This window comes from Aulonocara stuartgranti, assembly GCF_965226115.1.
Source record: "Aulonocara stuartgranti genome assembly, chromosome: 15".
Taxonomy (NCBI): Eukaryota; Metazoa; Chordata; class Actinopteri; order Cichliformes; family Cichlidae; genus Aulonocara; species Aulonocara stuartgranti.
In genome coordinates this window covers 26,481,484-26,546,560 of record NC_138951.1, presented here as the reverse complement: position 1 = coordinate 26,546,560, position 65,077 = coordinate 26,481,484, and the positions used below count along the sequence as shown (strand labels likewise).

At 43.6% G+C, this 65,077-nt stretch overlaps 2 protein-coding genes and 1 long non-coding RNA gene across 3 annotated transcripts; 1 reads left to right on the top strand and 2 right to left on the bottom strand.

Annotated features, from left to right (window-relative positions):
• Window positions 1-7,167: 7,167 nt before the first annotated feature.
• On the top strand, window positions 7,168-23,786 carry LOC309689947. The gene is made up of 3 exons (XR_014271563.1): window positions 7,168-7,274; window positions 19,136-19,232; window positions 21,380-23,786. It is a non-coding gene; the product is annotated as an uncharacterized lncRNA (long non-coding RNA).
• Window positions 23,787-24,374: 588 nt separating this feature from the next.
• Window positions 24,375-32,446, bottom strand: allc (allantoicase). Its single transcript, XM_082507051.1, has 11 exons — window positions 32,252-32,446; window positions 31,660-31,710; window positions 29,763-29,850; window positions 29,305-29,424; window positions 29,124-29,203; window positions 26,827-26,959; window positions 26,581-26,736; window positions 26,383-26,456; window positions 25,680-25,788; window positions 25,485-25,603; window positions 24,375-25,412 (listed from the first exon to the last, which is right to left on the bottom strand). Exons 1-11 carry the CDS (start codon window positions 32,339-32,341, stop codon window positions 25,233-25,235), a joined length of 1,200 nt encoding a protein of 399 aa, XP_082363177.1. The 5' UTR covers window positions 32,342-32,446; the 3' UTR covers window positions 24,375-25,232.
• Window positions 32,447-36,781: 4,335 nt separating this feature from the next.
• Window positions 36,782-64,304, bottom strand: LOC309689837 (uncharacterized protein). Its single transcript, XM_082506500.1, has 27 exons — window positions 64,249-64,304; window positions 62,274-62,451; window positions 60,499-60,601; window positions 58,067-58,180; window positions 57,842-57,899; window positions 57,378-57,606; window positions 53,809-55,588; window positions 53,559-53,732; window positions 52,593-52,766; window positions 50,384-50,430; window positions 49,621-50,164; window positions 48,447-48,539; window positions 47,456-47,528; window positions 46,321-46,412; window positions 46,128-46,244; window positions 45,796-45,909; window positions 45,412-45,528; window positions 45,006-45,116; window positions 43,582-43,698; window positions 43,189-43,237; window positions 42,878-43,091; window positions 40,009-41,803; window positions 39,390-39,557; window positions 38,977-39,150; window positions 38,674-38,847; window positions 38,265-38,311; window positions 36,782-38,159 (listed from the first exon to the last, which is right to left on the bottom strand). Exons 3-27 carry the CDS (start codon window positions 60,585-60,587, stop codon window positions 37,597-37,599), a joined length of 7,227 nt encoding a protein of 2,408 aa, XP_082362626.1. The 5' UTR covers window positions 60,588-60,601; window positions 62,274-62,451; window positions 64,249-64,304; the 3' UTR covers window positions 36,782-37,596.
• Window positions 64,305-65,077: the final 773 nt, after the last annotated feature.

Genomic DNA, 65,077 nt, shown 5'->3' with positions numbered 1-65,077 from the left:
CAACAGGGGCAATGAAAGTCATCTACTTTTAGTAGCATTGAGACATGATATTGCAATTGGGTAGAAACTGTGTTTGAGTCTGTTAGTCCTTGTGTATGTTGTTCTATACCGTTTACCTGAAGGCAGCAGTTCGAACATGGAGTGTCCTCAAACAGACTTGCTCCTCAAACAGACTTTACCCCTTCTACGGATGTCATGGTCCGGAGTCTGCGACTCCGTGTTTATGTTTAGTCTATTAGTATTCTGTGGTTTTGGTTACCTTGGGTGTTTGTATTCTTCTGTTCATGTTCCTATGTTCTGTGTCCCCCAGTCTGTGTTTAGTTGGTGTGTTATGTCATTGCGTGTATGTGTTTCCTGTTTTATTGTGAAGGTCTGCGTCTTATGTGAGTGTTTTCAGTTTGCCTCCCTAGTCTCGTCACGATAATCACTCCCAGCTGTGTTCCCCACCTGCGTGTAATCTCCCTGTGTTCTCTGGGTGTATTTAAGTTGTGTCTTCTGTCATGGTAGTTGCTGGTTCGTCTGTGTTATTTCCCTTCCACCCTTCTGTGTTGATTCTCTGGTCATTCTCCCTGCATGTCACGTTCGTATTCCGCAGCCTGCAGTTTGGATCCATTATTATTCACACGGCTTGCCCCGGCAAACCGTGACAGTACGAACCAGCCACAACATGGATCCAGCAGACTTGCCCGGGGAGAGGGATCTGATGCAAGTCCAACGCCTGGTCGACTGGATAACCCACACCTCGAATACGAGAGCAAGGATCGTTGGGATAAATGGTATCGAGGCGATCCTCAACAGAAATCCCTATCTCCGCCAGGTCAGAGGATGTTTGGACTTATTGGCCAACTTGTATGAAGCCCGGGAGGCGGCGCAAGCTCGGGAACTGTCGAACTGGGTCCTGCAGCAACAAACTACAGCCACCCCGGAGCAGCTGCGTCTGCCTCACCTATTGGATGCGATTTTTCCAGGCCCGTCGGAGCCCTCTGCGGGGAGGAAACGCCGATCGCGCCGCGGGCGCGCCACCCCACAGCCGGACGTTCGGACTTCTAATTCGCCGGCTGTGGTGAGTGAGGACTCTGTGTCTGTTCCAGACTTTGTGACTGTTCATTCAGGGGCTGTGTTTTGTGTGGCGGATGTCAACATGAGCTGCTTATCGCCTGTCCAGCCTCTCTCAGCTCAGTTAGCTCCCCCGCAGCCATTCTCAGCTCAGTTAGCTCCCCCGCAGCCATTCTCAGCTCAGTTAGCTCCCCGGCAGCCACTTTCAGCTCAGTCTCCAGTGTCACTTTCAGCTCAGTCTCCGGTGCCTCCTTCAGTTCAGTCTCCAGTGCCTCCTTCAGTTCAGTCTCCGGTGCCTCCTTCAGTTCAGTCTCCGGTGCCTCCTTCAGTTCAGTCTCCGGTGCCACCTTCAGTTCAGTCTCCGGTGCCGCCTGTAGCGCAGGCCCCAGTAGCTCCAGTGCCCCCGCTACCCGTAGCTCTGGCTCCAGCATTACCGGTTCCACTCATTCACTCCATGCAGGGAGAAAATTTAAGGTCCAGTCAGGGAGTTTCTCGCGCTTTAGCTGCTTCAGGCACCGTTCTGCACTCCAGGGCTTCCCCAGAGGCTAGGTCTCAGTCCCCAGCTGATTCTGGACCCCTGAAGATTAAGCAGCCCTCAGAGAACAACTCCGTGTCAGTGCTGTCTGAGCAGGGCCAGTGCTCAGCACAGCACCCATTGCCTTCGTGTCTGCCAGAGGACTCCATGCCTGCTGGCTTTGTGATGGCTTCTGCTGGAGGGTCCAAGGGGCCCGTCCAGCCTTCGTCTCGTGTCTCCGCTGGAGGGTCCGAGGGACCGCTCCGGCCTTTGTTTCCTGTCTCCGCTGGAGGGTCCGAGGGACCGCTCCAGCCTTTGTTTCCTGTCTCCGCTGGAGGGTCCGAGGGACCGCTCCGGCCTTTGTTTCCTGTTTCCGCTGGAGGGTCCAAGGGACCGCTCCGGCCTTTGTCTCCAGTCTCCGCTGGGGGGCCCGAGGAGCCCGTTCAGCCACCTGTCTCAGCTGGAGGGCCCGAGGAGCCCGTCCAGCCTCATGCCACGTCAGCTGGAGGGCCCGAGGAGCCCGTCCAGCCTCATGCCTCGTCCGCTGGAGGGCCCGAGGAGCCCGTCCAGCAGCCTTCCTCGTCGGCTGGAGGGCCCGAGGGGCCCGTTCAGCCACCTGCTGCAGCTTCATCATCATCCTCGCCTGCTGAAGCATCATCATCATCCTCACCGGCTGCAGCATCATCATCATTATCCTCACCGGCTGCAGCAGCATCATCATCATCCTCGCCTGCTGCAGCATCATCATCATCCTCACCGGCTGCAGCATTATCATCAGTCTCGTCTGGTCCAGCCTTGGAGCCTTCAGCCTCATCTGGTCCAGCCTCAGAGCCTTCAGCCTCGTCTGGTCCAGCTTCATCCGAGTCTTCGTCCTCGCCTGGTCCAGCTTCATCCGAGTCTTCGTCCTCGCCTGGTCCAGCTTCATCCGAGTCTTCATCCTCACCTGGTCCAGCTTCATCCGAGTCTTCATCCTCGCCTGGTCCAGCCTCTGCAGCCTCGCCTGGTCAGGATCACCATCGCCTGAGTGGCCGCCGTTGCCTTCCGCACGGCCGGCCCCCGGACCCTCTTCGCCTGAGTGGCCGCCGTTGCCTTCCGCACGGCCGGCCCCCGGACCGTCATCGCCTGAGTGGCCGCCGTTGCCTTCCGCGCGGCCGGCCCCCGGACCAGCGCTGTCGTCGCCGCCGTTGCCGTCCGCACGGTCGGCCCCCTGAACTCTTTTTGTCTTGGACTCCTGTGCTGTCGGCCTCCTGGCCAGCCCCCTGAACTCTTCTGTTTTGGACTCCTGTGCTGGCCGGCCCCCTGACCTCTTCTGTTTTGGACTCTGTTTTCCTGTGCTCTGGTGTGCTTTTCTTTTGGTTTTGGACTCGTGTTTTTGTTTTTCTTTTTGTCTTTTGACCTTCTGGTGCTCCTGTTTTGTTTTGCCCCGAGCCCTCCGTCCTGGACCCCGCCGCCCGCCCTGGTCGGGTTGTTTTCTGTTTTTTCTGGCTGTTTTTTGTTGGGCTGTCTGGAGCCAGCCTTTGAGGGGGGGGTCCTGTCATGGTCCAGAGTCTGCGACTCCGTGTTTATGTTTAGTCTATTAGTATTCTGTGGTTTTGGTTACCTTGGGTGTTTGTATTCTTCTGTTCATGTTCCTATGTTCTGTGTCCCCCAGTCTGTGTTTAGTTGGTGTGTTATGTCATTGCGTGTATGTGTTTCCTGTTTTATTGTGAAGGTCTGCGTCTTATGTGAGTGTTTTCAGTTTGCCTCCCTAGTCTCGTCACGATAATCACTCCCAGCTGTGTTCCCCACCTGCGTGTAATCTCCCTGTGTTCTCTGGGTGTATTTAAGTTGTGTCTTCTGTCATGGTAGTTGCTGGTTCGTCTGTGTTATTTCCCTTCCACCCTTCTGTGTTGATTCTCTGGTCATTCTCCCTGCATGTCACGTTCGTATTCCGCAGCCTGCAGTTTGGATCCATTATTATTCACACGGCTTGCCCCGGCAAACCGTGACAACGGAGGAGTTAAGAGCTCTGCCCACCTGGGGTAAGTCTTTTGACTTGTCCCCTTTTAATGAATGAAAGCTGCCTAAAAGAGTACTGACTGCCGCTGCCTCCCTTTCTTTAGCGCACCGGGGCCCAGAACGCGGAGAGGAAGGCGAGGACGCCGCCAGGTTTCCCTCCTGCACCGCTTCACTGGATTTTTAATTCTTAGTGACTCTTATACCGTGGCGGACGCCACTGGACTTTTAATGTTGTGTTTTATTGATTTTTACCCTGGCCAGGGTTGTTTTAATTCATTTTATATTTTTAACTATTTAAATATAATAAATTATATTTTAACTATACAGTTTTTATTCGTGTGCTTTCCCTTGGCGGCTCCACTGCTCTGTCCGTTTGGAGGAAGGTTTCCCTCCTTTAAAAAACACTGTGGAAATAAAATCACCTTCGCTCCGTTACATTATGAGTACATCTGCATCTCTGTTTTCAGCTTCAGTGCAAAGACCATCAACAAGTGACATGTCTACAGCTTTCTTTTCACCTTCACTACCATCAGGCTGAAGATATTGCACATTGTACCAGTTTTTGTACTGCTCTTTTGCTTTCCCCGCTCTGCCTAATACTCTGGCTGTGTGTTGAACACTGTTGTCTCTACAAGTAAAAGTGATCAGCTGTCCTGCCCTTAACTTTACATCTGTAGAGGAGACAGGATCAGTGTATGTAGAGGGCTCATTTGCAGTTTGTGTGACAGACATGTTTTCTGTAGTGTTAGTTTCTCTGTCAAAAGTGATGTTTTCTTCCTCACTAATACTCTGTTCACCATCGGGTGCTTCTGTCTTATCATTTTTAACTGTCTTCGTTGTCAGTGTCAAATCAAATCAAATCAAATCAAATCACTTTTATTGTCACATCACATGTGCAGGTACATTGGTACAGCACATGCGAGTGAAATTCTTGTGTGCGAGCTTCACAAGCAACAGAGTTGTGCAAAATACAATAACATAAACAGGCAAAATATACGAATGGCTAAATCTGAAACTAATAAATATATGTACAATATATAATAGTATATGCAAAAAAAAAATTTTTCTGGATGTGTATACTAAATGTTTTTCTACGTGTGTGTGTGTGTATACACATATTTTACAAATTAAATAGAGTCAATAAATAAAATATATAAAAATATACAGAGTTGAGACATGTGCAAAACGGTGGCATTACTGTACAGTATGGAGTGCATAATGTTGAAGTTCCAGTTGTGAAGCTGAGGTGTCTATGACGTGTTCAGCAGTCTGATGGCCTGATGGAAAAAGCTGTCTCTCAGTCTGCTGGTACGGGACCGGATGCTGCAGAACCTCCTTCCTAATGGAAGTAGTCTGAACAGTTTATGGCTGGGGTGACTGGAGTCCTTGATGATCCTCCCCACTTTCCTCAGGCAGCGCTTCCTGTAGATGTCTTGGAGGGAGGGAAGCTCACCTCCAATTATCCGTTCAGAGCACCGCACTACTCGCTGGAGAGCTTTGCAGTTGCAGGCGGTGCTGTTGCCGTACCAGGTGGTGATGCATCCAGTGAGGATGCTCTCAATGGCACAGTGATAGAAGGTCCTGAGGATGCGGGGGCTCATGCCAAATCTTTTCAGTCTCCTGAGAAAGAAGAGGCGCTGCTGCGCCTTCTTCACTGTTTTGTTTGTGTGTACTGACCACGTAAGCTCCTCAGCCAGATGTACACCAAGGAACCGGAAGCTGCTCACTCTCTCCACAGCAGCGCCGTTGATGGTGATGGGGGTGTGTACTTCTCTGCACCTCCGGAAGTCCACTATCAACTCCTTTGTCTTTGCGACGTTGAGGGTGAGATGGTTGTCTTGACACCAGTGGGTCAGGGCGCTGACCTCCTCCCTGTAAGCCGTCTCATCACCGTTGGTGATAAGACCCACCGCTGTAGTGTCGTCCGCAAACTTCACAATGATGTTGGAGTTGCTAGTGGCCATGCAGTCGTAGGTGTAGAGTGAGTACAGGAGAGGGCTCAGTACACACCCCTGTGGAGCACCAGTGTTCAGTGTGATGGGGGTCAGTTAATTGATGGTCAGAAGCTTCGTCCGGTGCGATGTCCGGCCTATCTATTGAGCAAAGTGGCTAAGAGCTATGGAAAGATTGCATATACGCTTATAATACATGTATCACATATAATCTAGAAACAGGCCTGAATAAAGACCTGAGTGTATTCAGCAACCTGCTGCGTTTGAGTTTGCTTGGTAACAGATGACTCAGAATAAGTCAGGAAGTGTACTTCTGAAATGTCTTTGTTTCCTCTGTAAAGTGTGCATTTTTTGGTGGTTATTTTGAGGAGCTGTCTGGATGAGGCTATTTGAATAACCAGGTTATTCATTGTTATCTTTTATTCTTTTATATTCTTTTATTAAGTTTTAAGTAGTATCATTTGATTAAAACATTTATTCAATATATTACACATATAGTTTCAGTTGTGTACGTGCTGGCCTTCGGTCTGGTGGAAAGGTTACAAGGTTTAGTTGGTGAGGTGAGAGGTGAAACTGAGTGCATTTCAGGTTGACACATACACACACACACCCACACACAGTAGATAGGCTCATTTATAGGTGAAAGTTTAATTATATTTTTCTTGTTACTGCAAAATTGTGCCTGCAAAAGAACAGTTTGTTGCAAAATGTGTGCCTGATGTTCCAGACAATAAGCGGGCGTCCGGCAGCGACAGGAAGCACCTGCCATGGAGACGGAGACAATGTTCTTTTTTAACTGTGTCACAAGTTGTCAACAGAACATTTGTGGTTTTGAAACTTATGCATGTGATGACGCATGAGGGGCGTTCTAAATTTCCCTGATGATATAAAACAACTGATTGTGTATTGTTCGAGTGAGATCGATGCTGTCTGCATACAGTGTTCATCTCCCACACGTGTGTTCATTAAAATCCTCGTTTGACTCCACCCGGCTGGATCAGTGTTGTTATTTGGATTACCTCCTGTATCCCTCCTCAATATTTGAACCCTTAACAATCTTAATTGCTTAATTGCACTTTGGGGATAAATAAAGTCTCTCTGACTCTGACTCTGATTAGAAAGAAGGAACTTGACTTATTGATGAATGGAAAACCCACTGTAGGTGTTTAGTGGTTAGACGCCAATTGACTCTGGGCAGAGCAGACCCCAGCTGAGAAAGGGAGACTAGACACTGCTGGTGGAGTTGAGGGTGGCTTGAATGAAGCTTGAGTGCTGAGATTCGGAGATGGGGAGCAGGTGGATTGCACAAAGGAGTCTGCGAAGGAGAAAGACAAATGCAGATGAAATTTAAAGTACGAGGCATGAATGTTGATTGGCCTGGAGAAGGGCGGGAGAAGGTGATTGGACTAGACCGGTGATGACACCTTTTCTACTGTAACATTTACAACCACAAAGTTAGTTTCAGGTATGACATTAATACCATATAAAGTACTGTTGAAACACAATTATATACAGTAAATGCCTCCTGTAACTTGACTCTTATGGTTTTGGGAGGTGTTTGTTCATCTGTCTGTAAACCTGATAAACTGCATTCTGCCAAGGTAACAGCATTGGCATCATCAGCTTGCAGTCAGGTGAGATGTACAGGTTCCTTGTTTTTGAGTCAGATACAACACAGACACACCTGAGCGAGGATGTCCAATCTCTTTTTCACACTTTCTTTCCATCATTTTAAGGTGAAACAACAGTGACAGGTGAGTGAGAACAAACTCAGCAGGTTTTATTCCTGGGTATTTGTTTTTCTCATTTCTGACAAAATTAAAATTGCAGGGTACAAATGTTTATGTAATTAAAAGTGCTAAATTCAGAATCTTGTTAGTGTCAGAGTAAGGTGTTCTCATTCTGAAGAGCACGTTAAAAGTAGGAATACTGCAACTGTGTCTTTTTACTTCAGGTACGTGCTGTTGATTTTCAACAAATACAATTCACTTTCCTCCCTTAACATGTTTGTCCTTTTTAACTGGACATATGAGTGGTTCAGAGGTCAGACAAGTTTTTATCCAGCTATCATCATTATGGAAAGTAAATGAAGAAACACTTTCAGTCATGCGATCTGTCAACCAGTGGCTGAAGCTACATCATTAAGCCTTTTTCATGTTTCATTAATTTCCTTTGTGTGTGGATGAGTCGATCAGCCTCAGAAAGCTTTATTAATCTTTTCAGTGGAACAGACTATGGCAGGAGCAATGAAACAGAGCTCTGGGATTCGAAGTCTGTAGCCTCACCATCACTGAGTGAATGCAGTGAGCTGTGGTTTCAGGCTTAGCAGAGGGACCAACAACAGCTTAGACAAAGACTGCATTCCATTTAAGCAATTTTCTATTATTGTTCGTGCATGTTAATAATTTACTGGAACATAGAGATGAGTCATTGTCATGGTATTAATTCTACCTGTACATTTCCTGTTGTGACAGCTGAAATTCTTCCAGAGTAAGAGTTGTGACATTAAGCTGGCGTAACAGCAACTGGTCAAAAGAACAGTCATATTGATAACAACACTAATAAACACATTTACTAAATGAACTACAGTGGAACCCCGACTTACGAAAGTAATCCGTTCCCGAGGTAAGTCGAAGCACCCATCACGCCTTTTGAGTGAGGCGATGCTGGCTGGAGACGAAGTTCTCAGTGGCGGAGGCTGAAGAAAGCATACGTATGCATGCATACAGCACCACCACGGGGAAAACTGGCATAACATTACGGTGTAAAGTTCTTGATTTTTTTCATTCAAAGATTAATCAGGCTTTAAACATAAGGAGGTAGTGCAACAGACACTGAAGTGCATGTTAAAGACGAAAGAAAACATTATTTTTATTAACAAACATTTTTAATCCACCAACAGCCCTGGCATCTAAAAACACTACAAGTGAAAAAGAATGGCAACAAAAAACAATGTACTATTCATTCAGACATTTTTACACAATTATTAACACTTCAACTTTCTTTGTAATGTCTGCTTGTATTTTAAGAAGTATCACATCTGGGTAAAAATATTACCACTAACTCAAAATTAGAGGAATAAGTGTACATATGTGTCAGTTGTATGCATGCATGCATACATATGCTGCATGTATATAACATTCTAAACATTCTAAACATTCTAAAACATTAAAACTAAAACTTTCATATTTTTAAAACTTGTATTGTATAATTTTTTTAATTTTCTATTTTATAATTTTTTTTTATTTTATATTTTTGTGCATTTTTATGTTTTTTAACTAATCACTACTGCTACTTTCATCGCTTTTTTCACCTTCTAAGGCACACTTTCACCTGGTTGACTTGCTGCTAGCCTCTTTGTGAAAAGTTTATCTAACAACGTCTGTCTCTGTCTACTTTTCAAAATGGATATCAAGTGGGAGAGGCAGATGTCACTAAAATGCTCTATAGCACGAGTGGTAAAGTTCTTTTCAGGGTGATTTTTTTCGACAAAATCGGCCACCTTCTGAAAATCGCGGAGAATGTCCTTGATATCGCCCGATGGTATGACGGCCTCCTCCTCCTCGCCGAATTGTTGCTGTACTGATGAGTGCTGCATCGCTTCCAACTCTTGCAGCTCTGTCGTTGACAACTCCTCTTGATGTTCAAGCACAAGGTCGTTTATATTCTCCTCCTTGACCTCAAGTCCCAGGGCGGTGCCAAGATTTATGATCTCCTCAACTTTGACTTCAGGTTGAGGTTCCCCCTCCTTCCCCTCAAAGCCTTCAAAATCTCAAGGGGCAACAGCATCAGGCCACAGCTTCCTCCAAGCAGAATTTAGCGTTCAACGACTCACCTCCCGCCATGCCAATGAAATCAACTTGAGTCATGCAACGATGTCGAAATTATTTTTCCAAAACTCCCTGAGGGTGAGCTGCGTACTCTCTGTTATGTCGGAACACCGTTCGAACATGTGTTTCGTGTACAGTTTCTTAAAATTAGAGATGACTTGCTGATCCATGGGCTGGGGGAGAGGGGTTGTGTAGGGAGGGAGGAAGAGAACCTTAATGAACGAGAACTCCTCCAGGATGTCGTCCTCGAGGCCAGAGGGGTGGGCGGGGGCGTTATCGATGCTCAGCAGGCACTTCATGGGGAGATCGTTCTCCTCAAGGAATTTCTTGACAGCAGGGCCAAAGACCAAGTTGACCCATTCGACAAAGAACTGTCGGGTCACCCAGGCCTTGGGGTTGGACCTCCACATAACCTCAAGCCTCTCCTTTAAAATTTTGTGTTTCTTGAAGGCACGCGGGTTTTCTGAGTGGTACACTAGGAGTGGCTTGACCTTACAGTCCCCACTGGCATTAGCACACAGGGCGAGGGTAAGACGGTCTGTCATGGGCTTGTGGCCTGGCATCTTTTGTTCCTCCGCGGTGATGTGCATACGCTGCGGCATTTTATTCCAGAAGAGGCCGGTCTCATCACAGTTAGTACCTGCTGGGGGGGTGTAGCCTTCTTGGTTTATGAGTTCCTCAAATTTTCTAACAAATTCTTCGGCAGCCTTGTGATCGGAACTTGCTGCCTCGCCGTGACGCACAACAGAGTGGATGCCAGTCCTCTTCTTGAACCGATCAAACCACCCATGCGACGCCCTAAACTCTGGGGAGGATGGGGGTGCCTCCTGCAAGGACGTCGATGCCGTTGGCTGCTCATTGGAAGGTGCCTTGCTTACTAAATCATTATAAATTGAGGACGCCTTCTCGCAAATGATCGTCTCGGTGAGTGTATCGCCAGCCTTTCCCTTGTCTTTAATCCAAACAAGGAGAAACCTTTCCATCTCATCGTGTATGTGGCTCCTCCTTTTGGACATGATGGTGGTGCCCGTTGAAGGTTTACCTGCTTTGATGACTTCTTTTTGTTTTAGAATTATTCCTATGGTCAAAGGATTTCGGCCATTCTCACGTGCAATAGCACTAAGTTTCACACCTCACTCATATTTATGAATAATTTCTCTCTTTGTTGTCATCGAGAGCACTTTACGCTTCTTCTTTTCACTCGAATCGCTTGCAGGCCTCATTGTGAATGAACAATAGGCTATTGGCTAATTGCTAACTGCAACATCAACACAATACGAAAGCCAAGGTGGTTGGCACATAATTCGGAAGGCATTCTAGGCATTCTGGGCATTCTGGGCTCGGCCAATCAGAGCCTGCTGATTTCGGAACACAGGCATTTTGCCGTAACACGGGCAGAAATATTGCCGTTCAGTGCCTTCATAACTTGAATTTTCCGTTTAATGGGGTATTTGTAAGTCGGGGTTCCACTGTATATTTGCATTATAAATTATGTGATGGGAAATTATACTGAGCGAGTACATGATCAAGAATTTTGACTTTGTTAGGGAAACAGGGGGAGTTGTTTGAAACACTGACTTCAGTTACAAGTTGTTATTATTGTTACATTAAAACTATGTGGTGTGTATATCAAGAGTTAAACTAGATATTATTTTGACCATATGATCCATGAGCAGGCATTTCTATGCTATTACAAGGGCACTCTACTAATATACTGTACTAATGTGTCTGTTACGGTTGGAAGGAGGACTCAAGCGCAGGACTCCGGTACTGATGCTTACAAGAAGAGTTTATTTACAAGTCACCAGGTGTATATACAAGAATGTGCAGGGGGGTGTTATATACAGCTGAGTGGGGGAAGAAGGGGTCTCCAGGGAAGTCCAAGGGAAAGTATACGTTCTTCAGAATATCCACTCACACGATCACAGGTTCACACTCCAACACTGCCACACGGGAAACACACGGGGAAAAATCCAAGAGGTTCTGTAGACAGGGAGACAGGGTTAAGGACGATGCACAGAGGAAAACACTCTTCACTAAACTTGCTGTAGCTTTGACTTTACTAACGCGTGGTAGACAACGATCCAGCGACGAACAGCAGTCACCTCCTGGCTTAAATGCTGCTCCCCTTAATGAGACACCTGGGTCTCATCTCCCGAGGGCGTGGGCCAAGGGCATGAACCCACAGTGAGTTCCGCCCCGGCGAGAGAGAAGAGGAAGAGAAACAGAGAGGGCTGATCAGCGTGCAGCTGATCCGCCTGGCCGTGACAGTACCCCCCCCCCTGACGGGAGCCTCCCGGCGACCCCCAGGCTTGTCAGGGTGAGCCGCATGGAACGCCCGCACCACACCCCGATCCAAGAGGGCCGCCCGCGGGATCCAAGAACGCTCCTCCATTCCGTAGCCCTCCCAATCCACGAGATACTGCAGACCGCGCCCCCGGCGCCGGACATCCATGATCCGCGAAACGGTGAAAGCCGGGTGGCCATCAATGACCCGGGCGGGTGGAGGGGGTCTGGAAGGAGGGCACAGAGGACTAGAGAGACACGGCTTCACTTGCGACACGTGGAAGGAGTTATGGATCCTCATATTCCGGGGCAGGCGAAGGCGGACAGAGACAGGGTTAATCACAGAGTCGACCTCAAAGGGACCGATGAAAGTGGGAGACAGTTTCTTGGACTCAGACCTGAGGGGGATGAATCTGGTAGACAGCCAAACCTTTTGTCCAGGTGTGTAGGTGGGAGCAGGGGTCCGGTGGCGATCCGCCAGGCGCTTATTGCGTTCCACCGTGCGGAGAAGGGAGGCCCGAGTCGCTCTCCAGGCGCGCCGACACCTCCGAAGATGCTGTTGGACAGAGGGAACAAAGTGCTCACCCTCGACGGCTGGGAAGAGTGGCGGTTGATAGCCCAAGGACGCCTCGAAAGGGGACACACCGGTGGCAGAGGAGGTAAGGCTGTTATGAGCATACTCAATCCATGACAGTTGCTCGCTCCAAGTTGACTGGTTAGTGGAGACCAGGCACCGGAGAGCAGCTTCGAGCTCCTGGTTGGCACGCTCCGTTTGGCCATTCGTCTGCGGGTGGAAACCAGAGGAGAGACTGACCTGAGCTCCGAGGGCACTGCAGAACTCCTTCCATACACGCGACGTGAACTGCGGTCCTCTGTCTGACACAATGTCCGTGGGGATGCCATGGAGGCGAAACACGTGGTCAGCTAGCAGCCGGGCGGTCTCTAGAGCAGTGGGGAGCTTAGGGAGGGCGACAAAATGAGCAGCTTTGGAGAAGCGGTCCACAATGGTGAGAATCACAGAGTTACCTGACGAGACGGGCAAACCAGTGATGAAGTCAACAGCGATGTGCGACCAAGGGCGGCTCGGAGTCGGCAGAGGGTAAAGGAGGCCAGAGGGTGGTTGATGGACACTCTTGTTTTGAGCGCAGGTCGAGCATGCGGAAATATACTCGCGGACGTCTTTGGCAAGGGAAGGCCACCAGGCGAAACGTTGGAGGAAGGTAATAGTGCGGTGGACCCCCGGGTGGCAGGTGAATCTGGCAGTATGAGCCCAATGTAACACTCGTGACCTTACTGAGGGGGGGACGAAGAGCAACCCTGGAGGGCCCGTTCCGGGGTCCGGTTCTGTCCGCTGAGCCTCTCGAATAGCCGACTCGATCTCCCAGGTCAGGGCCCCGACTACACAGGTGGGCGGTAGAATGGGAGAGTCCCGAGTTGCGTCTTCGGAGGCGGCGAATTGGCGTGAGAGGGCGTCTGGCTTGACATTACGGGAACCGGGTCTGTAAGTGATCATAAACTGGAATCTAGTGAAAAACAGGGCCCACCTGGCTTGCCTGGCGTTGAGGCGTTTTGCCGATCGAATGTACTCCAAGTTCTTGTGATCGGTCCAGACCACAAACGGCTGGGCAGCACCCTCTAACCAATGGCGCCACTCCTCCAGGGCTAGCTTGATGGCTAGTAGCTCTCGATCTCCCACATCATAGTTGCTCTCTGCAGAGCTGAGACGGCGTGAAAAGTAGGCACAGGGATGCAGCTTACCTCCTTGCTGCTGGGAAAGCACCGCCCCCACTCCAGCGTCCGAGGCATCCACCTCCACAACGAACTGCCGGTCGAGATCGGGTTGGACGAGAATGGGCGCCGAGGAAAAGCGGTCCTTCAGATGGGCAAACGCACATTGAGCCAGCCCATCCCAGCAGAAGGGAACCTTGGGAGAAGTAAGACGGGTCAGAGGCAGGACCAGTTTACTATAGTTGCGAACAAAGCGCCGATAAAAGTTCGCGAACCCCAGAAAGCTTTGAAGCTGTTTACGGTTAGAGGGGGTCGGCCAGTCAACAACGGCTTGAACCTTTGCGGGATCAGTCTTGAGGTTACCCCGATCTATGACGTGGCCCAGGAAGGAAACAGTTGAGACATGAAACTCACACTTCTCCCCTTTAACAAAGAGACGATTTTCGAGGAGACGCTGAAGCACTTGCCTGACATGGCGTCGGTGGTCGGCGACAGACTGGGAGAAGATGAGGATGTCATCCAAGTAAATGAAAACGAAATGGTCGATGAAATCTCGGAGCACGTCATTCACGAGAGCCTGAAACACAGCTGGAGCATTGGTGAGACCAAAAGGCATCACAAGATATTCGAAATGGCCCAGGTGAGTATTGAAAGCCGTCTTCCACTCGTCTCCCTCCCTAATCCTCACCAGATGGTAGGCGTTGCGCAGGTCCAACTTTGTGAAGATGGTGGCACCCTGAAGCAGCTCGAACGCGGAACTCAGCAGAGGGAGGGGATACTTGTTTTTAACTGTGATGGCGTTGAGGCCGCGATAGTCAATACAGGGCCGTAAACTTTTATCTTTTTTGGTGACAAAAAAGAAACCAGCAGCAACAGGTGAGGACGAGGGGCGAATGAGACCAGCGGCAAGTGACTCATTGATGTAATTTTCCATGCTTTCCCGCTCCGGTCGAGACAGGCTATACAACCTACTGGTCGGAAGCGGCGCGCCTGGGAGGAGGTCAATCCCACAATCGTACGGCCGGTGAGGGGGAAGAGAGCGTGCCTTATCTTTACAAAACACTTGCGCCAGGTCGTGATAGTCAGACGGTATGGAGGACAGATCAGGCGGTTCTGAAATAGTTTTATTGAGTGGTAGGTTCATGGCAGGGGTGGCGGCTTTTAAACAGGACATGTGACACTCCTCCCCCCACCCCGAAATACTCTTTTTCCTCCAATCAATCACAGGGTTATGTTGACACAGCCAGGGATAGCCCAAGACTAGTGGAGTGAGTGGGGCCTTAAAGACGTACAACTGTATGGTTTCAACATGATTGCCGGAAAGAGACAGGGAAATCGGTTCTGTGACATGAGTAATGTCTGGAAGACGCTGGCCACTAAGGGCTGTGACTTGGAGTGAATGAGACAGAGGCTCCGTGCTAAAACCTAACTTCAGTGCCAGCGAGGCATCAATAAAATTCTGTTCTGCCCCGGAATCAATCAGAGCGTCGAGAGAATGAGTCCTGAGACGAACCGTTAGCTTAGCCGCAATCATGAGACGAGGAGGAGACTGAGAACATGAGACCTCGCCCACCCGTACACTCCTCACTACCGGCGGGCGCTGTCTTTTAGCCACGCCTGGCAATCCATGGCAATATGGCCCTTGCGGCCACAATAATAGCACTCACCGGCCCTCCAGCGACGATACCGCTCCTCGGGCGACAGACTGGAGCGGCCCAGTTGCATGGGCTGTTCACTTTCTTCCGTGCTGTCCAACGAGTGACTGCCGCTAGGCGCGCCCCCACCTGACGTCTCCATGCGCCCCGGGGGCCTCTGGGAAATGTAGTTTCCGATTCCCCGACGCGCCCGTAGGTGCTCATCCAACTTCACACACAGCGTAATCACATCAGACAAGGTCTTAGGAACATCTCTCATCATCAGTTCTCTCTTTAACTCATCACAAACATTATTCAGGAGAGTACTTATCAATGCCAACTGCCCCCAGCCAGTCTCTTCGGCCAAGGTCCAGAATTCGACCGAAAAATCCGCCATACTCCGCCTCCCCTGCTTCAAATTTAACAGTCTGTGGGCAGCCGCCTCCGCTCCGGTGCCTCTTTCAAAAACACTCTTAAATTTGGTGAGGAAGTCCTCATAAGAAATGTCCGGGGCTGTTCTCAAAACAGCTTGCGCCCAGTTTAATGCGTGCCCGCGTAATAGTTGAACCATAAAGGCGATTTTGGCCCCATCTGTCTCATATGTTCTTCGTAACTGACGGAATTGTAGTGTGATCTGAGTCAAAAATCCACCACATTTATCGAACTCACCCGAGAAAGGCTCCGGCGCTGGTAACGATCGCTCCGGTGGTTCTGTGGGGGCCGGCGTGGGGGAAACAGGCGGAGCGGCTGCAGAGGGACTGGGAGCCGATAGCTGAGGAGAAACAGACGGAGGGGGTGAGGGTGGGCTTACCGACGGTAGACGTTGAGCGAGGGCTTGAGTGAGTGCGGCCAGTTGTTGATTTATGTGCCGAAGCATGTGTTCGTGGCGTTCCAGAATTGCCTCCGGGGTGAGGACGGGTTGCTGGGTGGGGTTTGAGTCCGCTGAGTCCATGATGGCTGGATCGTTATTGTTACGGTTGGAAGGAGGACTCAAGCGCAGGACTCCGGTACTGATGCTTACAAGAAGAGTTTATTTACAAGTCACCAGGTGTATATACAAGAATGTGCAGGGGGGTGTTATATACAGCTGAGTGGGGGAAGAAGGGGTCTCCAGGGAAGTCCAAGGGAAAGCATACGTTCTTCAGAATATCCACTCACATGATCACAGGTTCACACTCCAACACTGCCACACGGGAAACACACGGGGAAAAATCCAAGAGGTTCTGTAGACAGGGAGACAGGGTTAAGGACGATGCACAGAGGAAAACACTCTTCACTAAACTTGCTGTAGCTTTGACTTTACTAACGCGTGGTAGACAACGATCCAGCGACGAACAGCAGTCACCTCCTGGCTTAAATGCTGCTCCCCTTAATGAGACACCTGGGTCTCATCTCCCGAGGGCGTGGGCCAAGGGCATGAACCCACAGTGAGTTCCGCCCCGGCGAGAGAGAAGAGGAAGAGAAACAGAGAGGGCTGATCAGCGTGCAGCTGATCCGCCTGGCCGTGACAGTGTCAGATCATGTTTTTCTACCAACTCTGTCTTGATCTAAACTACATTCCCTGTTAAGTGTTTGTGGCATTAAGATGCTGACAAAAGGTGTCCACAGGTACATACAGACACATCTGCCAAAGTGCTGAAAACTCCTTCGTTGTACTTCCTGTTAGAGCATGCATCCATTGGACTACATTTTACATTATGACACAACACAATACCAGCTATATTTCTTAACAGATCCGTTAGGATTTGTGGTACTACACTGTACTTTAAATATGCAAGGCATTAACAATTCATGATTGACATACTGAGTACGTAACAGTAAAGTTCAGGAAACACATACAGGTGATCACACCCACAAACTACACCCTTTTTGGCTTCTACCTCAAAGCACACTGTGTTCTGTTGATCTTATGTGCTGCACAATAATGTTTAATATTTAGTATTTACTGTCATATTCCCATATATCATTGTGATGTTGTTTATTCTATTACTCTTGTTCTCTTCTGCTTGTTTTCTTTTTTCTTTCTCAGCAGGTGATCCAGGTGATTGATATATGCATTTTTTTTCTTTTTTTTTTTCTGCTCATTCTGTTGGTTTTTGTTTTTTGCCCTTCTCCCCCGTCCCTCTTCTCAGCTGTTTCTCTTTCCCTCTTTCTTTCTCCCCTTCTTTCCCCCAGTCAAGTCTGTCCCGTATTCAGTAAATGAAAATAAAATAAACAATAAAAGGTGAATCAAATGGACCATTACGGCAAGGCTGGGATGGTCAATTTGGTAAAGCAAATCCGTTGGGCATCTTTCTTTGCCTTTAGACAACAATTCTGATGGCAAAAGAGCCAAACGGGACAGGCAAAAAAAAAAAAAAAAAAAAAAAGGAAACACATCCTAGCTGTGTCTCTGCTATACTGCCTTGACTTGAAGTACTAATCGCATTTTGCCCTCCAGCTCTCTTCTAATAAATCATGTTCTGTAACTAATAATATTCATGTTATGAAAGTTAAATTATACTCAATGTTTTTTTTTGAGAATTTAAATCTTGCAGATTAAAAATGTAAGTCAGTTGAACGATAAAAACCTTTTTGAGCAGTAATGCGCTCACAAGGTAATGTTCAAACATGCAAGACATGTGTCACCTGTACACCTTGAACAGTTATCTTTCAAGGTGCACACACAATAACTACAATTGTAGTTGTGAACCAAGAGATCAAGATCAGAACTAGTGATGGGAAGTTCGGCTCTTTTCAGAGAGACAACTCTTGTGGCACGACTCCCAAGGAAGAGCTGGCTCTTTTGGCTCCCAAATGGCTTCTAATTTATTATCTTCAACAGCATAATATTTTAGCCTTACTTGGCAAATATGAATGCTTCGTGTGTTGATAAACCATTTTGTATTTAGTGTTTTTATGAGCAGCCTTATAACTGCCTAATTTTGTGTATTTCTTCTGTTTCAAAAGCAGGCATTCTTACTTAATTTTAATATTTTAATCAAATGTTTAATTTTAATTTGACACAAAAACAAATGAACAAAACTCTGTAAACAAATCCGCAGAGCAGGAACAGAACCAAACTCAGTAACCAAACAGTATGTCTGGAGAGCAGTTTCTCCTCTGAGTTATTATCTTTTCTGTTTTTGAGAAGACTCTTTCCGAAGGTGCAGCTGTAATGCATAGTCTCCCCTCCATCACCTTCACCAGGTGTGGAAAACTGTGACCTTGGCCTGCCACCAGCTCAGGGGGTCTTCTCCATGTTGGAAAGATAACATCTCATCTCTCAAGATAGCATTGCATCTCCAGTAGAGCATCAGCTCTTTGCAGCATCTCCTGTAGCTCTTTCGTTAAAGAGTCTCCACACAGCAGAAGTTTGTGGCTCCTCCTCCAATTGGCCCTCTAATGATGGAGCTGGGTGGCTGCTGGGGGTGCATTTTGCTGCTGAGGCAGTTATTCTCTGAAGTGCTTCATCAACAGCTCTGTTGTCACTTAATTAAGGCTTTTTAAACCTGCGATCCAGTAATGCAGTTTCTGAGAGGGTAGTGTTGAACTCCATATGCAGAAATGTTTGGTCCATGGCTGAATAAAGAGGTGCAACCAATTCCAACCAATCATGCTGTGTGTGATGTATGTGGGAGGACAGTGGCAACACAATAAACCTTGTTTAAAAAAATTGGGGAGCCGGCTCTCACTTGATGGAAGTTGGCTCTTAGAGTCGATGCTTTTGCACATGACACATCACTATTCAGAACTAATCTTATCTGTTCCACGGTCTAAATTTGGTAGGGACAGAGCCTTTCTGTGGCAAGTCCCAGACTCTGGAGTAGTCGGCCTCTAAATATTAGGTCTGCACAAATGCTGGAACATTTTCAGTCTTTACTGAAGACAAATACTTTTGACTGGCTTTTAGCACACGTCGATGCACTTTTTGCAGCATGAGATGTTTGAAATGTGCAATACAAATAAACTTGACATTGACCTTGACAATAGCTACCGTAACTACAGTTATTGTGTTCCAGTGAGTCCTGTAGACTGACAGAGTTACAGAGTTTGTCTCTCAGCTGGTTCTTTGGATGCTTTTAACCCCAGTAAGGACTCAAGACTCTCAGTGTTGGTAGTGAAATTTGTTTCTTTGATAATTGTGTGTTTTTACAGTCCATTCCACCCCCCTCCTCGGCAGCGGCGCCACGGACTACACCTCCGTCACAGTGTTGTTCTGTGTTCATCTGCAACCCAGACTACAAATCTCTCTGTAAGTCTTTCAGACCGATAGATGTCAGTGACTTTGTTCCTCAGCTCTTTCTTTAGTTGGTTGTGTGATGTGCTGCTGTTTGAGATCTGCTCCACTTTGTTACACAGCCTGAAAGTTACATGTCTGGAAGTAGTCAGGCCTGGGTGTGACAGTGAAAGTCAGCTTTCAAAAAGTTGCGGTTAAGCACAGTTAACTCATAATTTAATGGCTCTGCATGTGAGGACCCAGGAGAGCTCTATCCCTATCTCTGATGTCCAAACTTAGCCCAACATTACTCAGGTTGAGCCTTCACAATGAAACCAAAACAGACCAATCAAAACACAAAAAGTGAATATCCTGCACTAAACGCCAGCAACCGAGACAGTTTTCTTATTCTGTGTTATTCTATCCATTTTCTTCCGCTTATCCTGTGCCAGGTCACTGTGGCAGCAGCCTAAGCAGAGAAGCCCAGACCTCCCTCTCCCCGACCACCTCCTCCAGCTTGTCTGAAGGGAACACCAAGGTGTTTCCAGGCCAGCTGAGAGATATAATCTCTCCAGTGTGTCCTGGGTCTGCCCCGGGGCCTCCCCCCAGTGGGACTTTCCCAGAACACCTTACCCGTACAACGATTGTATTAGTAGGGTGGCTGCAGCTCAGGTGTCAGAGCAGGTCACTTACTAAACGGAAGGTTGGTAGTTTAATCCCATTCTGCTCCTGTCTGCATGCCAAATATCCTTGGGCAAGATACTAACCCCATGTTGCTCTCCGATGCATTCATCAGAATACGAATGCGTGTGAGTGTTAAATAGGATTGAATGGCCTCTAGCAATGGGCCAAAAACCCCATATTCCCGAAGCACCTCCCACACTCCGAAGGACAGTATTAAATGCCTTCTCCAAGTCCACAAAACACATGTAGACTAGTTCGGCAAACTCCCATGCACCCTCAAGTATCCAGTGTTCAGTGTTTCACGACCAGGGCAAAAACAGCATTGTTCCTCTTTTACCCGAGGTTCGACTAACGGATGGACTCTCCTTTCCAGCATCCTGGCATAGACTTTTCCAGGGAGGGGTGTGATCCCCGTATAGTTGAAACACACCCTCTGGTCCCCCTTCTTAAAGATGGGAATCACCACCCCTGTCTGCCAATCCAGAGGTACTGCCCGTGATCTCTCCGCAACACTGCAGAGAAGTGTCAACCAAGACAGCCCTCAGGGCGGACCTCATCCACCCCAGAGCCTCTGCCACCAAGGAGTTATTTAACTGCCTCAGTCACCTCAACCCACAGCATGTCTTTATCTTGTCTTCCTTCTCTCACCCCAACCGGTCACAGCAGATGGCCGCCCCTCCCTGAGCCTGGCTCTGCCGGAGGTTTCTTCCTGTTAAAAGGGAGTTTTTCCTTCCCACTGTCGCCAAAGTGCTTGCTCATAGGGGGGTCATATGATTGTTGGGTTTTTCTCTGTATCTATTATTGTACGATCTACTGTACAGTATAAAGCACCTTGAGGCGACTGTTGTTGTGATTTGGTGCTATATAAATAAAATTGAATTGAATTGAATTGAACCCAGAGATAGGTGAGCTGTCCTCTAGCCGTCCACAGGGGATTAAGGAGGTCCACGACGTATTCCTTCTATCAGGGCCTCAGTGCCTGCCCGCTGCGCGGCACACAATGCACCCAACCCCTACGGCGCCTCCTGCAGGTGGTGGGCCAGCAGGAGGATGGGCCTATGTCCCTTTTCTGGGCTGTGCCTGGCCAGGCCCCATGGACTAAGCCCTGGCCACCAAAAGCTCACCCTCGGGCAGCCTCCCCACTGTCCCTGATCCCTGGGACACACAAACCCCTCCAAAATGATAAGGTAGTGATTTGCGGAGTGGTGCTGTATGTAATGTGTAATTTTAAATGTAATAAATGTCATTTTTACCTTCCAGTGTAAAGCACCTTGAGGTGGCTGTTGTTGTGATTCAGAGCTATATGAATAAAACTGAATCGATTTTGCAAATCTTCTTTTGACTGATTTATGAAATATTCCAACAAAGTATAATAAAATATTACTGAAATGTTTTACTTCACAGGAAAGTTTACTGTTACAGATTTATTGAGACCATCTAGTGTATGTGAGTTCCATTTATACTCTTTGCATGGTAACTGTGAGGTGTTTGTGCCGCAGACTGAACCTGGACCAAGAGACTAAGAATCAGGCCAACAGCTTCTCAGCTGAAGGATGCAGAGAGGACACTTTCCATCAGGACAAACCAGGATCAGAGAACCCGTGACACTCATCTCTCTTTGAAACTATGGCCGCTGCAGATCCCTCAGCTGACTCTGAACTCGAGTATTTATGTTTAGCTCATCTGAACATATGTGGTCTTAGGAATAAGCATCCTGACGTTGAGAAAATATTAACAGATTCTAACATTCATGTGCTGGCGTTAACTGAAACTCATTTAGACAACAGTGTTAAAAACTCTGAACTACATATAGAGAAATTCAGGTTTTACAGGAAGGATAGAAACAGTAATGGAGGTGGTGTCTGTTTCTATATTCACGATCACATGACAGTTATTCAGCGGTATGACTTGGATCACAAAGATCTCGAGATGATCTGGGTTGAGATTTACCTTCCAGATACCAGACCAGTGTTAGTGGGATGTTGTTACAGACCATCAGGCAGCAAAATAGATTATTTAATTAAAATCTGCAGAAAAATAGAAATGGTGTCAAATGAAGACAAAGACATTTTCCTTCTGGGAGACTTTAACTTTGACTGGTCGAAAGAGTCTACAAAAAAGACAAGGATTGATTTTGTCTCCTCTGTGTGTGGACTGACCCAGATCGTAAAAAAGCCTGCCAGGGCGCACGTGACAAATTCACGATCCACATCAAAATATATTGATCACATCTACACAAATATTCCAGCGCTCTGCTCAGAACCAGACGGTCACCAAGTTAAATCAATCAGTAATCATAAGCTCATCACTGCCACTGTACGAAGAAGAGTCCCCAGAAGTAGAAACTCAGAAACAGATCCCCTCAGTGAACCCTTAAAGTCTCCTCCTGTTCTTTCTGAAGTGTCTCCATCAGAGTTTCTTATTAAAAAGAAGATCATGGAAAACAAACACTGTTCTCTTGAGTTTAGGAAAGTTGAGGATAAGGAAGTTGAGAGGTTGATGTCCGACGTTGATGCTTATGTTCTACAAGCTGCAGCTCCATCCATCTCTGCTCCCATATGTCACATCCTGAACTCGTGCATCCACCGCGGCAAGTTCCCATCAGAGAATCTTGAGAGCTGCGTATTCCGTCCTGATCCGATCCTGGAGAAAGTACTCCTCCAGCAGATGCAGGGATACTTTTATAACAATGAACTTTTCACTCATCATCAAACTCTTGGTGACATAACTGATCATTGGCTCACAGAACTGAAAAAAAAAAGAAAAGTTGGAGTTGTATTCATAGATTTCAGTTCGTCCTCTGATGTCATCAGTCCTAATCTGCTGCTTCCCAAACTGAAGTCTTACCATTTCTCAGATTCGGCCATTTCTATAATGAGAAGTTTTCTCTCTGATGGAAACAGCTGCTCATGTCGCTGGACAGACACTCACTGTGAGATGCCACGAGGAAGCTGCATGACTCACTTCCTGTTCTCTGTTTATACAAACGATCTGAAAGTTGCTTTAAAAAGTGCTCATGTTGTTGTGAGTAACAGTAAGCTGATGATGTATCACTCAGAAAAAAAGCACCAGGATTTACAGGAATTGTTGAGAGATGAATCAGAAATTGTGCGTGGCTGGCTCAGAGAAAACAGCATGGTTTTAAAGACGTTCACATCAACAGTAATCAGAACCACGACGCAGGTGAAGAAAATACAAACACTCCTCAGAGCCACACTCAGTGTAAATGTGCAAGAGTTTAACTGGATCGGAATATTAGGAGTTTTACTGCACGATGCTCCTCATCTGGTTTGGACATCTTAATGAAATCTTTCTGAAAGAAAAGCTTTGGTTTGAAAAGGAAGTGCTGTACAGTTTGCTCCTCCCCCTTTTCAATGTAAATATTTATTCTCTCATTTGAGTCTCTTCAGAAGTGGAGAATTTTGTACTCTACCAGTCTGCACCCTGGAAGTCTGTCTGGTGAGATATTTAATTATAGAGGTGATTTATTAGATTATTAAGAATGAGAAAATATTGAAAGGTTGTTGACTTTCGAAGCCAGTGTGTTTTAACTACTCTCTTCATATTTTAATGGTCATTTTATCACTTAATGTGCTTTTCTGTGGTTACATAATTTTATCACTTTCTTTATTTGTGCGCTTCGAAGAAGCAGTGACCAGCAGAGAGTGTGTGTGTGTGTGTGTGTGTGTGTGTGTGTGTGTGTGTGTGTGTGTGTGTGTGTGTGTGTGTGTGTGTGCACAGAGAATGAAATAAAATAGGAAAATGGACATTTTGGGATGGATGTGATTTTTACTGCAGTAGTCTGTTAGGGTCAGGGGTCACTGCCTCTGTTGAATCATGTTCCTTGTTTTTGTAAAAAAAAATATATGTGCTCATAAAAAATAAAAAAAAAACAACTCCTCAAAACTTCTTCTTTTTATTGTTGTGGGTCTTCACCTTACAATTTAAACCGTCTAGGCATTATATCAATAAAATTAAATTCTTCTTCTCCCAGCCGTTCACTCCAGAGCAGGATGCTCTTCTGCAAGTGCTCAGAGCATCCTGCTCACTGAAAATCTGAACACCAGACTGTGTTGAAGAATGAAGATTTGTACAAACTTTGTTTTTGCCTCATGTGCTGTATTTACATGATGTTAGCATGTTTCAATAAACCACTGCACCTATTTCCCGCTCAACACTTTTGCATAGTACTGTATATCCATTAGTCAGGTTCATGGTCCCTGGGTATAACATGGAAGTACTCAGTAGAGAAGTGAAAACTGGAGATCAGCCTTCTGTTACTACAGTAACATCACAGCAGCCCCGTTATTGGTCACATGATGTCATTAAAATGCTCCAAAGGCCAATAGCACAGACAGGGTCCAGAGGTCCAGTTCAGCTGAAGCTAGCAGACAGATAGTAGCTACAGCTGCCTGTGTCACCATCCACGTGTCAGTCACAGAGGCCACGCCCCTAATAATGAAAAACAGTCAGAGGTTTTACAGAGAGGTGGAGGAGGCGGTGTTTTTGATTAGAGGGCAGGTTGTAAATAAATTTAAACCTGTTCATTTATTAGTGACTTTATGTTGTTTTCATGTTTAGAGTGAAATCAAACTTTGGCTGTCACAGCTTTATTTTACAGAAGTAAACAAACCCATTCATTCTTTCACATCCGAAGCGTGTCAGGTGTTTTTAAATGTATGTGCTTTAAATGATCGTGGAATCACTGAAGCCAGCGGAGATGATCTAACTAAAACATGGAAAAGAAACCGAAACCAGAGACTGAAAATCCAGAAATATCAGAGTGAGGGTTCTACGTGTGACGTGAATCCAGTGTGAACACATGTGTCTGAGCTACACCACCTCCACCATTCACAGCAGCTTCGTGAGCCAACACGAAGGTGGAGGAGGGGCTACTATAATTAACTGCGGGAGTAAGAACAACTGAGCACAGCTATTGATGAGGCAGCTAACTCCCAACCCCTGACCCTTCCTGACGGTGCCGTTCTGCTGCCGCTCGTGAGCACTGTGTGTAGGAGCATACCACAGCTGGAGCTGTGTGTCAGGCCCAGATGTTTCCAGTTAATGTCTTTAAATCTCAAACAGACGGGGAAAGAAGGAGGCGCAATCATAATTGGACATTTCAGACTCATTCAAAGGACAAATGTCCTGGAGAATCATTGGAGGTGGGGGTCAGGGTGTTGGCTGGAAGGTGGAAGATGATTAAAGTTGACCTTGAGCCTGAGGGAGAGAAAACTAAGATGGATGGATGAGAACTAATGACAGAGGACCAGACAAAAGGAAATCAATAACCAGCAGATCAATAGCAGCTTAATTTTTTAAAAGCCCTGAAGGTCTGAGGTCATCTGGGTGTCACAGTTTGTACACTGTCCACTTCTTACTGGCCAGAGTTGCAGTGAATGGTATGGGTCGACCCCACAGACGGAGGCGGCTGATTCCTCCGTCCGGAGCGATGATAAGTCGGACGTGGGTGACAGGATGGCTCAGTTTCAGCTCCATCTTGCCGTAGTGATGAATGTGATGAGGGCGGAGCTGCAGAGAGGTAGGAGGCGGTGAGGAAGAGGATGAGAGGGTGAAAATGATTTAACAGGTGACAAAGGTTACCTTCTGAGGAGGGAGAAGGACCCTCCATTTCCCAGAATTCCAGCTACTGCCGATACACTGAGCCTTCTCCTCAGGGGTCAAAGTGCATGCCTCGATCCTGCATGAGTCTGGGAAGTTTCCTGGAGAGGAAAGTGTCAGGCTGAAGAGCTAAGTTTGTTTTTAAAGGAAAGAAAAGCAGCACTGACGTGTCTCCACCTTTGAAGTGGTTGGTGTCGACCTCAACGCTGCTGATCAGTCCGGGATGACCGAGACGAAACACCGCCCACTCCCAGCCGGGAACCTGCAGGATCCCACGCTGGTCTGCCTGCAAGATTTGCAGCAGGGAAGCATTTAACCCACATCTATAATGTAATAATATTTATGTTCACGGTTGGAGAAACAAGAAGTTAATAATATTATATCATTATAGTACAATGAATTGTGACACTGAGGACAGCTTGAAAAGAAAGTGGAAACCTTTCTAATGAAATGAAACATTTTAGAGAGAGAGAGGACTCTCTGACAAGCAAGGAAACTGTTGGTAGTAAATGAAGTCAATCAGAAATTGATGTTTTTCACTGTGTAGACACTGCTGGAGGACATTTTGTCTTTTTTGCTATGTGAAGAGTTTTTATAAAGGTGTCAGGAGAGTGCACCACTTTTACTTCTGTGGGATTTAACCTTTATAAATGTGTAAAGGTTAGAAACTTTAAAGACTTTTCCTTATTTCCTCTCATGTTCCTCCAGTTCAGTGGTTTCACACAGTTTTTTCTGCTCTTGGATCTTTATGATGTCGGAGAAACGTGCTGTCAAAAATCCTTTGGGCCAGCCAATCAGAATAAAGCTGGCTGTGAATCATGTACAGCTGCTTTAACGTATAGAGCCGGAGATGTGACATTAGTGTTGTCAGCGTGCACACCTGCAGTTTTTTGGGTCGGTCCAGTCTGCGGGCCGTTTCCCATCCATCGGCCATGTTGGCAGCTCGACCAAGTCCTGCAAACACAGCACACCAGTTTGACCAGAGCTCCCAGCTCACTCACAACAGAGACATTCAACCCAATATTATCAATATATATATTATATTGAAATACAGATTATTGTACTATCTGATGTTAACCAATCATATTGCGTGGATGCCCAAAGTGGGCGTCACTGTAGCCGAGGCAGACTCCTCCATTGGTCAGAGCCACTAGGTCAACATCCTGATTAGTGGAGACAGATGACCAGTCCCTCAGCCCAACACCGTACACCCGCAGTCTGGCTATGCCTCCATCTGAAACACAGTATATTGTAGATGCATATAAAGTTGCACAGAGCATGTGTGTGTGTGTGTGTGTGTGTGTGTGTGTGTGTGTGTGTGTACCTGGGTACATGTTGAGGCGCAGGTGTGTCACTCTCCTGCTGAAGCTGACTTTGAAGTAGTTATGGCAGCAGTCCGAGTATCCAGGCTGCAGCTGCGACACACTAACCAGCTCTGGCCACACCTCTGATCCCAGCTGTCAATCAAACACAGTAAATGACATCATTCAGTGAACATCCAGGTCAGACATGCCCACATGGCACAGGTGTTCACCTAATCAGCAGCCACACCAGGGGCGATTTTAGCCCATTTTTGAATCAATGAATCAAAGCACCCCCAAAGATTATTTACTGTTTGTGTGACACACTACTAAAAATATAAAAAGCATTCAGTACTTGTTTGAGACATAACATTTTAACAACAAAAGTATAGATAACACCCCCCAAATGGTTTGTTCCAGCTCTCCCCTCTAGTGCCCTGATGGTGGCTGAGACACAGCGGAGCGGAGGTGTAAGTGCCTGGCTTAAAACAGGACATATTAGCTGCATTTAACCTTCAGTTACTCTTTATATAGTTAGGTAGGAGTCAGACCATGTTTCTTTTTAGCTGAAAAACATTACACCAGGTAGCCTGCAGTGTTGGAAATGTGTTTTCCAACGATGTTTGCTACCCTACAATCCGTCCTGCTCTGTAGTAAAATCAGCGGCATTTGACTGTCCTGTTGCTCCCATTGAAATTTATATAGCCTATTTAAAATCTAAAACTTAAAATTATCTGTAGTCTACTGTTGTTGCCACTGTCCTGTTTGAAATGGAGAAGTTGGTTATTTTGTCATATGTGCATGTGCCAAGATTAAACCCAGGAGCAACATTCAGGTAAAAGTGTAAGATCAAAAGATCCGTCAATCAAGAATAATTTTGGATCAGTGTTTCAATATTTATATCTTTTATTAGATGTTCATGTGGTTTGGTTATTTGCCTTTTGGTTGAAAGTACACTGAGAGAGGACTTTTTTTTATTAGTGGTCTTAATAGTATTTGTTTTTTAATATTAATGTAATTTTTTACATCTAATTAATACAATCTATTTGTGTATGATTGTCAGTCCAAAGAGGGAGAGAAGAAAGAGGGGAATGTGAGAAGAAAGTACAAGGTCAGGAAGAACCAGATAAGAAAACAGACAGGGAACAGTGACAGGCAAAACAGAAACTGTTAAACTGCTTGAGAGAGTTAATGACAAAAAGTGATAGACAGATTTGCCAACCTCAAGGTGAGGCGACATAGGTTAAAATAAAACAAAAAATCTGCAGAGCCTACAGTAAAGATCTTTTCATACATTGAATACATTGTACCATAGGCAAAGTTGCCTCCATTTTTATAATTTTATTTATCAATATTTTGTACATTTGTACATTTCAAGGACTCTATTTTTGGAGTGTATTTTTATGTATCTGTATTATATTATACATACACATTAAAAGTGAATCTCTGTCCAAAAAATGCACTCTGTTTACATCTTACTCACTATGATCATCATTCATCATTTTCCCCCAGTAATTAAGGTTAGGATATGTTTTTTTTTTTATTCCAATCCATTCTTCGTTTGCAGCATTTAAATAACCTTTATCTGATTTGATGATTTTGTTACTGACTTTTAAAATAGTGTTTTGCTTTTCTTTCTCAAAAATGGGGATTCAATTGTGTTAAAATGTACAAAACAGTGATGTCATGTTTTGTGACGAGGACCCAGGCACAGGGAGACTTGATGAATTTAAGAATCTTATGATTTAATAAAGAAATTTGCAGACTTACTCAGAGATGGTAAAATTATGATGACTGATAACGGAGACGAAGACAACAGACGATGAGGACAGGGAGGAACAGGGGTTTAAATGCACCAAGGAGACAGTCATAGAGAACTTGGGACAACTGGAGACATTTAAGGATGCAGGGACTGACAGACACGGGGAAGACGTCTCATCGTGACGAGTAAAGTCTATCTTGCCTGGCTGGGCAGCTCTCTAGGTGCTCAGCACCCCCAAAGCTCTGATCCTAGAATCGCCCCTGAGCCATACATATAGTCATGTGAAAAAGACATTCTACTCAGGTCTTTATGGTATCCTGACGATGAATTAATGACTGATTGACGATTAGGAGCTCTCCGCTTTTCACATGGCTGCAGATAAACCGACCATAGCTGTCAATTCAGCACATCACTCTTGTTTTAAATATTTGTTTAGCTGGGGCTGACTACAGTGTCGGTGATCACATGAAGCGCCTTGAGGCGACTTTTGTTGTGATTTGGCGCTATATAAATAAAATTGAATTGAATTGAATTGAATCACATGAAGGTCACTGTTACCTTGGCAACAGCTGCCATCTGACTATCGGAGGCAGCCATGCCAGTTCGGTCTCCTTCCAGGGTGAAAGGAGACTCCTGGTCTGGGAGAACAACAGGAAGTGTTTCATTGAAGCTATTTAGATATGGAAAAGTTTAAAGTACGTTATTGGGCAATGCGATGATGATGACGATGATGACATACCCAGACAGCCGGCCTGGATGGAGATGTAGGGTGAGTGGTTTCCTGTGAAGAAGGACGTGTCGACATCAAAGCCATGGATCAAACCTGGGACTCCCAGCTGGATAATGCACCAGTCGTGACCTTCAACCAAGCAACAAGCAAACACAATGATGATTGGTTCACTTCTCAGTAAAAAAGGAAAAAAGGAAAAGAATGGATGGATGAAACACAGACACAAATAACAGGGGGAAATGATTGAGGAAGATGAGACGGGAAATACAGAGGGAACAGTTAAACTCTAACACAATCACAGATCAAACTAAGAAAACTAAAATAAACAAAATGTTAAAAGTAAAAAAAACAAAAACAAAACCCAAGTGTAAGAAATGTTGGAGCTTAGGCTCAGAAAACCCAGAAGAGAGTAAAAGAAAGCACCGCGTCAGAAAACGGGTCCGCTTGTGAAAATTCAGGGTACTAACCAGGTGTTCTCTTCCTCCTCGTCTCCCATCCGTCCATCCACTTTCCAAACTCGGTGAAGGCAGATGTGATGAACTGTGGCGGCTCTCTCTGTACACTCAAAAAATGAATGAGGTGGATTGTTCAGTGTATATTAATTATTTATTTTCATTTTACTTAAAATATATGTTTTTGTTAAGTTAAAATATGTTTTTTTAATCAAGTCTACGTAATTTTGTCTATTATTGTCTGTACAGAATACTAACGTGTTACTTGATGGCATAACATTTAAGTTAATTAGGATCAATATACTTCGTATATTCACAAGGTGGCAGTAATGCAAAAACAGTTGTAATAAAACCGCGAAGAACAACAAGGTTTCACGGCAAGACTTCAAATTTAACTTAAAAACATTGTTTTTGGTGGCAAGCTGCTGTTTCTTTTTTGAGATGTAAGACCACGTTTTTCTTTGACTATGTTGTGTAGTATCTACATGTTGAGCGTGGTTATATTTTGCGTTTGTCTTACAAGAGATGTTATATAGTTTGCGTGCCCCAGTTTTACTGGGTCCTGGATAAGTTAGATATGTCTGCTTTCATCCTGCCAAGCCTTGTTATTGTAACATGGAACCGTGAGACCACTGGGCAGGTGGTGTGTATAGGTTTACATGGTAACAGATGAAGTATCCCCCTCACAGAGCAAACCTGGGCTTAAGATGAAATATAATATTACAAGGGATGAAATTTAGTGTGCCTGTTTATCTCAGGCTATTGCAAACAACTATATTAACTGCTTACATGTTAACATGTTATTTTGTGTGTATTTTAGCTGATGATGGTTGTATAGTGTATAATATAAAGACAGCATAAACAGTGTACTGTCAGTGTAGAGATTAAATCAGGCAGGACAACTCAGGAAACATTTGCTCACATCAGGTTGAATCCACATGTATACATCCACAAAGAGCAGCAGGCCAGCTGATCACAGCCCGTACACTAAGAAAATCTGGTGAAGCTTTCAATAGAAATTATTGAGAGATATGATGATTTTCCCCACACTGAGATCCCCCCACCGCTCCTCCCCTGGCCACTTCCACGCCACCTCCACTTTAACCCCTGACTGTACAAATTTTCCTGTTTAGAGGTAGAGGTAAAGTCACCCTCTACAATGAAGGAAACAGAAAATAGAAATATATTTTTCTTTTCCTTCTGATTCATGATTTAATTCAATTAGGATTAAAGGTTAGAGTAAAGTCTGTTTTTCCATCTACTGATATTATTTTATTATTATATTAATATAGCACAGTTCAGTTAGCTTTGCACAAAAATAGAAACGTCCTTCAAAGAGTTGCTTTTACTTTCTTACTTTGAGTGTATTTCAGAGCCAGTACTTTTTAATTTTACTTGGGTAAAGAGGCTGAATCAGTACTTTTACTGCAGTATTTTTAACAATAGTATCTGTACTTCTACTTTAGTACAGAATGTGTGTACTTTTGCCACCTCTGAATGCCTTTAAAAGCTTTAAAAAATATTTAAAGATAACTCTGTTAATGTCTTATAATTATCCAGCTCATTTTGAGTCACCTGCATAAAGAACTTTATCATTAGAAAGAATCGTGCCATACACCTGCTGCTATGTCCAGTTCATCACTGTGTGAATATGCTGTCCTCCATCCTAATGTGGATTCTTCCACTGCTAAAAATAGTGCCTTAGAAACTGTTTTCTAAACATTTTAGACTGGAAAGAACAGGCATAAGCTGTTAAACAAATATTCAACTCTTTTAAATAAAGCTGGGTGTGAGGTGTTTTTAATGATGTGAAATATGAATCACTGGGCTCAGAGCTTCAGGCAGGGGAAGAAACAGTGGACTGCTCCTTTAACGTGAATGTCACTGATGCTGATGAGTGGAGTTATTTTACCTTCAGCAGGTTTTTCGCTGGGGCAAACCATTCGTCTGTGGCAAAAATTACCTGAAAGAAAAAAATTGTTTTGCTAACACAAACAGCTTCAATGTGATAACACAGAGAACTGAACAGAGTTAAAGCGGTGATTAAACATTACGCTAACAGAAACTGAGTGAACAGCTAGCTGGCCTCTTTCCTGAGCAGCAGGAGAGAAAATATTTAGACGGTTAACTGAGTTAAAGTCAATGTACGTAAAAATTATTTTAAAAAATGCATTAGACCTGTTTGTGATCATTTTATGTATTTTTGTGTTTTAAGCCCATTAAAACTCTTTTTGTGTCTTCTTCTATGTCTGTTGTCATATTATACTGAACAAATGTTAGGAGCCCTGATTTTATTCACAATTTTTTAATTTACTATAAATTACATACTATAATGAAAGATTACAAACTGCAATATAATTCATGTGTTTTCATTGTGTCTTTCGTATATTATATTACTGACTTTACATTGTTTTCATATCAGGCTGTGGTTTCAAACAGTTGTAATGAGTGGAGTGAGTGAACCTGCCCACAGCAGCAGCGTGAACATACTCGTGGTGACTCACCTTCCCTCCGACCGTCTCACAGCCCAGATCGTTGAACTGCAGGAAGTCGGGCTCTGCACACGCCTTTCTTGCCATCCTCCTCTCCGCCATACTGACCTTTCCTTGACTTTCCACTAAGACAAGAACACAAAACTTGATGCAGCCGCTGTCTGCCAACCTACTTGCGCAGCCGCTGCCCTGCAGCACAAAGTTCAGCGTTTGCTCGGCCAGACAGCAGCTGTTTGCTCACACTGTCACTCATTTACCTGCATATCTACAGCTTTGTTAACTCACCTGAAACAGACACAGTTTGACCAGTGCAGTCAGTTTGGCCGACACAAACACACAACTACAGGTGAACAGAAACCTATAAAGACAAATTCCTACCTACAAAATCATGAGCAAAACACACTGCAGCAGTTCTCCAATCACACTGGAGCTGATAAAGTAAAGAGAGCTGACCCAGGAGTTTGTGGAAGTGCCTCCAGATCGGTGCTGGGGAAACCAAAGGACTGGTGGTGAACTTCCACAACGGTGATCAATCTCAAACAGTGTTGGTCAAGTTAATTGAAAAAAGTAATCAGTAACTAATTACTGATTACTTCCCCCAAAAAGTAATCCCGTTACTTTACTGATTACTTATTTTCAAAAGTAATTAATTACTTAGTTACTTAGTTACTTTTTAAAAACACGATTTACAACCTGAAGAGGTGATAAAGCGATAGATCTTTCAGCCCAATTCTACTTTTTCTACATAATCTATCATACAAAATGTAATCAAATGGAAAAGTCTCTTTTTTTAACTTGTTTTATTAGTTTTAATCTTTTAACTTTATGCATCAAGCAAAAATTTAATTATATGCAACATTCTCTGACTTGAATAAATTAGTTTAACATTTAAACCTATTTTCTACACATTCCAGCACATAAAATAAAATATTTTTTGTGTTTACACTCACTCTTTCAAATAGATGCAAGTAAAACACAGCAGAAAATAAATAAAGTCAAAGACTCAGCGGTCCTGTTGCTCTATTTTCACCTGTAAAGCAGGAGTGGGGTAGGCGCGGTCAGTTGAAGAATCTGCGACTTTCTCTGTGAGTTTCCCATTACGTCGTTGCGCACTCGGTGCTTGCTTGGAAGTTTAGGGGTTTTTTTCGCTGTAAAAAGAAGTTTTCTTCCCACGCACAATGGACGCTAATGTTTTTGTCACTTTTTATGGAATCAAACTCAAAGTAAGGTCAGTACTTCCACGCTTTAAACGCTGCACGCTGCACTCTCTCCCACAATCGATATGTGATTCATTGTTGATCTGCACACAGCACGACTCCAGATACTATAGCTCCTCTGAAAAAGACACCCTCAAATCAGAAGTACTTGATAACCTATATCTGTAATCTGTTGAAAAAATAGATTGTGTACTGTAGTGGTACAATACACAGTGAAGACAACATTCCTCCAAGACCATAGTGCTTCATATAACAGACATATAACAGGGCTAAACAGAAACCTAGGGTTGTTCCTCTTCAGCACTGTTCCTCTTCAGAACTTCAGGTTCTGTCAAGTCAGGTTCTGTCAAGTCATATTTTGTCCACCCAACCACAAAGACTGTAAAAACTGTTCGTCAAGGTGGCAAAGGGCTTAAATCTATTTTTGCTGACACTGTTTTTTCAGAGACTGTTCCTCTGCCTCTCTGTGCCCCCTGTTCTCAGGGTGACTGCGGTCCAGACATCCCCTGCACCTGTATCAGTTTCTCGAGTGAGGGGGCCCAGGGCCCGGTTGGTTCCTGCTCCAGTTTCCAGGCCAGCTGAGGCTCTGCTAGTCTCTACACCTGTACCAGCTGGGGACAGCAGCTGCGCAGCCATTGCCAGTGCCTGTTCCGGCTCCCAGGGTGAGGGTGGCCATTAACCAGTTACCTCCTGCACCCATAACCACCCCTCGGGTGGCAGTGACTGGTGCCCAGTTTGCCCCGGCACCCATACAGGTCCCCAGGGTGAGGCCAACCAGGAAACAGCCCACCTCTGCACCAGTACCTGCTCCTCGGGTGGGAGCAGCTGGTGTCCAGCAGGTGCCTGCACCCATTCCGGCCGTTTCCTTTGTTTTCTTAGGAGAACAAGTAAAGCCGCCTGCTAATCCACCACTTCATCCACCATTACACCCTCTACTTCTGTCACTAGTTCAGTCGCTAGGTCAGTTATTAGCCCAGTCATCTGCTCAGACACCTGCTCAGCTGTCTGGTCAGCCAGAAGTCTGCACCTGCTGGTCCTGCATCTGTTCCAGCTGGGGCCTCTGGAGAGCCGCGCCAGCCATCTGTGCCCGCTGGCGGCTCTGAAGAGTTCATCCAGCTGTCCAATGTTTTGACGCCATCTGCTGGCGACTCTCTGCAGTGTCTACCCAGCTGACTCTGGGGAGTCTGCCCAGCTGTCGTTTGCCTCTGCTGAGGACTCTGGAGAGTCTGTCCAGCCATCAGCTCCACCAACTACTCAACCATCAGATCCACCATCTGCAACAGCCATGATGCCAGCCATCCAACCGCCTATGGCTGCTACGCCGCCATCTGGTCTTGTGCCTTCTGGTCCTGCTCATCCACGGCCTGCACGGCCTGCTCGTCCACGTCCAGCACTACACTGTTGACGGCCACGTTCCAGGCCATTGGCTGAGCATCTTTGCTGTCATTCGCAGCCTCCTTAACTATGTTGCCACCCCCGTTTCCCAAGCGGTGGGCATCTGGACTTCACCTGCCGCTGCTTTACTCACGGCCAGCACCCTGGACTGTCTCATCACTGCCGCTGCCTCCGCAGTCGGCCTTCAGAACTGCTTCGTTGCCACCAATGGCTCCTGAACTGTGTCTGCTTTCCGCGCAGTTGGCACCCTTTATTGTATAGGCCTGGATTCCTGTAATGTCGACAGACAGTGGCACTTGTAGGTTGCTTTGCTTTCACTCTTCTGTCCAGTTCATCCCAAACCAGCTTGATGGGGTTTAAGTCTGGAGACTGTGCTGGCCACTCCATGTTTTCAAGGTTACCATCTTGCTCTTTTTTTCCTGGGGTATCCTGGCATAGCTTGGACTTATGTTTTAGGTCATAATCTTGAAACCCTGACCAACTAGATGCATACAAGAGGGTATTGCATGGCACTACAGAATGCTGGAGTAGCTATTTTGGTTCAGGCCCTGGATACAGCAAAACAGCCCCAGACCATCACACATCCTTCTCTATGTTTGACTGTTGATCCAACAAACCTACTCGATGGCGTGCAAAGATCCTGCATGAACCAAAGATTTCAAATTTGGATTCATCAGTCCATGATACCTTCTTCCAGTCTCCAGTAGTCCAGTGGTGGTGTTTCACGGCCCAGGCAGGCCTCTTTGTCTTATTCTGATGTTTTAGCAATGGCTTTCCTGTCAAACCTGCAGCTCGAAGTCTTCTCTTAACAGTTGAAACTGAGAGTTGCTTACTATGACCACTATTAAACTGTGCTTGAAGCTGTTGTCCTGCGAGCCGCCTATCACGCAAGCTGTTAACTTTCAGTAACTTGTCCTGTGATTCAGTTGTGGTTTTGGGTATGCCAGACCTCTTCCTGTCAGAGTTTGCCCCAGTTTCTGAGTGCCTTTTGATGGTGAAGGAAACTGTACTCACTGACACCTGGACTTTCTTTGCAATTTCTCTGTAGGAGAGACCTACACCTATTTTATAGAGCTATTTTTAAGTGCTATGATGGCCTGTCTGTCTTCCATTGTTAATTGCTTTTTCCTCCCCATTTTTGTAGCAACACACTGCAGTACAATACTGTTCAACTGATGCTCACAAGGGTATGGCACCACAGTGTGTTCCAGCACTGCTTTTATGCAGACAGAGGGGGTGGTATGTAATCCAGAAAAGTTGGAACACCTGTAGGATTTAGTAGCTCCAGCTTTCAAGTCTTGATCAACTTCCATTGCTGCAGAGCAGCTTTAAATTGTTAACCCATGTTGTGTTCTCTGAAAAAGGCCTTTTTGTTTAGTTCTGAAATGTAAATAATTTTTCACTTTTGGGTAACCTTTTTCTACCCTCTGGCAGTTCACCACTTACCTTTGTACCATTTGAACTATTCATTGGACGTGAACAACTTGACTTGCAATAAATAACTGGAAAAATTGGGGTATTCTAAAACTTTTGATTGATAGTGTATGTAATTTTAAAAAAAACCTCTCATCGCTGCTGGTGGTCTATCCTTCAAGCTGAAGGAATATAATATATATAAGAGCTTGCTCTACTTCTTAGGCACCTTTTTGATTGCCCCTTCCTGCAGCTCCGATCATTGGCTAACTTCCTTCCATGCTACTTTGACCTTGGCCTCTAGTCTCCTTCGCCATGGAAGGTACTGCTCCTTGTGGCTGTTTATCTTGTAGTCAAGCATCTCACTGATCACTGCTGATCGGTGATCAGTGAAAAACATTAATACATGACATCTCACAAGTCAGGTTATACAGTCATTTATTGTACATGTTGCCGTGTTTCACATCTTGGCAAATTAAAGCAGAAATAATAAAAACTTTCTTTTAAAAAAATTCAGAGTAAAAATATTGCAGAAAATGAAAATGATGTTGGTGACTGAAGAACAGAACAGTGAAAATATGGGGAAGCTTTCTTTTTTCTTTTTTGTCCTGAAGTGGTACGCACTTTCAAATGCAACCTGTGTTCATTTTAAAACTTTTAGCCAAGTTTAAATGGATAATAACCTTTGACAGAAGAAGAAATATTTTCAAGGGTAAGGACTACTAAGAAAATGAACTTGATGAACGTAAGGAAATGCATTGTCTTTACATGTATGCAGTTGCCATTGACTGGTTTTAGGATTTAAGGGTAGGGGAAGGGTTTGGTTCACATCTACCCTTTTTTATGTAATCTTGACCTACACCCTAATAAGATCTGCTAAAGGAAGAACTATAAATGCATTTAAGAGACTTCATTTGAAAGATAATATTTTCTAGTACTGAAAACATGGCAAAAATGCAATCTTATTCTAATCCTAGTAGGACAAACAATGGATGTATGGAAGCAGATTATTATGTTCTTTAGAATCAGTTGCCATATTCTATACTTTAAGTTAGGAGTTGAAAAACTGCCATTAAAGTTTGATAATCCATGTAGTATGTTTTACTGCATTCTAGAAGGCAGTTGGCCAAAAAGAGCAGTAATCCTCAGAGCCAAACTAGCAATATATAAAAACTTTCAGATCACATCTCTTACTGTATATTAAAGCAGAAAGGAAATGTAATGTGTTGTTTGCTTATCCAGAAATCTTGCTAGAACTTGTTCTGAAATGCCATATCATATTTTCATTGTGGATGTTACTCAGATGCAGACTGATGTATGCAATTATTTGTCCTATACTGAACACAGAGACACAGAGGAGTCAATTGACAGCATCAAAGACTCAACGCCCAACCCAAACACAAAACCGAACCCAGCATACAGAGGTTCAGTGAATGTGGTTTCGAAGGTGTGGATTTGGATCATTTTGTCAGAGGAGACTCTGTAGAAGGACAGACTGCCAGCAGGATAATCCACATACACTGCTACTCTGTTAGAGACCGAAGAGGGAGGGACTGATCTGATTTTGTTATCATGGCAGACGGAGAAGCCACCATCAGAGCATCGCAGACACCACGACTGATCATTCATTCCAAACTTGCAGTCTTCACTGTTTCCTTTCCGTTTTATTCCTCTGTAACTTACGGCTATGTCAACTTCTCCTCTCCACTCCACCTCCCAGTAACAGCGACCAGTCAGACGATTACTGCACAAGAGCTGCTCCCTACGGTCAAATCTGTCTGGGTGATTGGGATAAGTCTGCTCCTTCTCTCCTACCAGCATTACTTTTCTGTCGTTTTCAGAAAGTTTCAGCTTTCTGTGTGCTGTGTTTCTGTCCAGTGTAAGTTCACAGGCGTCTGCCAGAAGAAAGAAGACACAGCTTTAAAATAAAGGACATAAAGAATATTCAAATACAAGGTTTCAAAATATCATAAATTCCTATTAACAAAGTACATGCTTACATTTTCTCAGACCGGGTTTTAACCTTTGCTCTCCACAGTTTTCCACCCTGGGGAAAAAAACAACCCAGTTAACTGATATGTTGTCTTTCATTATGAAAAGTGGAAGACATGCTCTAAAATATAAGCTAATGTAGGACTATTAGCAGCCACCAACCAATCAACCACACATGCTCTCAAAACTGAAACTGAAAATGCTAACTTTTTTCCCAGCTTCACTGACAGTGTTAAATCTATAACAGTATTGTAGAGAAGGGCTAAATAGTGTAAATTAGACTTAATACATGTTGTCAAGTTTCACAATGGCTTAAATGCATGCTTGTATTTAAGGCAAAGAGCCTCCATGGCAAGTTTTTTTTTTTTAATTATTATAGTTTTTTACAAAAATCATCGGTGTCTTCATGAATCATACTTCAGAATGCCCAGTCTCCAGAGTGGATTTTTCAGTCCAGTGGACAGCAGTCCCACTCCTGAATCTCCTGGATGATTGTAACTTAGGTCTAGCTTTCTAAGATGGGAGGGGTTAGATCTCAGAGCTGCAGCCAGAGAAGCACAGCCGTCATATCTGATTAGACAACCTGAGAGGCTGAAATTATTAAAAGAAATTGTATTTAAAACAGTGTTATAGGTAAGTTTAAGACATTGGTCAGGATATACAAAAGAATCTGCAGGACACAGTCTTTAGAAAAAGAGAAGTAAACATCTGATTTCTTACCTAAGAGTTTCAAGTTTACAGTGTGGGCTCTCCAGTCCAGCTAACAACCCTCTTACGCCAGAATCCTGCAAGTCATTGTTACTCAGATCCAGCTCTCTCAGGCTACAGGACTCAGAGCAGAGAACTGTGGACAGGGCTTCACTGCTTCTCCACGACAGTTTGCACACAGCCATCCTTTAGAGTTAAGGTTGGAGATGTGTTTTAAACACACTTCATATTCGGTGTTACTGAATTAGCTTTCTGGTTGGACAAATCTAGATCACTGCAAATGTTAATACAAAAACACAAAAATGCCACCACCCTAAATTAATTAAGAAATTATGTCCCAATTCTATTTAATAGAAATTAATTTGACAATTTAAACATTACTGTTGCCAAATTTGAAGTGTAATACTTTGCAATGGATTCCTAACCTGAGAATCTCCAGTTTACAGTGTGCACTCTTCAGTCCCACAGATAGCTGCAGCATTCCTGAATCTTGCAGGTCATTGTTACTCAGGTCCAGCTCTTTCAGACTAGAAAATTGGAGAATTGAGGAAAGATCTTTCCAGGTTCCCCCTGACAGGTGACAACCACCTAGCCTAAGCAGGAAATAGTAATTACAAATGTTTAATGTGTTCAGTTATATTATTATATTATATATATCATGTCAATGCATCCACTTAACTTAACACACTGGTTACTGCTACAACTACACGTTTCTTTTCCAGCTATTTATTAATGAGTATTAATTTATTAATGAGTATATATATATATATATATATATATATATATATATATGTATATATATATATATGTATATATATATATATATATATATATATATATATATATATATATATATATATATATATATATATATATATATATATATATATATAGTACTATGCTATTCTTAGTTAGTTCTTAGTTAGCGTATTGTCTGTCTTGTCTTAATGTTGGTTTATGTTGGTTTATAATGGAGCACTGTAACAAAAAAATAATTTCCCCCAGGGATCAATAAAGTATTCTGATTCTGATTCATCCACTTACAGAGCTCTGTTGGAGGCTTTGACCACTGGGAGTAGCCTTAGAAGAGCTTCTTCTGAAGCAGAGTATTTCTTCAAGTCAAATATGTCCAGATCTTCATCTGATGACAGTAAGATGAAGACCAGAGCTGACCACTGAGCAGAAGACAATTTATCTGTAGAGAGACTTCCTGAACTCAGGAACTGTTGAATCTCCTCCACTAGAGAACAATCATTCAGTTCATTCAGACAGTGGAACAGATTGATGTTTTGCTCAGTAGCCTCATTTTCGCTGATCTTTTTCTTTATATACTTGGCTGTTTTCTGATTGCACTCTGAACCTACTGTTTTCTGGAGTCCTCTTAAGAGATTCTGACTGTTCAGCAGTGATAGCCCAAGGAGGAAGCGGAGGAACAAGTCCAGGTGTCCATTTGGACTCTGTAAGGCCTTGTCCACAGCAATCTGATGAAGGAGTTTTAGACTACATTTGTTTTTAAAGACCTTAGGCTTCTTAGAAGCAATTTGATCTTCCAGCATGTTGACCCCAGAGTTGCTAAATATAAGATGGACATGAAGAGCAGCCAGAAACTCCTGAACACTCAGATGGATAAAGCAGAACACCTTGTTCTGGTACAGTCCTCTCTCCTCTTTAAAGATCTGTGTGAACACTCCTGAGTACACTGAGGCTGCCCTGATGTCAATGCCACACTCTGTCAGGTCTGATTCATAGAAGATCAGGTTTCCTTTCTGCAGCTGATCAAAAGCCAGTTTTCCCAGACACTCGATCATCTTCCTGCTCTCTGGACTCCAGTGCTGATCTGTTTCAGTTCCCTCGTCATACTTGACCTTCTTCATTTTGGCCTGAACCACCAGGAAGTGAATGTACATCTCAGTCAGGGTCTTGGGCAGCTGTCCTCCCTCTCTGGTTTTCAGCACATCTTCCAGAACTGTAGCAGTGATCCAGCAGAAGACTGGGATGTGGCACATGATGTGGAGGCTTCGTGATTTCTTGATGTGGGAGATAATCCTGTTGGCCTGCTCCTTTTCTTTGAATCTCTTTCTGAAGTACTCCTCCTTCTGTGGGTCAGTGAACCCTCTTACCTCTGTCACCCTGTGAACACACTGGGAAAGAATCTGATTGGCTGCTGCAGGTCTTGTGGTTATCCAGATGCGAGCAGAAGGAAGCAGCTTTCCCCTGATGAGATTTGTCAGTAGCACATCCACTGAGGTGGACTTCCTAGGGTCAGTGATGATTTTAGTTTTGTGGAAGTCCAGAGGAAGTCGACACTCATCCAGACCATCAAAGATGAACACAACCTGGAAGTCTTCAAAGCTCCAGATTCCTGCTTCTTTGGTTTCAGTAAAGAAGTGATGAACAAGTTCCACCAAGGTGAACTTTTTCTCTTTCAGCACATTCAGCTCTCTGAAAGTGAATGGAAACATGAACTGGATGTCCTGGTTGGCTTTGTCTTCAGCCCAGTCCAGAGTGAACTTCTGTGTTAGGACTGTTTTCCCAATGCCAGCCACTCCCTTTGTCAGCACTGTTCTGATTGGCTTGTCTTTAACAGGTGAGGCTTTAAAGATGTCTTCTTGTCTGATTGTTGCTTCTGGTCTGTCTGGTTTCCTGGATGCTGTTTCAATCTGTCTGACCTCATGTTCATCACTGGCCTCTGCAGTCCCTCCCTCTGTGACGTAGAGCTCTGTGTAGATCTGATTCAGAAGGGTTGGGTTTCCTGCTTTAGCGATCCCCTCAAACACACACTCGAATTTTGTCTTTAGGCTAGACTTCAGCTTATATTGACACACAGTATTATGAGTTCCTGAATAAAAAACAAAGAGAAATTAAAACCTGTTAAATCTCAAGAACACAAAAAGCTCAACACCAAGTAGCTTAAGAAATATGCAGCTACTGAAAATCCCGTAAACACAATGTGTTTAAACAAGTACGTGCACCAGGTTGAAAGGCAGCTTGTCCTTGTAGCACACATATTGTTCTAGTGTGTTTAACACCATTCAAGCCTGCATTTTGAGACACGATCTCAAAATGGGAGTTCATTCCACCTTCACTTCGTAGATACATAACTAGCCAAAGGGACGGCCACAGTTAAACTGTGAGGCTGTGTTTCTGAGTGAGTGGTGAGCATCATTTAATTCAGGGAACTGTTCTGGCTGTTTCCCCCAACAACGGGGTGAGACTGACATAATGACTTTAAGGCCTGTAACTAAAAATCACTAACACAGTCGAGCTGGAGGTGTTAGAGAAGGCGTTTATTACAGCAAAAATGCCTGACAAAACATACCATCACCCATCTTAAATACCAATACTGTGCTGAGAATGTGGCTGGATTTGAAAGTGAAGTTAATACAAAAAGAGGCATCTAAAAAACCAGAGTGTCGATCGTGTATTGGCGACTTTGCGCTGTCACTCTGTCACTTTGGGGCAGAAACTTGAAAAATATGTATATAGTGAGGTAAGTAGTAGAATATTGGACCTGTAAGGCACCCAGTTAACTCCCAGGACCCATGGAGTCACCAAGAATCACCTTCCTTGCTCTTCCACTGGCAACAGAAAAGATCATTTACCATTTTGGGAAACTAAGGCTTCCTAAGGCATCCACAGAAGAAAAGGGTAGTGCTGCTCTCCAGGTTGGATGGTTAAACATTTCAAGGAGAATGAGCGCTTTCCTTGCCTTAGCGACATTATTGACGGACATGTTATAACAGATGCTGACATAACAGCAGAAACAAGTGACCTTCCCAGCAGATGAGGATCATGAGATAACTTTACCACCAAGATAAATGTCAGAATTGTCACCACCACACGTTCAAAGCCTATGCCCTGTACGAGGCAGTAGGTAAGTGACATCACATCGATATTACTGAAATACTCGTACTGCTCTGGAGATGGTCGGCCAGCTCCTTCTCTTTCATTCTTCTCAAGAAGTAAAGTGTGATTTTCAGAAATGATTCTCTGCTGCTCCTCCTCTCCTCCACATCTTCACCATCCTCTCTCTCACTCTCCAATCCGACTGAGTCATCTGGGCTCAGAATCCTCTGAAATTTTTTCAGCTCATCCTTCACAAAACTGATGATGCTCTTCTCGAGTTTCTGGAACAGAAATATTAATGCATGTAGCCTGAAGGTTGTTCCAACCAGAATACCTATCACTGATGACGATAAGTGCAGTGGGTGAACATTTACACACAGTGAAGATGGAGTCGAGGTCTTTTTGATTCTGCTGGGCATGCTGAACTCTAGAGAGACACATAAAATATTTATGTTTATTTTAGTTATCATGTGAGTTGCTTAAGGATAACAGGTTCAAAATAAAGCTTTTACAGGACTGTGCAGTCCAGTAAAAACGTAAATAACTCCTCCAACCTTCCACCCCCTCACTGTTTGTCTGATAGATAGTGAAAAGTATCCCACATAAAGCCGGCTGTATTTTGTTGAGAGCAGTTTTACTTTTGCTAAAGAGCTGTGAGAATAAAAATCTAGTTAGTACAAGTATATTAATCCTCCTGCTGTAATGGCTGCACCAATCTTAAAAAAAATTAAGGTACTTTCTCAGATACATCTGCACACTTTCAGCTCCTACCCCAGATCATCAGGCCTCTGTTCATGTTTAAAGTCAACATGTGGACCCTTGGACCGCTCACTCTGCATGGACACACTGCTGGATACAGAAGAGTGCTGCTGCCATTGTCTGATCTTCCTACAATCACAGGAGGATATTTCAGTTACCCAGCACATGGTGTGAACCACAGTGATAAAATACGAATAATACAAAGCACCATGCTAGAGATAATCATAAATGAATAAAAATAATAAGCCATGTTAAAATCCTTGATTAGACCAGCATGTTTAAAATGCAATGCTAAAACTTAATATACCGTATTGTTCCATATTTTTTGGACTATAAGGCGCACTTAAAATCCTTTAATTTTCTCAAAAATCAATAGTGTGCCTTATAATCTGGTGCCCCTTATGTATGAATTCTGGTTGTGCTTTCTGACCTTGAAACTTTGGTAAGCTACGAAGCCACACCGCTTGTCGATGCTCCGATTATCGGAGCATTACGGCTACTGTAGTCAGGAGCCTTGCGCAGTAATCTGTGTCCAAACTCTGCTTCAGGTTCCAAAGTCAAAAGCACACTGCGCCATCACTGAGAGTTAAAAACTAACTCTCTAAATTCTTTCATCTTTAACAAAATTTGCTGCTTTAAAAGGTGTAACAATAAAGTTTAACATCCAGACATCCATGAAAACAGAATTTATTAAATTTAACGGAGTTAGAAGTTAACAGGAACTTAGCTTGCTAGTTTCCACCTAAACATGATATAGCATGTTCTGACTGAGAGATTTCTGAAAAAAAATTAAACACACAGCTCTCCTATCACTTCAGACAGAAATGAAGACAGAAAACTAAACAGCAGTGACTTTTGTAGGGTTACTGAAGTTGGACTAGCCGGTATAGTATATAATGATGTGCTACGTGATTGCTAGCGACACAGCTATGTTAGCATAACTTAAACAGTGAAGCTGAAGGAAGAATGCTAACTTTTTTCTACTCAATAAAAGTTAACGCGAGCATTCCCGATGGTTAGGGGCAAATGCAAACGCATCGTAGGACGGTGTAAACGGACCAAACTTCAGTGAGGAGAACAACTAAGAGAATCCATCCACAATACAAGGTTAGTCATTAATATACTGCAACAACATGGGAATAGAGCAGCTGCGAGAGAATTCAACATTAATGAATCAAGGGTACAGAAGTGGAGAAAGCAAGAAGAATGAGTTGAGTAAAGTCTGGCTTACTCAACTCTGACTGGACTGTTTTGTTTCCCTTATTGCGTCTTATAATCCAGTGTGCATTATGTATGAAAACAGACCTGTTCATCGACAGTGCGTCTTATAATCCGGGGCGCTTTATGGTCTGATAGATTTATTAGGATATAAAATTGATAGTTAAAATATGTGCAGTACTCTGTATCAGATAACTCATGCACCTTTGAGTCCTTACCCTTGGTCAGACTTCTGTTCATGTTTAAAGTCAACATGTGGACCCTTGGACCGCTCGCTCTGCATGGACACACTGCTACATACAGGAGAGCGCTGCTGTTGTCTGACCTTCCTACAATCACAGGGGGAGAGATTTCAGTTAGCAAGCACACTGGGTGAACCCAGTGGCAAAAGACACAAAGTGCTGTGATAGTTGCAGCAAGTATAAAGAATCGAATGGGACTGGACATGTTATAAGTGGTGGGAACAAGTTGGCATTTGCAAATGCAATAATAAAACATAACCTATTCAGTCTTCTTACTGATCAATACATTCATCCTGATCTATATGTTGATAAAAACCTGATTCTAAAATATGTGTAATGTCTGTTTCAGATAAGTCCTGAATCGACCCTGTTGCGCTCTTACCTTGCATCATCAGGGCTCTGTTCATGTTTAAAGTCGACATGTGGACCCTTGGACCGATCGCTCTTCATGGACACACTGCTGAATACAGAAGAGTGTGGTCTCTGCTGTAGGATCTTCCTTTAAATATAGGAACGCATTTATGTTAGACACCATCCTATGTGACTTGTCTTAGTACATGACAGTTAGAATGAGTAAGTAAATCCTCCTGCTAAAAAAACATAAAGCCATGAAATGGTTGGAGCGTGCTATAAAGAATTTAAACCGTGTTAAATAAAGTGGATGAAAATGGTATTGCTAAATGCAGTGCTAAAACAGCCATCCATCCATCCATTTTCTGCCCCTCTGAAACTGTAAAAAGCTGCACCTTCAGTTTGTAGTCCTTACCCAAGGTCAGACCTCTGTTCATGTTTAAAGTCGACATGTGGACCCTTGGACCACTCACTCTGCATGGACACGCTGCTGGATACAGGCGAGTGTGGTCTCTGCTGCAGGCTCCTCCTGCAAACACAAGGACTCGTTTATCCTGAATAAGAACTCATTAATAACCTGAAACAGTGATCACATGAAGAAAACTCTGAACGCTTTTGAATTTTTGCTCTTCTAAACTTTTTTCTAAATATTAAGATAATTAAATAAATAATAATCAATATTTCTTTCAACATTGTTAAGAAATCATTTTGTCTAACAAATCTGTTTTAGTTCCTTTGACTTCTTACCTTGGATCAGCAGGGTGATGTCCATCTTTGAAGTTAACATGTTCGCCCTTGGACCAATCGCTCTCCATGGAGACACAACTGGGTACAGGCGAGTCCCGTTTGTGGTGTTTGATCTTCCTATTATATATAATAATTTAACTTGAGTGCTTAACTAGAGATAAGATGATGTGTCATGGGCGGTTGGTCATCTCACCTCTGCAGTTTGGTTCGACTCTCATGTTCCCTGCACTGATCCATAGCAGATCCCAAACCTTCACACAACATCACAGGACACATTTGTTCTGACTGCTGTCAAACAATTACAAAAAGTTTGGATTCGTTTTGATATTCAAAATGTAAACTGGTCTTTGTTAACATAATACCAGTATATCTTGATACCGTAACATAAAACAAAGAAAGATAAGAAACACTTTACAGAAAATACCACGTGTTTGATCGTGTTTGTAAAATCAAAATTAGTGCATCTAATAACTGTTTTATTTGATTTCCTTTCATGTTGTTTTATCTTGGCGGTGGGGTTTTAATCACATTGAGCAATAAGGTTATCAGGAACCTTTTTGTGATTTTTATACCTCAGAAAAATAAAACCTTGAACTTTGATTTTGTATGATATGAATTACAGCTGCTGATTGGTGTGATAGCATTCTGTTTGTTGTAAAAACTGTAAATGCCATTACATCAAAGGACATTTATTTATAGGTAAAAAGTTGTGTTGTTTGTTTGTTTCAAATTTCTACATGCCATCTGGTTACTGTAGCTTCCTGTTGTGTCAAGGTCAAATTTGACTTATTAAGGATTATGTAAATGATAGAAACAGAAAAAAAAACAAGTAACAAGTCTCATGTTTTTTTAAATCTGGAATGAGGTTGATCATAATACTGCCAATAACCCTTTTGATAAGTCCCCCCAGTACTCAAGACCAATTAATGAAACTAATGGCTGGAAACAAAATATCTCTCCATCACAGAGGTGGTTGTAATGTGAAGGTCCCCACTCTGAAAAAAACGTTTTCCAAAAATAATCATAAGGGTTGACATTTGGACGTGTTGTAGAAGACAGTTTGAACTGAAAGCTTTTTAAAACAAATGAAATAGACTGATGGGTTGTGATAGCCCAACATAAACCAGTGAAAAGGTAATTTAGTCATCTGAATATCAGTTCTTGCAGACCAGCCTGAACTTCCATTAGCATAACGATTTTCTAACAGAGAGCATCCTGAGATGGTCACATGAATGAAAATGCATGAACAGACAAAAATGCCCATGAACACACCTCTGCAGCAACATACAACAAAATCCTACAAAGACTTGGAAGCTTTTTGGACATACCTGCTGACAGTGAAGAGGCAGGAAGCAGTTTGCGTTACTGTTTGATGGAAGAAATAATCTGTGTGAAATTAATCTTAATCAACCACTTGTAATGTAAAGCAACTAAAAGCAAGGCTAAACAGGAGCTTGCTGGTCTGCAGATTCAATCTAATCTCCACATTCAGTTCTCCACAGTTTTTATTATTTAAGGTCATACAATAACCACATGCCACTGAACTTTGAACCTGCTCTTGTGGAACATTAACAGACAGTAAGACAAGCTTACAGTGGAACTTAGAATTCTTCTGGGCCTTGTCCAGAAGGCAGGTTTTACACAATCTGAGTATGTTTCTTTGTTTTTCTTACAGGTGCAGCAGTTGTCAATACATTGTGCATTTCTATTTGTATTTTATTATATTTTCTCCACCTTTCCCATGCAAAAGCTGACAGACAGGATGAAAAAAAAAAGGACCAGATACATGATCAGAGGAATCGGTACTCAAGATCGGTGGTGCTGTTTATTTCTAACATTACAGCAACATTAGAGTTCTGAAATAATAAACTTGATGTATTTAAAATTGGTTAGTCACTGTATACCCACAGGAAATTGACCATGATCAATTTTCTTATCTATTCAGTTCCCAATGAATCCATCTGTGTAAAACAGACTTAGTGGTGTTAGAGGCAAGCATAAAAACTAGCGTAATCAAGCATAAAAACAGCATTAATCTTGTTAACGACGTTAACGCCATAACTGCATTAATGTGGCAAATCTCTGTTAACAAGTTACCGCGGATCGTCCCATTCATGGGGCTGACCGGCGTCAACACGTTAGCGCGTTGATTAACGCTGACAGCACTAATAAAAACATTAGTGCATTTTCTACATCACCAAAATCGATGTACGCCCCTCTGATCAGAGTTAGCTCTGTGAGCTCTGAGTATGTTCACCCTGAGTTAAATGACCTTGTGGGTAATGAAAAGAGCCAAAGTAGTTATAGTAGGTCAGATACCGTGACTCATCATAAAGAGCAGAGCCTCCACTTTGATTCAGTGGATCAAAGAAGATGAATCCATGTGGGTGTGCACGATGATCAGCTTCAAGACTGCAATCATCATTCCAGAAGATGAGTTGAGCCTGTGTGGGTGTAATTAACACATAATTGCTCCAGAAAACAAAACAAAGGTCCCTTTGTTGCCTAATCTCTGGTTTATCAGCCTGGGCGCTACAGTTCACAGCAGTGATGGCCCGCTTGAAGCCGACACTCTGGCAGGTGTGTCAAAAGAAACCAACACACTGCTTCAGAAGCACTGTGTCGAGACTTGATTCTTTTGGCCAGAGTCACATGATCAATGACGTCTGAAGCTTCATTTAACTGCTTCAGTATCTGAGTCAGTGGTTTATAGGAAAGTGATTAGTCATTCGCAGGACTTGTGGAGTGTTTTGATGGTGAGAAATAGCAAACCACTGATCATTCTAATGAGTGATATGGAGCCAGCGAGGAAGAGAGGAGGTTCTGTCATGTGGGAGTAATTTGAGTTGATTTTGGTCAATCAGGTGGGTTTGCCAGCTTTCTGTTCTTGTTGCTTGCCTTTGTTTTGGGTGTATTTATTTTATCTGAAATTTGAAAAACTTAAAATGTCTTAACAAAACATCTGCTTTTCATAATATACATATCATTAAAGAATTTCATTGTTAAAATAATCTTAAAATGTTATTCTACAAAATGTGCAGCAATTTACTTTGTTTACTCTTTTTCGGTGATAGTTTGTGGGACCCAGGAAGATCATATACCTGCATCCCCACCAACTTGCATTGCAGTTTCTATGCAATGCAACCTTTTCTGTTTCGTGTGAGAGGATTTTCTCTAAGCAGGAGAAATTATCTCCAAGCAAACAAAGAGACTCGGCCATCGCACAGTGGAACAAATTCTCTTCTTAAATAAAAACCAAATAGGATAACCTTAAATGCATCATGTTTTTACTTTACAAGTTCACACCCTGTTAAGGCCATCTTCTCTTTCTAACATGTTTCACTTTTCACCACTTTTACTTCACTCGCTGGTCAGCTTTAGGCTCTAAATCCACTTGGTTACATTTCTGAAAAGATGTCCCCTTGTAAACATGGACAGTAAAAAACCTACAAGTGGTGTGTGTCCTGTCTCAGTGATGAGATTAAAGGTACACTAAGAACACAGAGAAAGTAAAGATTCAGATGACCAGAACCCAAATCCAAACCCAACATACAGAGATTCAGTCAATGTGATGTTAAAGGTGTGGAGGTGGATCAGAGTGTCAGAGGAGACTCTGTAGAAGGACAGAGTGCCAGCAGGACAGTCCACATACACTGCTACTCTGTCAGAGACCGAGGATGAAGAGGAGTGGGAGGAGATGAATGTTTCTCTGTTATTGTGCCACACAGAGTAACCACCATCAGAGCAGCTCAGACTCCAGGACTGATCATTTCCTCCAAACCAACACTCATCACTCTTTTTTTTCCTTTGGATTCTTCTGTAACTCACTGCTATATAAACTTCTCCTTCCCACTCCAACTCCCAGTAACAGCGGCCAGTCAGACCATTTCTACACAGCAGCTGAGGCCAGCAGTCAAATCTGTCTGGATGATCAGGATATGGATGGTCCTGTTTCACACGTGTCACCTTCCTGTTGCTGTCAGATAGTCTGAGGTTTCTGTTCACTGTGTTGGTGTCCACTGTGAGTTCACATGAATCTGGTAAGAAAAAGATGGAGCTGCAGTTGATAATCTGACATATTTGATGCTTTATTCTTTCTTTACTTGCTGATATGTTGCTCAGTCATAGAAAGTTTAATGATGATACTTTCTGAATGAATATATACAGGACTGTATATAAAAGATGCCTGTAGCCACTGTGAAGCTGTAGTTTTGAAGGTTTGACATAAACATTTAGTTATCATTTCTGAGACTTACACTTCAGTAGTCCAGGTTTTAGCCACTGCTCTCCACAATGGTCCACTCTGGAGGGAGAAAAACATAATGAGTTTTATCTATAATGTGTACATACTGCTATTCAACATGAAGCACCAATTCCTGATTGATATAGAAACATGCTGAAACACAGCCAGTTTTAAATATATTCTCTTCTCAGCAGTTTCAGTTTCAGTTTTATTTGTCATATGCAAGTTAGCACAGGGTCAACATTGCAATGAAATGTGTATGACGAGCAGCAGTCACTCAGCACCATGATACAGTAGGAGAAAATAAAATAAAATAAAATAATAAAGAAAATAGAAAAATAGTAAGGAGCAAAATATTAGAGACACATGGTAAAAGAGAAAAGATGACTAAATATATATGTATCTATAAATATAAATATATGTACACTAGTGATTAAATAAGAAAATCTTGAAAAGAAATATGACGGGAGGGCAGATGGGATATTGCACAGGAATGAGCAGCAGAAAATTACAGTATTGCACTTTTAAATATAAATATCAATGACAATAAAGTGGAATGACCAGTGCAGATTAAACAGAGTACTTGTGAAGCTGCAGGGTCATGAGACTGCTATGGGTCATGCTTTCATGAAGCTAAAAAAGGGTAAAAGTGTATTCTTAAAAACCTGTGTGTGTTTGTCAGTCCCATTCAGAACTGAAAGCTAAAGAAGCTAACAAGCTAAAGAAGAGCCCAGCCACACCTTGGAGGAAACTCATGTCCACCGTTAGTATCTGCAGTCTCATTCTTTCAGTCGCGACCTGGATCTGGTAGCCATAGGGGTGGATGCAAACACAGATTGGCCGGTAAATTGATACCTTTGCTTTCATGCCCTGCTGTGTCTTCAAAACAGAGCAGAACAGAGTCTCCTCTCCAGTACTCTCGGACAGACCTTCTTAGTGAGGCTGAGTAGTGGGATACCTCTATAATTGGAACACTGCTTTCAGTTCCCCTTTTTAAAGACAGGAACCATCACCTGACCCTGCCAACCCCGATGATCTACCCCAGACAAACAACATTACAGAGATGTGTCAACCATGACAGCCCCACCACATCCAGAACCTTAAGAAACTTAAGGGGAAATCTCATCCACCAAAAATTCCCTGCCACCAAGGACTTATTTAAGACCATTAGTGAACTCAGCCTAGTGATGCCTAAGTTGTCCCCTTTAATTCCTAGACACTGCTTTCTCTAAGGATGGATATTGGAAGAATTGAGGAGGTGCCTAAGGTATTGGATTCACTGGCTGACTATATCCTCAACTGAAGTCAGAAACAACCAATGATGAGAATAACAGCATTATAAGTAACAGCGTTACTTTTTTCAGTAATGAGAAATCTAACTAATTACTATTTTTATCGTTACAAGACCGTTACCGTTACTAACAAGAAAATGCAGTGCGGTCGCATTACTATTTTTCAACAAACAGATGGTTGAAGCTGCCTTCAGCTTACCGCACTTTATATCAGTTGCACCGAAGTAGCTGTCTACGTAAGTAATCTGGGCACTGCCGCTTTAGGTAACTTCTACTTACTCAAAGTTACTAGTAACTTTGAGTAACTAGAAGTTGACTGAAGGTTTGCCAGAAATGCTTGAGAAGAATCTCAGTCTAAAGGTGAGTTTTTGCACAGCTACTGTAAGAATACAGTCTTCTTGGGCTGCAGTACTTGTAAGTTGTCTCAGGAGTCCAGCAGGCTAACTAAGGACTTTTTCAGTTTGATGGCTCTGGTCACTTTTAGTGTCCACCATCTGATTTTGAAATTAATATTATGACACATGCCAACCACCATGAGGCCACAGCTTTATACAGACTCCTCAGCCAAGGAGTTCTATGACATCGTCCTTTTGGACTTAGTATCCCCTGTTTATCTTACGGAAGGCTTTCAAAGCTCTGTCAAAGGTGAGAATTTAAGGTTTTGCAGACCAGGGCCTCAGACATTACCAGTGCACCAATAGGACCATAGAGTTCCCTGATAGGGCATCCTCTAGCACCCACACTGTTGTTCGGTATATAAGCACAAACAACAGTCAGGACTTGTTCCATGACTCCTCTGGGGTCTGCACATTTCTTTACATAGAATCACTTTATATCTTTCCCATAAACAGAAAAAAGGAAAAAGCAAAAAGGCTAAAAAAAAAAAACCCAAGTTAGATAAACCAACGCCATGTGAACTCTTGTTCATACCTTAGATTGTCCAGTCTCCACTGAGTATTCTTCACTCCCTTAGAAAGCTCCTCCACATGAGAGTCTCCTGGATGATTGTAGCTCAAATCAAGATTTCTCAGATGGGAGGGGTTAGACCTCAAAGCCAAGACCAAAGATTCACCTCCATCTTTTGTGATCAGACAACCCGAGAGACTAAAGTTTTGAAAGAAGAAAAAAGTCCAGGATGAGCATGCATAAATAATAATACTGCAATACTTGCTCTTGGGGACTTTAACAAAGCCAATCTGAGCCATGAGCTTCCGAAATATAAGCAGTATATTAAATGCCCGACCAGAGAGGAGAGGACATTAGACCACTGCTACAGCACGATCAGCGGGGCCTATCGCGCGGTGCCCCGCGCTTCACTCGGACTTTCTGACCACGTCATGATCCACCTAATCCCCGCGTACAGACAGAGGCTGAAGCTCTCCAAACCTGTCGTGAGGACTAAAAAACTGTGGAGCAACGAGGCTGTGGAGGAGCTTCGCACGTGTTTGGAGACCACAGACTGGGACACATTGAAGGCTGCTTCTAACAGCTTGGACGAGTTTACGGACACTGTCACCTCCTATATCCACTTCTGTGAGGACAGCATTGTGCCATCACGCACCAGGGTGAGTTATAACAATGACAAACCCTGGTTTACTCCTAAACTCAAAAAGCTGTGGCTGGAAAAGAGAAAGGCGTTCAGAAGCGGAGACAGGGACTGCTACAGAGAGGCCAAGTACAGGTTCAGTAAAGAAGTGGACATTGCTAAACATCAGCACTCTGAGAAGATGCAGCAGCAGATCTCAGAGAATGATTCGGCCTCTGTGTGGAAAGGTTTTAGGAATATCACAAACTACAAGCCTAAAACCCCCCACTTTTTTTGGGTTGTATGGAAGCCCCAAACGCAATTTCATTGTTCTTGACAATGACAATAAATAAATAAATACTAAATACTACCTTAGAGTTTCAAGTTTACAGTGTACACTTTTTAGTCCACCAGACAGCAGCTTCACGCCAGAATCTTGCAGGTCATTGTTACTCAGGTCCAGCTCTCTCAAACTAGAAGACTCGGAGCTGAGAACTGATGAAAGAGCTTTGCAGCTTCTCCACGACAAGTTACAACAGCTCAGCCTGAGAGAAAGAATTATTAATGAAGATAACAATCAAGAATGTAAAAACATTTATAATGGTTCATAAATCGACTTACAGAGCTTTCTTGGAGGCTTTGACCACTGGCAGAAGCCTCAGAAGAGCATCCTCAGAAGCAGAGTATTTCTTCAGTTCAAATGAATCAAGATCTTCCTTTGATGACAATAAGATGAAGACCAGAGCTGACCACTGAGCAGGAGACAGTTTATCTGTAGAGAGACTTCCCGAAGTCAGAGACTGTTGGATCTCCTCCACTAGAGAACGATCATTCAGTTCATTCAGACAGTGAAACAGATTGATGCTTTTCTCTGCAGACTGATTATCACTGATCTTCTTCTTGATGTACTGGACTGTTTCCACATCAGTATTTGAACTACTTCCTGTCTGTGTCAGTAGACCTTTTAGGAGAGTCTGATTAGACTGCAGTGAAAGCCCAAGGAGGAAGCGGAGGAACAAGTCCAGATGACCATTTGAACTCTCTAAGGCCTTGTCCACGGCACTCTGGTGGAGATGTTTTAAAGAATACTGATCTTTTTTTTGCCGTTTCTCCAGCAGGTTGACTTCAGAGTTGATGAAGGTCAGATGGACATGAAGAGCAGCCATAAACTCCTGAATACTCAGATGGATGAAGCAGAACACCTTGTTCTGGTACAGTCCTCTCTCCTCTTTAAAGATCTGTGTGAACACTCCTGAGTACACTGAGGCATCCTTGATAATTACTTCAAAATCTGTCAGGTCTGATTCATAGAAGATCAGGTTTCCTTTCTGCAGCTGATCAAAAGCCAGTTTTCCCAGACACTCGATCATCTTCCTGCTCTCTGGACTCCAGTGCTGATCGGTTTCAGTTCCCTCATCATACTTGACCTTCTTCATTTTGGCCTGAACCACCAGGAAGTGAATGTACATCTCAGTCAGGGTCTTGGGCAGCTGTCCCCCCTCTCTAGTTTTCAGCACATCTTCCAGAACTGTAGCAGTGATCCAGCAGAAGACTGGGATGTGGCACATGATGTGGAGGCTTCGTGATTTCTTGATGTGGGAGATAATCCTGTTGGTCTGCTCCTTTTCTTTGAATCTCTTTCTGAAGTACTCCTCCTTCTGTGGGTCAGTGAACCCTCTTACCTCTGTCACCCTGTGAACACACTGGGAAAGAATCTGATTGGCTGCTGCAGGTCTTGTGGTTATCCAGAGGCGAGCAGAAGGAAGCAGCTTTCCCCTGATGAGATTTGTCAGTAGCACATCCACTGAGGTGGACTTTCTAGGGTCAGTGATGATTTTAGTTTTGTGGAAGTCCAGAGGAAGTCGACACTCATCCAGACCATCAAAGATGAACACAACCTGGAAGTCTTCAAAGCTCCAGATTCCTGCTTCTTTGGTTTCAGTAAAGAAGTAATGAACAAGTTCCACCAAGCTGAACTTTTTCTCTTTCAGCACATTCAGCTCTCTGAAAGTGAATGGAAACATGAACTGGATGTCCTGGTTGGCTTTGTCTTCAGCCCAGTCCAGAGTGAACTTCTGTGTTAGGACTGTTTTCCCAATGCCAGCCACTCCCTTTGTCAGCACTGTTCTGATTGGCTTGTCTTTAACAGGTGAGGCTTTAAAGATGTCTTCTTGTCTGATTGCAGTTTCTGGTCTGTTCAATTTCCTGGATACGGTTTCAATCTGTCTGATCTCATGTTCATCATTGACCCCTGCAGTCCCTCCCTCTGTGATGTAGAGCTCTGTGTAGATCTGATTCAGAAGGGTTGAGCTTCCAGCTTTAGCAATCCCCTCAAACACACACTTGAACTTCTTTTTCAGATTAGACTTCAGGTTTTTTTGGAACTTTGCAGCACGAGTTCCTAAATTAATAATTAAAAAACAAACAAACATTAGAATTGATTAGAATATTTGCTGTGGTGTTTCCTTTATTTAAGAACTGACAGGATTACCTTGGATTCCCTCAGCTCTCTGTAATTCACCTACCCTCTGCCTATCACCTACACTGAACAAAAATATAAACGCAACACCTTTGTTACTGCTCCCATTCCCCATGGGATGGATGTAGAGACCTAAAATTCATTCCAGATACACAATATAACCATCCCTCCCAAACAGTGGTCACAAATCAGTCCAAATGTGTGGTAGTGGGCACATCTGCTATATTGAGATAATCCATCCCACCTCACAGGTGTGCCACATCAGGATGCTGATCTGACATCATGAGTAGTGCACAGGTGTACCTCAGACTGCCCACAACAAAAGGCCACCCTGGAATGTGCAGTTTTGTCTCACAGCAAAATGCCACAGATGCCACAAGCAATGAGGGAGCGTGCAATTGGCATGCTGACAGCAGGAATGTCAACCAGATCTGTCGCCCGTGCATTGAATGTTCATTTCTCAACCATAAGCCGTCTCCACAGGCGTTTCAGAGAATATGGCAGCACATCCAACCGGCCTCACAACCGCAGACCTCGTGTAACCACACCAGCCCAGGACCTCCACATCCAGCAGGTTCACCTCCAAGATCGTCTGAGACCAGCCACCCAGACAGCTGCTGGAACAATTGGTTTGCACAACCAAACAATTTCTGCACAAACTGTCAGAAACCGTCTCAGGGACGCTCAACTGCATGCCCGTCGTCCTCATCGGGGTCTTGACCTGACTCCAGCTCGTCGCCGTAACAGACTTGTGTGGGCAAATGCTCACATTCGATGGCGTCTGGCACGTTGGAGAGGTGTGCGCTTCACGGATGAATCATGGTTCACATTGTTCAGGGCAGATGGCAGCTGAGAATGTCCCAGTTCTTGCATGGCCAGCATACTCACCGGATATGTCACTCATTGAGCATGTTCGGGATGTGCTTGACCAGCGTATACGACAGCGTGTACCAGTTCCCACGAATATCCAACAACCTCGCACAGCCATTGAAGTGGAGTGGACCAACATTCCACAGGCCACAATTGACAATCTGATAGACTCCATGCGACGATGTGTTGCACTGCATGAGGCAAATGGTGGTCACACCAGATACTGACCGGTTCTGGGTCCCCAGACCCCCAATAGCGCAAAAAACTGCACATTCCAGGGTGGCCTTTTGTTGTGGGCAGTCTGAGGTACACCTGTGCACTACTCATGATGTCAGATCAGCATCCTGATGTGGCACACCTGTGAGGTGGGATGGATTATCTCAATATAGCAGATGTGCCCACTACCACACATTTGGACTGATTTGTGACCACTGTTTGGGAGGGATGGTTATATTGTGTATCTGGAATGAATTTTAGGTCTCTACGTCCATCCCATGGGGAATGGGAGCAAAAACAAAAGTGTTGCGTTTATATTTTTGTTCAGTGTACTTTAGCCATTGATTTATGGGCTTTCCTGATGTAATCAACCATCTATAATGTAGTATGTCTGACCACAAAAGTTATAGATAAACAAATAGAAACATAAAAACAAAAGATGCATAAATGTTTATGTCTCTGTCATGCACCAGGGTGTTGTGTTAATCATGGTGCACATCATTTATGTTTCGATAAAGAAAAATTTATAGATCCAACAGAGTGTTTCTCAGACTGTGGGGCATAGAACAGCTGGGGTTGTAGACAAACTTGAGGAAATGCTGTGCATGTGTTCAAATCCTCTTACTGCTCTGCAGACACTCAGCCAGCTTCTCCTGCTTCATTTTCCTAAGGAATTGCAGCGTGATCTTCAAAAATGACTCTCTACTGCTCCTCCTCTGTTCTTCATCCTCAGCCTTCAGCACCTCCTCATCCTCCCTCTGACACTCTAACCATTCTGGATAGTCTGAAAGCACGACCTTCCTCATCTTCTTCAGCTCATTCTTTAAAAAACTGAACATGTTGTCCTCCAGCGTCTGGAAAAGGGATACATTTAGAACTTTAAACTTATTTTCAGTCATTTTCAGTTTCATCTATTAAGGTTTTGACAGAATTAGGACCATATATTCCACATTATAACCTTCATAATGTTTTTAACTAAATGAATCTAGTAATTCTCTCACTGAGTCTCATGTTTAAGGAGAGATGGAAACTAAATTACTTTTTCCTCATTGATGTGATATTAAACTGTTGACTCTTGAATCTTCTCACCATAAATATGGAGTCCAGATCAGACTGACCACTGAGAGTCTCTGAGCTCTGCAAAACACTGCAAAAACGCTCAACGTTAGCATATGTGCAGTTTGTTAAAGGTGTTGCTCTCTGTAATGATGAGTCTTGGTATGAACACAAAGTGATCACTAATGCAAGTGCTGGTCTTGCTGTTGGACATGACGTTTTTAAAGAAGAAACACAATCAACAGTTTCAGTTCTCACCCTGTATCAAAAGACCGCTCTCTGTTTGAAAAGGTTATTGGTTGAATCATAGATCGGTCACTCTTCATTGACACACAGCTCAGTGAAGTAGACAACGGTGTCTCCTTATTGATTCTGAAATGAGAAAATAAAGAATATCACACGTGTGTTATTTAAGGTATTCACAGCAAACGTTGGTATTCTAATGAAACAGATAAGATTGCATGTGTACAGGTCTGTTAAGAATTAAAAATAATTCACTCGACTCTCGTTAGCACAAAATCTTTGGTTCTCCGAGACTATTTGTTTTATAGAATGATTTTAAAACTTTATCGATTAAGCTGTTCATAGCTACAAACTATGATTCGGAGTGGGGTTTGATATTTGGGGGAACCTTAAGGTTCAGTACCTAAGAATAGGTCCCCAACTGATTTCCACTGTAAGCTCAAATAGATTTTACTCCCGTCTTCCTCAGATGGCCATCCCTCCCTGAGCCTGATTCTGCTAGAGGTTTCTTCCTTTTCAAAGGGAGTTTTTCCATCCCACTGTCACCAAGTGCTTGCTCATTGGGGCTCCCTTAATACTGGTGTTTTTTCTGTGTTGTAGAATTTTTACCTCATATCTTGTTGTGTGTGTTTGGCACTGAATTGAACTGGAAAAGCTCCTTTGTATTGGAGGTGCAGAACATGGTCCACTCAGTCAGAAAATTGGAATAGTACTGAATTTCTGCCAGAGGTGGGAACTGAACATCCCTGTGCACTCTGTATGTTTGGCTATACCAGCTCTGTCCAGGATCCTACCCCACCACCTAATCCAGCTCAGGTGACAGCTGTTTCTCTCCTCACCTGAGTATTTAACTTATGTGGCTGCAGGAATGATCATTTAATTATTTTTCATATCAGGAAGTCCGTTCCTCCCAATCACCCCTTTAGGTCTTTGTCACATGTCTCCTCATTTTGTTAAATAACTTGTTCACCTTTGGCCTTCCATGCCAGTGTTCTTCATGTTTCTTTTACACACAGAGCAATTTTCAGTTCTCCGTACAAAAGGTCTTTGGGATGTGTCCATAATCCGTTCTTATGGCATGGCCAACTCAGCACATTCGTCTTTGTTTGAGGATGGTGTAGATGGCTGGTAGTCCTGTTGTTGCAAGTATCTCTGTGTTGGTGACCTTGTCTTTCCATGGTATGCCAAACATAGAACTTTGGTCTTTCCTTCAAACTAAGCAGATTCCTTCAGTGCTGTCTTTAAACACATGATTTAAAAGTAAGGAAAAGAAAAATGTTGAAAAATGTTGGGACATGCACACATCCTTCTTTGACACCAAGGCAAGGGGGTTGGACAAGGGTCTGTCAATAAATGCTATAAGTAAACTGTTACTCTGCATTTGTCTTGACGTTGTCACAATGAGAAAATCATATCAGCTGATCTTTTTGGTGTGAAGCTGCACTGGGAGTCTGGATAAACTCTGGCAGCCAGTTTTTTGCAGTTTTTCTGGTGCAATGCACAAAAACAACTTTCCAACAATACTCAACAACAAAATTCCGCAAAAGTGTCTGCTTCTGTCTCCTGTTTGGTTGATGGTACCGTCTGTCATATGTTATGGAACAGCTGCTTCTTTCCAACATTAACAGAGTGAAGAGGGTCTAAAAGGGTTTGTGCATCAATCACATGTAACATCAAGACAACCTTGTCTTATTATCACAGGGTTTAAACTCTAGAATGATTTGCAGACTCACTAAATCACTCGCTCTGTTTAAATCTCTTGTTAAAATTCGTGGAGCCTCATTGAGCCTCTGAATAACTGTAATGATTTTCTTTAACGTGTTATTTATTGTCATCACAGAACAAAAATCAATTAAAATTTTGTAAGTGAAGAATGTCTTCATCTTTGAATATAATGGGTTGAATCATAGATCGATTACTCTTGAAGGACACACCGGTGGATGAAGGAGGGGCTTGTGTTTTCTGATAGAAACTGATAGAAAAAAAACAGGGACTACATAGTGAGCACAGTAGCACAGTGAGTTTGGATTCAAAGCATCTGCAACAATTTCCAGTAACCAACTGAAAAACACAAAAAAAAAAACAAAACTGTAGAACCAAAATTTATAGCAACCAATCCATTGTGTATTTTCTACCTGGTGTGTAAGTAGATGACACGGTAAAAAACAGATTGTGCTGTTTTGTGAGACTAAACACAGGAACACAGCAGCAGAAATAAGTTTGTGTACTGGCAGCAATTTGATGTTTGTCTCTCTCAAGTTTTAAAACTCTGACTTATTTTTGTTTTTTTAACTGAGGTTGTTGCATTAAGAAAAGGTGATGACCACACAATGTAGTGACTGCAGAGAGTTCACATGTCAGAGAGTTAAACAGTTGGTTCGTTTGATTTCTGTGTCTCTGACCAGGACCTGGAGAAGGGTCCTGACAGCTAGAGACAGTCCTCTCACCTCTGAGCTTTGGTCTTGCTGTCATGTTCCCCACACAGAGTGGATTTAGAGGGAGGGACTCCCTCCTCTCTGTGCTCACACTGATCCATAGCAGAAGCCACACCTTTACACAGACACAGCAACATTAATATCACAACATATATTAGTTCACACACACACACACACACACACACACACACACACACACACACACACACACACACACACACACACAAGGATTTAAACATCTATAATATTTTGTCTGAAAACAGAATCCAAACATCTTCTCCTGTGTGCCTTCAGTCGGTCTTCAGCAGTATTGGGGAGTAACGGAATTCATGTACCGCCGTTACGTATTTAAAATACAAAATATGAGTAACTGTATTCCGTTACATTACAGTTTAAAAAGGTGGTATTCAGAATACAGTTACTTTGTTGAAATAAAGGGATTACACGGCGGTCAGGAACAGGAAAAGATCTTTTCCTGTTTCATATGTTAGGCTATGCCCTCTCTATTTATGGTAATTCCACGCCGGTGGAAACCCAAACAAAACACGCATTAAGAGGCTCAAATGGCTGTGTCTCAATCTAGCGTCTCATAATGACGTGAAGAAATATTTTTATTTATTTAATATGAAGGCAATAGACAGAGTGTTACAGGCATTGCCCTAGCCCAGGGGTGGGCAATCTCAGTCCACGAGGGCCGGTGTCCCTGCAGGTTTTAGATGTGTCCTCGAACCAACCCAGCTGATTTAAATGGCTAAATTAGCTCCTCAACATGTCCTGAAGTTCTCCAGAGGCCTGGTGACGAACTAATCATGTGATTCAGGTGTGTTGACCCAAGGTGAGATCTAAAACCTGCAGGGACACCGGCCCTCGTGGCCTGAGATTGCCCACCCCTGCCCTAGCCTCATGGGCAGTGTAGTCCGTGCTGCAGGGAGAATGGACTGCAATACCCGCTGTGTGTCTGTGAGCGAGGGAGGGAGAAAAAGGAGAGTCGAAAAGCACGAGTTGTCACCGAGCAGAAACGGGAGCTGGAAGCATGTAAATATAATAATAACCACTGCAGCCAAAAAGAGTGCCTGACGAGCCCAGTTGTAAGTAAGCTATTAAGACTCGGCTCTACACTTTTTTCGTGTTTTCCTCAGAAACAATGAGTTCAGTTGGAGCAGCCTTTCAACCCCTCTCTCTGTCTCTCGCTACCAAAGTTGACACAGACAACAAAGTAAAGCAAGTTTTCGGTTACGAGCCCTACATGGAACCAGACGTATTAGCCAGAGGTCCCTTTACTACGCTTCGGAGCCGCGGACCTGTTTTATATACACGCGGAATAGTTTTCTATACAACCTTACCTAATGTCCACCCTACTGTTACTCATTTTATATTAAGATTTAAGACTCTAGTTGGTATTGGTATGGTGAGTAGCCTTCAGTAATAGTAATAAATCACACAGCAATAGTACATTCATGTAGTTGTAAAAAGGCATGATAATATATTAAGTAATCCAATGTATCCAGAATACGTTACTCGCTTTGAGTAACGTAACGGAATATGTTACAAAATACATTTTGGGGCATGTACTCTGTAATCTGTAGTGGAATACATTTTAAAAGTAACCTTCCCAACACTGGTCTTCAGTGTTACCTGATGGTTTGAACACTTAAAAGTAAATGAATCACTGTAAAGTTATTGTTCCTAAACTCAGAGAGAAATTCTTTTTTCTCTTCATGTTTTATACCAACAAACAGCAAACAGCCAATCAGCATCATGAAACAGCCTTCTCTGGAAAGACTCACCTGCTGAGCTCACTTCACACCCTTTCCACCTTCATGTGTGGAAGAAATATTTTGAGAAAAGAAGCTGCTCAGTCTCTTCGTCAGTCCTGGTGTCTGAGCAATCGATCTAAGGACTCCGTCACAAGCTCACAACAACAGATAAAAAAAAACAACCCCAAAGACATCCGACCAGCCTCACCTGTGGAAAGAAACCCAGTCAGTGTCAGAGAAAACACATAGGGGATTATGGACTTAGACATGATCTTGACCATGTCTACATTCCTAAATGCACTGAGTACATACAGCAAGCAGCAGTTCTCCCTAACACAAAGCCTGTCAGAGGTCAGAAGAGAATGGGCAGACAGCTGTGAGCTGACAGGAAGGCAACAGTAGGCAACAGTAAGTAAAATAACCACACACTACAACCAAGGTATGCAGAAGAGCATGCCTGAACACACACTACCTTACAGCAGATGAGCTACAGCAGCAGAAGAGCACACAATAGAAAATTGGAAAACCATTTCCATGTCCTAAACACCAACACCGTAGGGGGAGCAGAAGGGAACATAAGGAGATACGAGGACATCTCTCCTTTACTCTCAAAAACACTTTTTTAATGGCTGTTTCAGATAAACAAGCTAGAGGGCTGAAATTTGATCTGCACATGCTCAGTAGGATTCTCTCTGTGTGGAAAAAGAGCAGGATCATCTCAGCGTAGCAGAAGTTTTTTTAAAAACTAAATTAAAAAACTTTTTCATTATTTATAGATGGGTAGGTGTGTGTGTGTGTACACATATATTGCCTTTGCTCAATAGAACAGCGGTCCCCAACCTTTTTTGCGCCACGGGCTGGTTTATGCCCGACAATATTTGCATGGACCGGCCTTTAAGGTGTCGCGGATAAATACAACAAAATAAAACTAGTACCGGTACTGAAAAAAAGAAAATTTATTCATAACACACGTGAAAAGACCAAGGAAAACTGAGTAAACGATAAAAACGATAACAAAATAACGCTGAAAACCGATAAAAACCCTGAAAACTATACATTTCACACCTAAGCCTAAACTCTCGCGGCCCGGTGCCAAACAACTCACGGACCGGTACCGGTCCGAGGGCCGTGGGTTGGGGACCGCTGCAATAGAATACAAGATGTATTCATGGCTGCAGGATCATAAGCACTCTGAGTTTGCTGACAATCAGAAAATCAGCACAATTACATTTTCAAAGGGGTTATTAAACGTGTTGTTCTAAAAGCAGCTCATCTATAAAATCTGTTATCTGTGTTCTGTCAGAGCTGATTTACAGCAGCCTGGTGTCTTAAAAGGTAGAACAGCTCTCTGATATGACAGCTGATATCCAAAACATTTTTAAACATATACAAAAAAAGCTAAACAAAAGTCACATGTACAGCAGTAATCTGATTTATTAGATGAACAGTAATATGACTAAATTTTTTCAGGGTTACACTTTGTGTTGTTAGTGCATAGGCTATATCAGACTGGTAGCTGCACATATGTCTTACATCTAAATGTAAATGCTGGATTTCAAGCATTGTGAATTATGAAGAAAAACATAGAAATGCTCCGGCCTCGACCTACTTCTACTTCAACAATCAAAACAACTTTATTGTCCACGTTTGGAGGACAAAATGCCTCACAGCACATCTCACGTGACCAAACAGACCCTGAGATGCAGCTACTTAAACATTTGTCGATAAAATATTAAACATAAAAACGTTCATAATAATGTTATGTTAGTTTAAGAAATAAAATGCTGGATTTATTCGGCACTGCGTGGACTTCGGGTCCACACTGACGTCACATAAATGACTGCAGTCACTGACGCCGCGGCGGACACACACCGACCTGTTTGATCTTAACAGATACTCAAAGGGTCTCGATTTCTGACGTTTCTATGGTAACACGGTTACAGCAGTAATCTGACAGCACGAACAGAACCTCGGAGACAAACACCGGCACGCGGACCTCACTCACCTACACAGATAGGAAAGACGCTCCGCGGAACAGCAGCCGGACAAAGTGAAAGTAAACCGAGCAGGAAGTAGAGGGAGAAGAGGGAGGGTTCCCTTCTACAACGTCACATTTAAACAGCTGGAGACAGCACGGTCTGCTACAGTATTCACTGTGACTCGGTTTAATCTGAAACCTAACAGATCAAACATGGAGTCATTCTCCTCACCGATGTATCAAAATAAATGGTAAATGGCCTGTATTTATATAGCGCTTTACTAGTCCCTAAGGACCCCAAAGCGCTTTACATATCCAGTCATCCACACACTGGTGATGGCAAGCTACATTGTAGCCACAGCCACCCTGGGGAGCACTGACAGAGGCGAGGCTGCCGGACACTGGCGCCACCGGGCCCTCTGACCACCACCAGTAGGCAACAGGTGAAGTGTCTTGCCCAAGGACACAACAACCGAGACTGTCCAAGCCGGGGCTCGAACCGGCAACCTTCCGATTACAAGGCGAACTCCCAACTCTTGAGCCACGATCGCCCCAAATAAAGGCTGAAAGAGACCGCTCGTCTCATTTAAACATACAAACGTTTCTGTGAGTCCTGACGGTTTGAATAGATCCCTCCTCACAGCAAGTTTAAAGAGAAATATATCACACTTCATAGAAAGTCACACGCATTTAGGTAAAATCACGATGATAAAAATTCACTGTACATCAGACATGCCTGCATATAACAGCCTTAGAGAAAAAATATGTAAAATCACATAATCGCAACAGGATTCAGTTTTACCTGAACTGTAAGGTTTGAGTTTAATTTGTGGCGGAGATGCGATGCTTGTATTCC

Bases quoted from the DNA above. Each gene is read 5' to 3' on its own strand.
- allc (XM_082507051.1), bottom strand. From the start codon at position 32,341: ATGGCGGAGAGGAGGATGGCAAGAAAGGCGTGTGCAGAGCCCGACTTC. The intron at 31,711-32,251 runs GTGAGTCACCAC...TTTTTCTTTCAG, and splicing joins GTGAGACGGTCGGAGGGAAG to GTAATTTTTGCCACAGACGA. The intron at 26,960-29,123 runs GTAACAGTGACC...TTTGATTGACAG, and splicing joins AGATGGCAGCTGTTGCCAAG to CTGGGATCAGAGGTGTGGCC.
- LOC309689837 (XM_082506500.1), bottom strand. From the start codon at position 60,587: ATGGATCAGTGTGAGCACAGAGAGGAGGGAGTCCCTCCCTCTAAATCC. The intron at 50,165-50,383 runs GTAAGTCTCAGA...TTTTCTTACCAG, and splicing joins AAAACCTGGACTACTGAAGT to ATTCATGTGAACTCACAGTG. The intron at 39,558-40,008 runs GTAAGTGGATGA...TTTCCTGCTTAG, and splicing joins AAAGCCTCCAACAGAGCTCT to GCTAGGTGGTTGTCACCTGT.